The following is a 63,063-nucleotide window of genomic DNA, read 5'->3' as shown; positions in this document are numbered from 1 at the left end:
TCGCTGAAGTATAGCAATATTCTCGTGGAGATTGTCAACTCCACAAGTTCTGGATTGCAGTCGCTGAGAAAATGCGACAATGGATGATGAGTATCGGGTACCAAGACTCACAAGCTCATAGATAGCTTCATTATCTAACCTATGAGTTAGATCATTATATTGCATGATAGCACCTGTGGTAGAAGCAGGAACAGCTGATGAACGAGGTGCAGAATACCTCATATATTGACCCTGAGAAGATTGCTGAGCCATTGCAGAGAGAGATTGCAGGATAAGAATGCAGAAAGAGATTGCAGAGTAAAAATGCAGTATGATTACAAAAAAGTAAAGAAGATGAGATGTGAATGAAGATGAGCTGAATATATCTTTTATAGAGAAAATTATGATACAGCATCTCTCGTGAAGCAAGAGAAAAGAGAGATGGAATATAGCTTCATAGCTCTGCGGCGTCTGACAGCACGCCTGACAGCTGCGGTGCCTGACAGCACGCCTGACATCTACAGAAGAGTTGCAAATCTGCGATGCCTGTCTGATCTTAAAAGGCTGGCCACCGTTTTTATTAAAAAATGAGGTTAGCGGTTTAATGTTGATGAATTCTTCACTAACTGTGTTATTTACAAGAACTCCAGAAGAGTACAACTCCAGAAGAGTAGTGATGAGCAGAAAGATCCAGTTGTGATTATTTTATCAACATGGATCAAGTCCACAGTTAGTTGGATGTACAGATGCGAGTTATCTTTCAGATACACACAAGAAGATCATTGCAATTCATGAGAAGAAAGTTGAAATTGATATCAAGAAGGTACGATCAAGTAAAAATCTGGAAGATTTATTCACTAAAGCACTACCAACTGCAACGTTTAAGAAGATTATGCAGAACATTGGAATGCAGAGGTTTGAAGACCTGTTATCATGCACTTTTCAGGGGAAGTAATGTCTTGAAAACTTGTGCTGATTGTACTCTTTTTCCTTCGCTAAGGTTTTATCCCACTGGAATTTCCTTTGCAAGGTTTTAATGAGGCAATCCTAAAACACTCGGCGATACACATGAATACTGTACTCTTTTTCCTTCGCCATTGATTTTTTCCCACAGGGTTTTTCCTTGGCAAGGTTTTAACGAGGCATATTCTTTAAATATGGTCATCCAAAAGGGAAGTGTTGTAAACCATGTTGTATTGTATGACCACATTTAGTCGTCGTAATTGACCAAGTCGTAGTCGTCAATTAAGACTTTTATACCCCTATATATATGGGTGTTTCTAATTTCAGAATATGAATCAATAAGAATGGCTCTCTATCATTCTCTCTCTATCTTCGAAACTCTCTCTTTTCTCATTCAGTTTATAACATTTTCCACTTTATCTGGTTTCTGCCCCTTTTTTTAACCCACAATCTGACTTCCCCCATAAACTTTTCTAAAGCTTGTGGACCATATGATGTATCACGTTCTTTGTTTCATTATGAGAAAGACGCGTTGTACAATTATTGCCGCTATGCTCTGATCTTCTTCTTCTTCCACCCTTACTAGATGTTTACACGAAAAGTACTAGAGAGCCAATTAAGACGTGGCTCGTGAGATTTCTTTAATTTGGTTGGTTTTCCCCAAAAGCATGTGTGGAAGATTGAAACTAGCCGCAAAGACTTGCACAAAAACGTATGGGAGTTGAGGGGTTTTGAAGAGTAAAGGAGTCAAGTCTTTGTAGTGCGGGTCAATCGGGGAAGATGTATAGGAAATTCTAGCACCTCTGTGGAGTCTTTGGATGAGGACTTGTGGTGGTATTGTTTCACATACTTGGGTACCCATGCATCCTTCCTTTAAATCTCGGCCTTCGTTTACTAGTGTTCTTCTTCCATTTCCAATTTGAAGGTCAACCACCGTGTTAAAGCAATTTTGGGAATTTTGGGTGGCTGTTGCTGGTGGATTGAGAATTTTGGGATGGCTTCTGTCTCCAAGTCGTCTGTTTTCTTTCTGCTACAAAGGAGTTTGATTGTGGAATACTGGGCAAGCTCCACTTCCCATTCTCCAATACCCGAAACCCAGATTGCGGCTTATTCATAAAAGATTGCGCAACAAATACTCCGAAGATCCAACTTGCGGGCAGTGAAAGATCATATGAAGTTGTATACTTCTCGTGGCCAGACATCATAGGTATCAAGGGCCAACTGCTTCCCAGCAAATGCGATTCTCTAACCAATTTGAGTCTTCCCAGCTTTCCATCCTTCTCTCTTGAAATCCCCACACTAAATCGGAACCTCTATAAATGCAAACGCTACCGCAATGTCCATCATATTCCTTGCCTACCAGCAAGTGATGAAATCTTAGCTACAAAAATAATGAGTTTGAAATAATCTGGTATGGTCTTTCACAGGAAAGGCTTCTAGATGCTTCTAAATGTTCAATTATTCAGCTCCCAAGAGGCGATGATGACTGGTTAAAACCCTTTGAGTTCGTACTTCTAGTGCCTTGGGCAGCCGGGTTTGAGCATTATTGTTGGAACTGCCAAGAAGGAGGTGGTCATTGTCAATATCGCAACGGTAGTGTTCATTGTGTCAAAGGTACCATGTCTGTCAAAGTAATAAAAATAAACTATTTGGCATACACACGTGTGGAAAATGAAAGTGGATTTCTATGAATACAAATTTCTTTTATTTTTGAAAGTTTTTGTTGTAAAATAACATTGTTGTAAAATAAATTGTATGACCACCTTGAGCTAGCCGTCAAATGCATAATGCATAGTGCTAGCATAATACTAGCATAGTGAGTTGGCCGACATATGCATAATGCATAGTGCTAGCATAATATTAACATAGTGAGTTGACCGACATATGCATAATGCATATTGCTAGCATAGTACTAGCATAGTGAGTTGGCCGACATATGCATAGTGCATAGTGCTAGCATAGTGAGCAAGTATAGTCCCCTTTGTACGCCTATATATATCGTTGAATTCTTTAAGAAATTCATAAGTTTCATAACTTCTCTGAGCTCTATCTCTCTCTCTCTCTCTCCCTCCTTTCGATAGTTTCATAACACGTTATCAGCACGAAAGTTCTGACGATCTTGAAGCTAATAGTCTTCTACTTCAAGTAAGTTTTTCAATATATTTTTGTAGTTTTCAAAATAAATATGAAATGTTAAACATACTTATGTTCCTGATTTATATATGTAGAAAATGTCAAATCTTATAAAATTGGAATTCGTTGCTCTTGACATTTCTGGAAAAAATTATTTATCTTGGATCCTTGATGCTGAGATCCATCTGGATGCAATGAACCTGGGAGATACAATTAAAGAAGGAAATCAAGGGTCCCTGCAGGACCGTGCTAAGGCAATGATTTTCCTTCGGCACCATCTTCATGAAGAATTAAAAACTGAGTATCTAACGGTGAAAAATCCACTTATTTTGTGGAATGATTTAAGGGAGAGATATGAACACCAGAAAACTGTAATCCTCCCAAAAGCTCGTCATGATTGGATGCACCTGAGGTTGCAAGACTTCAAGAGTGTTAGTGAGTATAACTCTGCACTCTTTAAAATTAGCTCGCTATTGAAATTATGTGGTGAAAAAGTCACTGATGATGACTTGTTAGAGAAGACATATACTACTTTTCATGCCTCGAATGTGCTCCTGTAGCAGCAGTATCGAGAGCGAAAGTTTAAGAAATATTCTGAACTTATATCTTGTCTTCTATTAGCTGAGCAAAATAATGAGCTTTTATTAAGAAATCACCAGTCACGTCCTACTGGTTCTATATCATTCCCCGAAGTGAATGGTACTAGATTTACATCATTCCCAGAAGCGAATGGTGCATCTTTTCAAAGAAAAAGAGGGCGTGGACGTGGTAAGAAAAACTATAGAAGTGGAGGTCCTAGAAGTGACCACACTAAAAGGGATAATAATAGATATACACTGTACAACCAGAAGTGGTTCAACTCAGAGAAGGGCACAGGTCCTCAAAACAAATTTTTAAAGAAAGATGAAGATGGATGCCATAGATATGGTATGCCTGGACATTGGGCTCGTACCTGTCGTACAGTTAAGCACTTGGTTAACTTATACCAATCTTCTATAAAAGAAAAAACAAAGAAATTTGAAACAAATTTTACTGAACCATCATATGCTTTAAATTCTATAGATGGAGAAGATATTACAAGTCTTGATGTTTCTGATTTCTTTGAGGATTCTAGTGGTAGAGTTGATCATGGAAGTGTTCCTTTTTAATTAATATATTTCCTTTATATTATTGTAAAATATTTTTATTCTGCAATGTTTTTTTTAGTAATGAAAGTTTTATATATTTTGTAGAATCATGAGTCTTATTGATGAACTTTCTATCTCCGAGATGAATAATAAAGATGTATGTCTAGCTGACAGTGCTACAACTCACACAATTCTTAAAGATAAAAAATATTTTCAAAATCTAACATTGAGTAAAGCCTATGTTCATACCATTTCCGGTTCATCGAATCTAATTGAAAGCTTTGGAAGAGCTTATATTGTGTTGCCTAATGGCACCAAATTTTGTATTAATGATGCTCTATTTTCTTCACAATCCAGAAGAAATTTATTAAGTATTAAAGATATACGTCGTAATAGTTGTCATATTGAAACCATTAACGAAGACAAGAAAGAGCATCTTCTCATTACTAAAATAATTTCGAGCCAGAAGCTCGTATTAGAAAAACTGTCTGCCCTCTCATCTGGATTGTATTATACAGAAATGAGAACAATTGAATCACATGTTGTAATGCACCAGAAGTGCATTGATCCCAAAATATTTATGACTTGGCATGATCGCCTTGGACATCCGGGATCAATAATGATGAGACGAATAATTGATAATTCGTATGGGCATCCCCTAAAGAATCAGAAGATTATCTTACCCAATGAATATCCATGCTCTGCATGTTCTCAAGGTAAATTGATTACCAAACCATCTATCTCAAAGGTTGTTTTTGAATCTCCATCTTTTTTACAAAAGATTCATGGGGATATATGTGGGCCTATTCAACCATCAAGTGGACCGTTCAGATATTTTATGGTTTTAATTGATGCATCAAGTCGATGGTCACATGTTTGTCTACTTTCCACTAGAAATGTTGCGTTTGCTAAACTTCTTGCACAAATAATTAAGCTACGAGCACAATTCTCTGACTATCCAATTAAAACTATTTGATTGGATAATGCAGGAGAATTTACATCTCAAGTTTTTGATAATTATTGCGTGTCAATAGGAATAGATGCTGAACATCCAGTTGCCCACACACACACTCAAAATGGTTTAGCTGAATCATTGATTAAAAAGCTTCAGCTAATCGCTAGACCTTTACTCATGAAATCAAATCTTCCTATTTCTGCTTGGGGACATGTTATAATTCATGCAGCATCATTAATTCGAGTTAGGCCATCAGTATATCACAAATATTCACCATTACAGCTTGCATTTGGTCAGCAACCAAATATTTCTCATCTTCGTATTTTTGGATCTACTATATATGTTCCAATTGCACCTCCACAACTTACAAAGATGGGCCCTCAACGTAGATTTGGGATATATGTTGGGTTTGATTCTCCATCTATTATCAGATACCTTGAGCCTCTTACAGGGGATATGTTTAAGGCACGTTTTGAGGATTGTCATTTTGACGAATCCATTTTTCCAACATTGGGTAATGAGAAGTCGGTGCCTGAAGCACGACAGGAAATTACTTGGGAAAATAAAACTCTTTCCCAATTTGATCCTCGTACAAAATAATGTCATCTAGAGGTTCAAAAGATTATTCATTTGCAAAGTGTTGCAAACCAATTACCGGATGTATTTACTGACACTAAAGGTGTGGTAAAATCATATATTCCTGCTGTTAATGTTCCAGCAAGGATTGCAGTCCCTGAAGGACAAGTTGCCAAAATAGCAATAGGCGAATCTAAGATACGCCTGAAACGTGGACGGCCTATTGGTGCTAAGGACAAAATTCCTCGGAAGAGGAAAATACAAAATGAATTTGGTACTTCTGAAGAGTCCATACCAACACAGGCCATAAGAGTAATTGATGCTCCTGAAGAGAGTAAATCTCTTGATAAAGAACCTCCTGAAGAGGTATTTCATGAAATGTTTTCCCTTGAAGAGGGACAGGTACCTGAAAATAACGAGATCTCGATACATTTCATGAGTACAGGAGAAATTTTGAATAGAAATAAAACTGTTGTCGATAACATATTTTCATATAAAATGGCTCTTGACATTACCAGAAGTAATGAAGAAATTGAGCCAAAAACTGTCGAAGAATGTCGACGTAGAAATGACTGGCCAAAATGGAAATCAGCTATTGAAGCTGAATTAAACTCGCTAGCAAAGCGAGAGGTTTTTGGACCAATTATACAAACACCAAAGGGTGTAATGCCCGTTGGATATAAATGGGTATTTATACGTAAACGTAATGAAAGCAATGAAATTGTGCGATATAAAGCACGACTTGTTGCACAAGGTTTCCTGCAGAAACCGGGGATTGATTATGAGGAAACATACTCTTCTGTTATGGATGCAATCACATTCAGATATTTGATCAGTTTGGCAGTTATAAAAAGATTGAATATGCAATTGATGGATATGGTCACTGCATATTTATATAGATCATTAGATCATGACATATATATGAAAATCCCTGAAGGATATAAAATGTCTGAAGCTTCTAATCTGAGTACATCCAGAAGTATGTATTCTATTAAACTTCAAAGATCTTTATATGAGTTAAAACAATCCGGACGTATGTGGTATAAACGTCTTAGCGAATATCTATTGAAAGAAGGATTTGAGAATAATCCAATATGCCCATGTGTTTTTATTAAGAAATCAGACTCCGGATTTGTTATTATTACTGTTTATGTTGATGATCTAAATCTTGTTGGAACTCTTGAAGAGATCAGAAGAACCGCTACATATTTAAAGAATGAATTTGAAATGAAGGATCTTGGCAAAACAAAATTTTGTCTCGGCCTGCAGCTCGAGCATTTGCCAAATGGAATTCTCATTCATCAGTCAAATTATACAGAGAAAGTCTTGAAACACTTTTACATGGACAAAGCTCATCCCCTGAGTACTCCAATGGTTGTTCGATCACTTAATGTGCAGAAGGATCCATTTCGTCCTTCTGAAGACAATGAAGAAATTCTTGGTCCTGAAATACCTTATCTCAGTGCAATTGGAGCCCTGATGTATCTTGCAAATTGCACTCGGCCTGATATTGCATTTTCAGTTAATTTACTTGCAAGATATAGTTCCGCACCAACTCGAAGACATTGGAATGACATTAAATATATCCTTCGATACCTTCGAGGTACGGTTGATATGGGATTATTTTATCAACATGGTTCAAGTCTACAATTAGTTGGATATGCAGATGCAGGTTATCTTTCAGATTCATACAGAGGTAGATCTCAAACTGGATATGTATTTACTTATGAAAATTCTGCTATATCATGGAGATCTGTCAAACAAACACTATCTGCTACCTCTTCAAATCACTCAGAGATCATTACAATTCATGAAGCAAGTCGAGAATGTATTTGGCTAAGATCAATGATCCAACATATTCAAGAAAAGTGTGGTCTTCCAGTAATTAATGATAGCCCAACAACTTTATACGAAGATAATACTGCTTGTATTACTCAAATTAGAGGAGGATATATCAAAAGTGATAGAACCAACATATTTCACCTAAATTCTTTTATACTCATGAACTTCAAGAGAAATGTGAAATTAAAATCAAGCAGATACGATCAAGTGATAATCTGGCAGATTTATTCACAAAAGCATTACCAACTGCAACATTTAAGAAGATTGTGCAGAACATTGGAATGCGGAGACTTGAAAACCTTTTATCATGCACTTTTCAGGGGGAGTAATGTCTTAAAGACTTATACTGATTGTACTCTTTTTCCTTCGCTAAGGTTTTATCCCACTGAGTTTTCCTTTGCAAGGTTTTAATGAGGTAATCTTAAAGCATTTTATGGTACACATGAATATTGTACTCTTTTTCCTTCGCCATTGGTTTTTTTCCCCATAGGGTTTTTCCTTAGCAAGGTTTTAACGAGACATATTCATTATATGTGGTCATCCAAAGGGGGAGTGTTGTAAAATAACATTGTTGTAAAATAAATTGTATGACCACATTGAACTAGCCGTCAAATGTATAGTGCATAGTACTAGCATAGCGAGTTGGCCGATATATGCATAGTGCATAGTACTAACATAGTGAGTTGGCCGACATATGCATAGTGCATAGTGCTAGCATAGTATTAGCACAGTGAGTTGGCCGACATATGCATAGTGCATAGTGCTAGCATAGTGAGCAAGCATAGTCCCCTTTGTACGCCTATATATATCGTTGAATTCTTTAAGAAATTTATAAGTTTCATAACTTTTCTGGACTCTATCTCTCTCTCACTCCTTTCGATAGTTTCATAACAGTTATTAGTTATTTCAAATTCATGTGCTCTTACTGTATTTCGGTTTCATGCCACGGCCACCCCTGTACAGCAAGCTTCACTGTTTCTTATTTCAAGTTTAGGTTAAGGAGGAATGAATAGCGTAGCTTTAATTTTTTCCTGTGAAATTATTTACATCAGATACACGAGTTGAGTTGCTTCTGACATTGCTTTGTAAAAAAAATTTCAAAGGATGCCATTAATCCTGCGTCACGTTCATCTTCATTTTGTAAACTAACATGACTGCTTTGTTGTATCTTCATGGCAGAGAAAAGGAAATCATGGGTGATGCCATTAGGTAAGATGCCTCTTCAATCATCTTTCTTTCTTTAAATTTATATTCTTATGTCATATGGGCTCGGAACCCATTGAAATGAAGTGGAAAAACTTATGGAATGTTCACTTTGTTGATCCTGTGTTTAAAAGTTCGATTAGGTGTAGCTAGAAAATTTTTATAAAGAAGAAAAATGAGTGGAAGGGAAATATACGTACTTTTTCCTTTTGTTCCCCTCGAAAACTCAATTTTTTATTCTCTCAATTTATTCCATTTCGTTTTGAACTGAAAAAAGAAGCCTTAAATGACATATATACTCTGTTTTTCATGACATCTAGTTTTCCCCAATGCTGTCAGCTCTAATCCCGGAAGATATATGGACATATATATAAGATCAAGATCCATAAAAAACTTTAGCTATATTTTCCATCATGCATAAGTTCCCTTGTGACCTTCAATAGAAAATTATTCACGGTCTCATCAATTTCCTCCAACTGCTGCCTGTCATACAAAACTCAAATAACTCATTCCTTTTTTCGCAACCATGCTGACGTGCTCTTCTTTTGTAACTTCACAGCCTAGTTTTCTTTTGGTTATGAGAAATACTTAGTCGCCGGTGCTTCCGGTGCTGCATATAGTTCGTTTCTTTGCTTTGGTAAGGTCAAGGACTTGAATGGGAGTGGTGGTCGATGTGGGTTTGTAAAGAGACCAATTACTAGCTGGCATTTTCCGAATATGGAAGACAAGGTGTTCTTATCCTATCATAATGTGTTATGTTGCCGAGATTATTATATAAATATTAATTTTCAGTCACATGACATAATAGCGTAAGAGTAGTACATGTCTATATTTCAAGACTATCTAAGGTGTATGACATTGCCCTGATGGAACCCATCACTGAAGATGCCATAGCAGTAAGGTTGCTACAGATCGTTCTGCTGTAAACTTGGTTTTGCAACATAACTTCATGCCAAGAGCCCATAACTTGAACAGTAGGATGATAAACTTTACACCCGGAACTCTAATTGAATGGGTTTAAGCCTTTAAGCTGCATCTTTATTTATTTGGTAGCCCCAAAAAATGGGTAGCAATCGCTGCTAAAATCAAATTTTGCAGTGGCCAAGGCTGCTGTGTTTATAATTCCCCCTTCAGCTTCTATTTGTGACCCATTTGTGTACACATAAATAAACTTTTAACAAATAGAAAAGAAATCACTACGACTGTCATCATAATTTTTTTCCGAACTTCTTTGTATCAAATTCCTTTTGTTGAGTTTGGCTTGATTTCCTGCTGAAAATGTGTTTTTTGGGGTTTGCTACAGTGCCGCTACAGTGCCGCTCGAGCGACGCTCGAGCGAACTCATCCAGAGAGTTCCGCTCGACCTCCGCTCGACAGTCCGCTCGAGCGAAATCTTCCAGAGAGTTTCGCTCGACCTCCGCTCGACTGTCCGCTCGAGCGAGAATGCAACCCTAACGTGCGCTCGACACTCCGCTCGACGTCCGCTCGAGCGAATGTTCTGACTAGCGCCTTGTGCTATAAATACATCATTTTCTCTTCATTTTGAAGAGCCCTTCAGCAGCCAGCTTGAGAGAGTTTTGAGAATCCTTTTGTATACAATCCTAAGAGTCCATTGAGTGTATTGGGGCTTTAGGATTAAGGATTTTGTGTGATCAATACTCTTGTACTCCATCTTTTGTTCATAGTGAAATCGTTTGAAACCGACCCCGACAGTGGACGTAGGCTCACATTGAGCTGAACCACTTAAATCTTGGTGTTCTTTGTGTGATCGTCATTTCTTTTGTTGCTTCCGCTGTTATTTGCTTCAACTTGGTCATTGTTTGTTCGGTCCATTCCCAACAAACTGGTATCAGAGCGTTAAGCTCTTTGAAATCTTGAGGAATGGCTATGGCAAAGTTTGAAGTGGAGAAATTCGACGGTCAAAACAGCTTTAGCTTGTGGCGCATCAAGATGAAGGCTTTGTTACGACAACAAGGCTTGTCGAAAGCTTTGGAGGGGAAGGTATCCGAGGATTCTCCTGCACCGTCAAGAGAAGAAGATGAGAAGGCACATAGTGCCATTTTGTTGTCACTATCAGATGGAGTTTTGAGGGAGGTTGCTGATGAGGAGACCGCTTTCGGTCTTTGGTCCAAGCTTGAGAGCTTGTATATGAAAAAGTCACTCACCAACCGTTTGTATTTGAAGCAGCGACTATACACTCTCAAGATGAGGGAAGGTACTCCTATTTCCGATCATCTAGATGAATTTAATAAAACTATTATGGATCTAAGGAATATTGATATTAAGCTTGATGATGAGGATCAAGCGTTAATTTTGTTGTGTTCGTTGCCGGTATCATTTGAAAGTTTTGTGAGCTCAATGTTGTATGGTAGAGATACCATCTCCTTGGTAGATGTAAAATCTGCTTTGAATTCTAAGGAGTTGAGAACAAAATTGTGTGTACAAGGCACGGACAATCAAGCCAATGGTTTGTTTGTGAAATATTCCTCTGGTGGTAGATCTAATGGAAGAGGTTCGGATTATGGTGGGAGTAGTTCCAGTGGTAGCTCTAAATTTAACAAGAAAAATGTTAAATGTCACTACTGTCATAGATTTGGTCATTACAGGAATGAGTGCCCCAGATTGAAGGAGGAAAGTAAAAGTTCCTCCAATGTTGTTAGCGTTGAACAGTCTAACAACTCTGATATTGTCCTAGCAGTCAGCGGCTCTAGTGGTCACTTTGGTAACAAGTGGGTCATGGATTCAGCTTGTACATTCCATATGTGTTCCAGGATGGATTGGTTCACTACCTATGAATCAATCAACGGTAACTCCGTTTTGGTTGGAAATGATATGGCTTGTGATATTGTTGGGATTGGTTCAGTTGAGATTAAGATGTATGATGGACTCGTTAGAACTTTGTCTAACGTTCGGCATATTTCATCTTTGAAGAAAAATCTTATATCTTTGGGCATTCTTGACTCCTTTGGTTACCAGTATTCAGCTGGAGGTGGAGTCATTCGAGTCTACAAGGGCTCTTCGGTGGTAATGACAGGGAAGAAGACAGATGGTCTTTATTTTCTTTAGGGCAGTACAGTGATTGGTGGAGCACCTTCAGATGTTCCAGGTTCGGGTATTACTCATTTATGGCGCATGTGATTGTGCCATATGGATGAATGAGTATGGTCATTTATGAGTAGGCAATTTTTGCTTTGTGTAATCAGAAGACAAAAAAAACTTGATTTGTTTGTTTGCATTGTATTCTTGTAAAGCAGTGCTGAATCAGTTTTTCTGGAGTTTATGTCTTTGTGATTTTTTTTGGGTATACATCTGGTGTGATGTGGTGCCCTGTTTGTACTCATATTTGTTGATGACCATTTGAAGAAGAGTCTGGATTTGTTCATCTTTGTTTTGTGATGTGTTTGATGTGTTCAAGCATTTGTGAAGGCTAGTGATCTACAGACAAAAAGGTAGAGCGTTGTTCATACCATACAGTTGGGTCCACTCCACAGAAATGGAGTAGTTGAATGGAATGAGACGGACTCTTGTGTGAGAGCCCGTAGTATGCTTTTGGATTTGCCAGGCTTGTCTACAGATTTGGGTGAAGCGGTCAACACAACTTGCTATTGGGTGAACATTCTCTTCTTTACAATTTGTTTTTCAGTTGTTGTTTCCACAGGAAAGGAGAGCATGGTTATAGCAAGAAGGTGGAGTTGCTGGGAGAGCTTCACAGCAGAGTGCAGGTGGTACTCTAGATCATGCTATTGAAATTAATTATGATTTTGACTTTGGCATTGGCGTACAATGAGAGCAAGTCTACAGTTTCATCTGGTAGATAGAGGAGACAGTTTAGTCACCTTTGGGATATGCTCGTGCAGACTTTGAGGTGTTCTTACTTTGGCAGAGAATATTTGTTGTTAGCCTCCGTGTGTATTCAGAAGCCGTTGTTCAAGTAAGCAGTCTGTTCAGTGGTGCGTTGCCTTTTGTGTGAAGAGGTTGATTCTTCATTAGGACCAAGCTTGTGATTTGGTCAGGATTGTCTATGGTGTTGAAGACTTTTGGGTGGAAATTGAGTTCTTCAAGGATAGACGTTGTGTTTGGGGTTTTGTGATTCCCTTCGGTGGTTTGTTGGTGGGAATCGATTTCTTGGTTGATGGTTTTTTGTTTAGGCTTGACGGAATTCAAGCCAAGGTGGAGATTTGTTCAGTTTGGCTTGATTTTCTGCTGAAAATGTGTTTTTTGGGGTTTGCTACAGTGCCGCTACAGTGCCGCTCGAGCGACGCTCGAGCGAACTCATCCAGAGAGTTCCGCTCGACCTCCGCTCGACAGTCCGCTCGAGCGAAATCTTCCAGAGAGTTTCGCTCGACCTCCGCTCGACTGTCCGCTCGAGCGAGAATGCAACCCTAACGTGCGCTCGACACTCCGCTCGACGTCCGCTCGAGCGAATGTTCTGACTAGCGCCTTGTGCTATAAATACATCATTTTCTCTTCATTTTGAAGAGCCCTTCAGCAGCCAGCTTGAGAGAGTTTTGAGAATCCTTTTGTATACAATCCTAAGAGTCCATTGAGTGTATTGGGGCTTTAGGATTAAGGATTTTGTGTGATCAATACTCTTGTACTCCATCTTTTGTTCATAGTGAAATCGTTTGAAACCGACCCCGACAGTGGACGTAGGCTCACATTGAGCTGAACCACTTAAATCTTGGTGTTCTTTGTGTGATCGTCATTTCTTTTGTTGCTTCCGCTGTTATTTGCTTCAACTTGGTCATTGTTTGTTCGGTCCATTCCCAACACCTTTTTTCCTGTGTCCAGACTCCAGTATATTAGTCTTCACGAGCTAGTATGTATTTTATGTGTACGACTTCTAGTCATCTAAGTCTTTATATCCGATTCTTAGTATGTTATGGTGCTAGTATATATGGTCATCTCCAATTAGGAAAACCACCTTCGATTGCCTCCTCCTGCGTCTTGTAATCATATACTTCCTGGAAGATGGATGCTGTTTAGTCATATATATTGTGTAAGGTGTCTGGGATAAAAGACTACTAGTTCTTTCTTCCTTTCCTATCACCTTCGGTCTGTTGTAGCGTAGTGTGTTGCTAATTCACTTAAATGATATTACGAAAACACGCTTCAAATTTTTTCTGGTATTCGATATTATGTCTCACATCTATTTTCAGAACGGTGACAAGGAACAATATTACTATGAACACACCTAGATCTAGTATAGAGCAAGTCCAATGAAAAAGAAAATAATCATAGCCAAAGATTGATTGAAATCTGAAAATATACTATAATTAAACCCAATTGTCTGTTTTGTTTGGAAACTTACTCCGGAGACAAATGTCAAATACAAGAGGTCAAATACAGAACTTGCATAGGTCAGAGATCAAATGAAATGGAAACCCAACCCTCCTCCATCTAAGGCTTGTGAGAGAGAAAGAGAGAGCCCAGAGAAGAATGCTGAATCATGACCTTAAAGCACACATCCATGACTTCGCCACCATCATTTTCCCTCGTCAACACGTTCTCGTCACCCCGTGATCTTCTACTTTCCTCAAAAAGTCTCATGCAAAACTGAGTCTTTGATATCAAAGTCATACCAAATCAAATAACCAGTACGTCCGCGTCCCTGTAGTACCCACCACGTTCAGGTTTTCCAATTCCAAAGATGTGAATTGCTTTTCCATTTGGAAAAATACTCTAGTCCGGTTATACGAAATTGATGTTATTAACTAACGTGCTTTGATGAGTTTTGTCAAATTATAAAGTTATTTTTATTACAGATTAGATAAAATCACGTCATTTTATAGAATTATTATGTGCAATTATTTTGTGCAATTATTTTGTGGATAAATGAATACTTTTCCACTCTAGTTTCTGGCCCTTTTTTTTAACCCACAATCTGAATTCCCCCATAAACTTTTCTAAAGCTTGTGGACCATATATTGGTGTATCACGTTGTTTGTTTCATTACGAGAAAGGCGTTATACAATTATTGTCTCAAGACGCGTTATACAATTATTGCCTCAAGACTCGTTATACAATTATTGCCTCTATGCTCTGATCTTCTTCCTCTTCTTCCACCCTTAATAGACGTTTACACGATCGAAAAGTACCAGATAGCCAATTAAGACGTGGCTCATGAGATTTCTTTAATTTGGCTGGTTTTCATCAATAGCATGTGTGGAAGATTGAAATTACTAGCTCAAAGACTCGCACAAAAACGTATGGGAGTTGAGGCGTTTTGTAGAGTAACGGAGTCAAGTCTTTGTAGTGCGGGTCAATGGGGGAAGACGTATAGGAAATTCTAGCACCTCCGTGGAGTCTTTGGATGTGGACCTGTGGTGGTATGAATGAATTTTCCAATGCACAGACCATGTTTCTGGTACCCATGCATCCTTGCTTTAAATCTGAGAATTTTGCAGTATATATATAGGGAAGGCAGAAGAAAAGTATCGAAACCCTTTGTTATGATTTTTGAGTAATCTCGATCGGTTTTTTTTTTGGGCTATTGCTGGTGGATTGGGAATTTTGAGATGGTTTCTGCCTCCAACTCGTCTGTTTTCTTTCTGCTCTCGTACCTCGTGTTATGAGTGGAGACAAAACACTAGTGGATTAGTGGGTTGTGCATTAATGAGTGGAGACAACAATGAGTGGAGACATTAGTGGGTTAGTGGGTTATGCAACCCACCCACCATTATCCTCTAGTTTAATCAACCCACTTCCATAGTTTAATCAATCCTCTAGTGCATTAATTGATGCAACCCACGGATTGCTCTCCTATAAATAGGAGAGCTTAATTGTGCAGAAGACATTAAGAAGAGAAGGGTGTGTGCAGAAGAAAGAAGAGTGAATGCAAGTGGGTGAGAAGAGAGAGTTTACAGAGAGAGAGAATTTGTTGTAAAAATCATTTCGTAGTGAAATCACAGCAGCTGTGGACGTAGGCAATTGTCGAACCACGTTAAATTTTGTCTCTCCTTTCATTTAGTTTCATCTCTGTCTCCGACCAGTCCCCAACAACTGGTATCAGAGCCACTAGGTTCTGTTTGTGGGGTGGAGTTTTGGTGTGGTAGTGTGGATACGTACAATCTAAGGAGGTTCTGTCTAGGAGATTGGAAATTTTAAGTGTGTCCATTGTGACCCTCCAATCTTTCCTGGGAACTTACTTAGTGAGGTACTATTCATTTCTACGGTAAAAATTCAAGTTGCTCAAAATCAATTTTTGATAACTCCAGGGTGTTCCTTGCATCAAGACGAATCCGTTGCCGCAAACGGAATCGGAAACGGAGGTCGGAGGAGCCCACACGCGCCCCGAGAAGATTGGCGCGTGCATATACTGCAACTCACGTGTCCCCACGCGCACCCAAGGCTGAGCCGAGCCAAGCCGAGCCGTTGACTGGAGCCGAGCCGTTTGACTGGAGCCGAGCCGTTTGACTGCCACTTGTCGCACTCTGGTTGGCCGAAACTGTTTTGGCCTATTTAAACTCAATTTTGATCCAATTTTGACGATTCCGGACTCGTTTTCAACTAATTCGAGTGTTTCGGACGCAACGGTGATCTTTGTTTATTCAAATTTGAATTCATTTGTAAAGTTATGGCTGGAGAAGAAGCTAAAGGTGCTGGTATTGAGAAATTTGACGGTACAGACTATGGCTACTGGACAATGCAGATAGAGGATTATCTCTATGGGAAGAAACTACATCTTCCACTCCTAGGAAGAAAGCCAGATGACATGAGCAATGAAGATTGGAGTCTCCTTGATAGACAAGTGTTGGAGTCATTCGACTAACACTGTCAAGATCAGTTGCACACAATGTGGGAAAGGAAAAGACTACGGCAGACTTGATGAAAGCTCTATCAGACATGTACGAGCAGCCATCAGCCAATAACAAAGTGCATTTGATGTACAAGCTATTCTACTTGAGAATGGCAGAAGGAACTCCAGTTATTCAGCATCTGAATGAGTTCAACACCATCATCAATCAATTAGCTTCAGTGGGGATTGAATTTGATGATGAAGTACGTGCACTGATTGCTTTGGCTCAATTGCCAAAAAGCTGGGAGGCCATGAGAACAGCTGTTAGCAATTCTTATGGCAAAACAAAGATGAAGTATCAAGAAATTCGGGACCATATTCTTAGCGAGGAAGTTCGCAGGAGAGATACAGGAGAAGCATCAACTTCCAGTTCTGCCTTAAACCTCGAGACAAGAGGTAGAGGAGCTAGTAGAAGTTCAAATCGGGGCAGGTCAAAGTCCTGAAGAGGCAGAAGTAAATTAAGGTCCGGAAAACAAGTACAGTGCTGGAATTGTGGCAAGATTGGCCACTTCAGAAATAATTGCAAGGAAGCAAAGAAGAAGATTGAGCATGACTCTGCTAATGCCACAACAGAAGATCTCCAAGATGTCTTACTCCTTTCAATCGACAACCAAATTGAATCTTGGGTGTTAGATTCAGGAGCCTCATTCCACACTACAGCACACCGAGAAATCATGCAGAATTATGTCACTGGTGATTTCGGGAAGGTGTACTTAGCAGATGGTGAAGCGTTGGAAATCGAAGGCATGGGAGATGTACAAATCAATCTGCCAAATGGAAGTGCATGGTTGCTACAGAAGGTGCGACATGTTCCCAAGCTCATGAGGAACCTGATTTCTGTAGGACAACTTGATACTGATGGGCACTCGGTACTATTTACCGGTGGCACGTGGAAGATAACAAAAGGAGCTATGGTAGTAGCTCGAGGCACAAAAACAGGTACTCTATACATGACTTCAAGCATTAGAGATACTGTTGCAATTGTTGACGCAAATGCCAACCTATGGCATCAAAGGCTTGGTCACATAAGTGAGAAAGGAATGAAAGTACTATTATCCAAGGGGAAGTTACCAAAGTTGGAATCAACTGATTTCAACATGTGTGAAGGTTGCATTTTTGGGAAACAGAAAAATGTTAGTTTCTTGAAAAATGGCAGAACTCCAAAATCTACAAAGTTGGAGTTGGTGCACACAGATTTGTGGGGGCCATCCCCAGTCGCTTCTCTTGGAGGATCGCGGTACTATGTTTCTTTTATTGATGACTCAAGCAGGAAAGTATGGGTTTATTTTTTGAAAAATAAATCTGACACATTTGACACTTTCAAGAAGTGGAGAGCCATGGTTGAAAATGAAACAGGCTTGAAGTTGAAATGTCTGAGGTCAGACAATGGCGGAGAGTACATCGATGGAGGGTTCAAAGAATTCTGTGCTGCAAATGGGATTAGATTTGAAAAGACTATTCCCGGGACACCGCAGCAGAATGGCGTAGCTGAACGCATGAACAGAACTCTCAACGAGCGTGCCAGAAGCATGAGGCTGAATTCAGGATTGCCTGAATGTTTTTGGGCTGATGCAGTTAACACTGCAGCCTATTTGATTAACCGGGGACCTTCAGTTCCCTTAAAGTTCGATCTACCAGAGGAAGTCTGGAGCGGAAAGAAGGTAAATCTTTCCCATTTGAAAGTTTTTGGCTGTGTATCATATGTTCACATAGATTCTACTGATCGTAACAAGTTAGAAGCCAAATCCAGAAAATGTTTTTTCATCGGTTATGGTGATGAAGAATTTGGCTATCGATTTTGGGATGATAAAAATCGCAAAATCATCAGAAGTAGAAATGTGATTTTCAATGAGCAGATTCTGTACAAAGCTAGGTCACAAGCTGAACCTGAGGAGCAGCCAAAGAAACCTGAGGTTGTTGACTTTGATGTTACTCGAGTCAACACTGATCAGAACGAGAATCAAGAGAATGATGATCCACAGATCGAACAACGTACACCACTCACTGTTATTCGAAGATCTTCAAGGACAATTAGGCCACCACAGCGGTTCTCATCATCTCTATACTACATCTTGCTAACAGATAGTGGTGAACCGGAAAGTTATGATGAAGCTCTACAAATTGAAGATTCGATCAAGTGGGAGAAAGCCATGCAAGATGAAATGGAGTCACTGATGTCAAATCAGACATGGGAGCTAACCAAGCTTCCAAAAGGCAAGAAGGCTTTGCACAATAAATGGGTGTACAGAATTAAAGAAGAGCACAATGGTAGCAAGCGCTACAAAGCCAGAATGGTCGTAAAGGGGTTTCAACAAAAGGAAGGTGTCGACTATACAGATATTTTCTCCCCAGTTGTAAAGTTGACCACGATCAGGCTAGTGCTGGCAATTGTGGCTGCAGAGAATCTACATCTTGAGCAGTTAGATGTGAAGACTGCATTCCTTCATGGTGATTTGGAGGAAGACATCTATATGCACCAGCCACAAGGATTCTCAGTGAAGGGAAAAGAGAATCTAGTTTGCAAACTGAAGAAGAGCTTGTATGGCTTAAAACAAGCTCCGCGACAATGGTACCGAAAGTTTGACAACTTCATGTGCAGTAATGGATTTACAAGACTACAGGCTGACCATTGTTGCTATATGAAGAATTTTGACAACTCTTATATTATCCTACTGTTGTATGTGGATGATATGCTCGTTGCAGGATCAAGCATCGAGGAGATCAATAAACTGAAGAAGCAGTTGTCAAAGCAGTTTGAGATGAAGGATTTGGGTGCTGCAAAACAAATCCTTGGTATGAGAATTATTAGAGACAGGGCTAATGATACTCTGAGGCTCTTGCAGGAGGAGTATGTGAAGAAGGTGCTCAGAAGGTTTAACGTGGACAAGGCGAAACCAGTGAGCACACCCTTAGCTAGTCACTTTCGACTAACTAAGGATCAGTCGCCAAAGACGGAGGAAGAGCAAGAATGCATGAACAGAATTCCCTATGCATCTGCTATTGGTAGTCTTATGTATGCCATGGTCTGTACAAGGCCAGATATTGCACAAGCAGTGGGAGCTGTGAGCAGATACATGAGTAATCCAGGAAAGCAGCATTGGGAAGCAGTCAAGTGGATTTTGAGATATCTACAAGGCTCTTCAGATACGTCACTATTGTTATATAGTGACGTATCTATATTGTTACAATTATTGTTATATATTGTTTTTTCATTTAAAGTGATTTTATGCCATCACCCACTGTGTTAAAATTATAACTAGCTTCTAATCATTTTGATAATATAAGTTGAAGGTTAAATTAGGAAAATAGTTGCTAACTTTTTGCGAAGACACTTAATATCGGGCCATTTTCTCATTGCTTTGTCAGTACTGACCCTATTAAAAAATTTCAAATTAAGCATGTGTCATATTTTGACTCTCATTTATCTTTTCTTTTGTAAACTTACACCACTTGAATGTATCTTTTGTCGCAGGGGAAAAGAAACAGAAATGGCTGATACCATTAGGTAACATGTCTTCTAAATCTCGTAATTTCTTTTTCATGCGGAAATCAAATTATGCATCACATATTAAGCTCGTGCTTTTTATTATTTGAATGCAGTCATTTTATCTATTGGAATTGGGGTTCTGACCATGGTTATAATCTACTGCTTGAGAAGAAAGTTTCGTTATTTTTGGAAGACGGAAAGTGTATCACATCAAAATATCGAGGACTTTCTAAGAAGTTTTGGACCTCTTGCTATAAGAAGATATAGTTATTCAGATATCAAGAAAATGACCAAATTTTTCAAAGAAAAATTAGGCCAAGGAGGCTATGGCGGTGTCTACAAGGGCAAGCTACAAGATGGCTGTCTTGTGGCAGTGAAGGTATTGAAAGAATCAAGAGCAAATGGAGAGGATTTCATTAACGAGGTTGCAAGTATTAGCAGGACCTCCCATGTCAATATTGTCACACTTATGGGCTTTTGTTTTGAGGGTTCCAAACGAGCACTCATATATGAGTTTATGCCTAATGGCTCCCTTGAGAAGTTTATATACAAAAAATATTCTTCAAAGGATGACTATCAATTGGACTGGGAAACATTGTACAAGATTGCAGTTGGGATAGCTCGAGGACTGGAGTACTTGCATAGAGGTTGCAATGCGCGAATATTGCATTTTGATATAAAACCTCACAACATTCTTTTAGACAAGAACTACAATCCAAAGATATCTGATTTTGGCCTTGCAAAGATATGTTCAAGAGAAGAGAGTATTATATCATTGTTAGGCACAAGAGGGACTGCAGGATATATAGCTCCAGAAGTATTTAGTAGAAATTTTGGAGGGGTCTCTCACAAGTCTGATGTTTATAGTTATGGAATGATGGTTTTAGAAATGGTTGGAGGTAGAAAGAATATAGATGCTGAGGTCGATTGTACTAGTGAAATATACTTTCCTCATTGGGTTTACAAGCGTCTTGAACTAGGTGAAGAACTAAGCCTGCAGGGCCTCGAGATGAATGAAGAGGATCGTGAATTTGCAAAAAAGATGATAATTGTGAGTTTGTGGTGCATACAAACCGACCCGTCAAACCGGCCAGCAATGGGAAGAGTTGTGGATATGTTAGAAGGGAGTTCTGAGTACTTGCAAATTCCACCCAAGCCTTTCTTGTGCTCCCCATCAAGATCACCTCGGACAAAATTTCCATTTGATTCTTCCACAACAATAGATGTCATACAGGTTGAATCTATAGGATGTTCCTAGAGAATGATATTTTCTTTGAAACTGAAATCTCAATGTAGGGCAGTCATCCATTACATGATGAGATTTTGAATGTCTTGACTTACATAATCATAATCCTTGGATGCTTTTCATAGCTTATAGAATGATGTGTTGGTAGTCTATGGATACAAAACTAGCAATTAACATCATTTATTTCTTTCTTTCGAGTGTAAAATTAAGCAAGACAACAAAGACTACGAAATATTTGTATATAATCCATCATGGTTCCCTTTTCATAGCTTATATATAGACCATGAAACATTTGTACATAGTCCGTCATCATTCTGAATTTCCCCCTATTATCTGTAGACAGGTCCACTAACAATGACAATTAAGTTAATTAAAAACTTTTCATCTAATCTAAGGCAAGCTACATTGTTTAAAGTTGAATAGAAGTATCGACCGGAGTTGACTTGTTTATTAGGAAAAAAAAAACATAAATGATACGGCATACATATCAGAATATTGTTCCACGTGTTGGTGGGAAGCTTTGTATAAAACTCCTTGTGCATTGTACTAGTTTTGTTGACCATCTCCATTGAGTTCGATTTGTCGTAGATATGGGTCAACTGTGTCTATTTTCAGTGGTACCTTTAATTATCAAATCAACTGATTTGGTTTTCATATTTATCAAATCAAGAGATTTAATTTTTATTATGAATAAGATATTTACATTATCTTACCTCTATGCAATTTTTCTATAAATAAAAACCAAAGCTTTGTATTTAATTAGAATAACAAAAACGTAACTCTCATGCATTGGACTCGTTTTGCTGGGCAACTCTAATGAGTTCGTTTCTTGTAGATGCGAGCAAATTGTATCTATATCCAAGTGTATCCACTCATGTCGATTTTGAAATCTCACTAAATGAACGTGTTTATGGGCAACGCAATCTCAATATCACACCCCTTACCACACTATCCATGGTTTGGTTTGGTTTTCGTCATTTTCAAGAGTGGAAGACTGGAACTGACCTCAAAGGCTGCATTAATAAATATGGAAGTTCGGAGTCAAGGACTCAAGTCTTTCTCATGCATGCTAGTAAATGGCAAAGATGATGCGTAGGAAACTCTCTCTTATCTCCGTAGAGTCTTTGGCATTGGTAGTATGAAGTGATGTAAAGTGTAGAATACTCTCAGAGAACATAAACCCTAGCAGAGCAAGAAGATGAAAAGAAGAAGAGGCTTCTGAAGATAAAAACGTGTAAAAGAGAACATAAACCCTAGCAGAGCAAGAAGATGAAAAGAAGAAGAGGCTTCTGAAGATAAAAACGTGTAAAATGTATTGAATCAATAAAGTCCATGTACAGTAGCCTATTTATACAAGCTTAATATTAAAGGAATAAAAATGCTATACGGCAACCATATTACAGAAGTAAAAATAAAGATGAAATTACAATTATGTCCATTATGTCCTGATACTCCCTTCAAGATGGAGAATAGATAGAATGTATTCCCATCTTGGAAACTAAATGATGAAATTGATGATAACCAAGAGGTTTGGTTAAGACATCAGCAAGTTGATGTTCAGAAGGCAAATGAAAAGTCTTGATAACACCAGCTTGTATTTTTTCCTGAATAAAATGGTAGTCTAGCTCAATATGTTTCGTTCTTTCATAGAAAACTGGATTAGCAGCAATATGTAAGGCGGCCTGACTATCACAAAAAAGTTGAACACTATGAGAATGTGAAACACCAAAATCAAATAATAAGGTTAGAAACCAAATGATATCACAACTAGTAGAGGCCATTGATCGATACTCAGCCTCAACAGAAGATCTATAAACAGTTGTTTGTTTCTTGGTCTTCCATGAAACCAAAGAATTTCCAAGAAAAACACAATAATCACTTGTAGAGCGTCTACTGTTAGGACAAGAAGCCCAATCAGAATCAGCAAAAGCTTTAAGAGACAATGTATTATTGGCTGGAAAAAAAAAATCCATGTCCAGGAGTGCCTTTGACATATTGTAAAATTCTGTAGGCAGCTTGTAAATGAGGCTGTCTAGGCTTAGCCAATATTGACTAAGTCTATTGACAGAGTAACATAAATCTGGCCGAGTTAATGTGAGGTAAAGAAGGCACCTACAAGCCTTCTATAAACTATAAGGTTAGGCAACAGGTCTCCCACATCCTTACTCAACTTAATGTTCTGTTCCATAGGAAAAGTAAGAGGTTTAGAAGCAAGAAGACTAGCATCTTGAAGAATTTCTAGTGAATATTTTCTCTGACATAATGAAATACCAGCGTGCCACTTCCAAACCAAGAAAATATTTGAGTTTGCCAAAGTCCTTAAGCTTAAATTTCTCATTAAGTAAGACTTTAAAGACTCAACAACTTGCATATCATTACTAGCTATGAGAATGTCATCAACATAGACAATAAGGGCAATAAAAGATGAACCCTCAGTTTTAGTAAAGAGAGAATAATCAGTTTTGGATTGTTGAAAACCCAAGCTAAAGATAGAGTTGGAAAACTTGGAGAACCACTGCCGTGAGGCTTGTTTCAAACCATAGAAGGATTTGTTTAACTTGCAAACTTGATACCCTTCTTTAATATGAAAACCAGGAGGTAAAACCATGTATACTTCTTCAAATAAATCTCCATGCAAAAAAGCATTATTAACATCAAGCTGTGTAAGATGCCAACCTTTCACAGCAGCTATGGCCAAAAGAGATCTAACAGTTGCCATTTTAGCAACAGGAGAAAAAGTTCCAGAATAATCCAATCCTTCAGTTTGAGTATAATCCTTGGCAACTAGCATTTCCTTATATCTCTCAATGGATCCATCAGCACGATATTTAATCTTAAAAACCCATTTGCAACCAATAGGCTTCTTACCAAGAGATAAAGAAGTAACAGTCCAAGTATTATTAAGTTCCAGGGCTGCAATCTCAGCTGACATGGCATCTCTCCAATGAGAGTGCTTGACAACTTGATGATAGAACTCAGGTTCAATATTGGCAGAAATGGACATGACAAAAGATTTATGGGAAGAAGAAAGACTAACATAAGATAAAAAATTGAGAATATCATATTTAGGAGAAAAAACTGAAGGACAAGAAGAACCTGATGAAGGGAAAAGTGTTGAAGGATCTGATGTGGAGTGTGTAGAAGAGGAGTTACAGTGAAAATTCTGCAAGTAATCAGGTACCTTTCTAACTCTAGAGGATCGTCTAGGAAGATCAGAAGGTATAGGAAAGGGGTTTGAACAATTGGATCAATTTGAGGAGAAGATGAAGTGGAGTGGAGAGGTAAGGTAGGGGAATCTAAAGTTGAAGGTACAGTTAAAAAATCTAAAGTTGAATGATCAACAAGGAACATGGAAGGAAATTCAAATTTATGTGAAGATATAAAAGGAAAAATATGTTCATGAAAAATAACATTTCTTGATATAAAAGTTTGATTAGTTTTTAAATCAAGAAGTTTGTAGCCTTTGATTCCAAAAGGATAGCCAAGAAAAATAGAAGTTCTAGCTTTAAGATCGAACTTAGTTTGAGATCTTTGTAAGGTTGAAGCAAAACAAAGGCAACCAAAAGTTCTAATCATAAGAAGGAACAGTGTTAAACAAAAGCTCAAAAGGAGATTTTTGGTTTAAAAGAGGAGTAGGAAGCCTATTAATGAAATAAGTTTCTGTTAAAACAGCATCACCCCAAAAATTAATAGGCAGATGAGATTGAATCATCATTGTTCTGCCCACATTAAGGATATGCTGATGCTTTCTCTCTACAACAGAATTCTGTTGAGGGGTTTCAATACAACTATATTGATGCAATATGCCTTTAGAATGCAAAAAAAAAAAAAAAAAAAATCTAAAGAAAATTCAGTGCCATGATTAGTACGAATTGATTTTATTTTTGAGGAAAATTGTGTTTTAATCATTTTCTAAAAAACTGTAAAGATATGTGACACTTCAGATTTATGTTTAAAAAGATAAAGCCATGTAGCATGAGTTGAATCATCAACAATAGTCAAAAAATATTTGTAACCTTCAACAGTAGGTACTGAATATGGACCCCAAACATCACAGTGAACTAGGTCAAATGGAGCAATAGACAAATGAGCATTGTTAGGAAATGGTAATTTTTTTTTTTTTTTGTTTAGCTAAAGGACATATCATGCAAGGATGGCATGGAGCATTCAATTTAGAAACAAAATTATTCACAAACAGCATCCTAGAATGAAAAGGATGGCCAAGCCTATTATGCCAAAGCTCATAATTTGAGCATTTGGAGGTATTTGAACAAACATATGTATAAAATGTTTCAGGTAAACAAGCAATATGTGAAGTAGAAACATAATTAGAAAGGTCTGACTGTTGCAGTATGTAAAGACCTTCTTGCAATCTACCCACTTCAATCAGCCTCCAACGAATCCAATCCTATATGAGACAAATGTCAAAGGAAAATAAGAATGAACAAGTTAGTGATTGGGTTAACTTGCTAATAGAAATCAATTTGAAATGAAACGTTGGAACACAGAACATCATGTAGAACAAGATGCTTAGAGATAGAAATAGAGCCAATATGTGTAACAACAACATATTGACCATTAGGAAGCTTCACAGAAAAATTAATAAGCGAGCAGGAGAAAGGAAACAATCAATAGAGGGAACCATATGATCAGTGGCCCCAGTATCTAAGATCCATGAATGAGAATCAAAAGGAATATACTGAGTAGCAGAAAAAATAGAATGAGTATTATCAGAAGTAAAAAAAATACCAGAACAACTATTTGAAACAACTATATTGACAGCAGAAGTAGCCGGATCGACAGACTTAGGAGAAGGCAACATGGACAAAAGCTGCTGATATTGAGCCTCAGTCAATGAAAAATGAGAAATAGCCGAGGGTTTGCTATCACTAAGGACAGTAGTATTAGCCATGGATTATTGCCTCGGTTTTGGCTTGTAGCCAAGAGGGAATCCATGCAACTTGAAACACTTTTCAATCATGTAGCCAGTAATTCCACAATATTTACTTACTGATCTATCCTTCCATGAAAAGAATTTAATAGATCTGGTGTGATCAACATGAGAAGAAAATACATGAGAATTAACAGAAGGTAAAGAGACAGAGAAAATCTCTCATTGTTGTTCCTCTTGTAAAACAAGAGAAAACACTTTATTCAGAGGAGGTGGAGGCTCCATTAGTAAAATCTGTGCACGAGAAGGTGCAAAAGACTCATTCAATCCAACCAAAAACTGTAAAATATATTCTTGTTGAACATAAGAGTTCAACATTCGTACACCACAAGAACAAGCAAGAATAGGCTTGTAATTAGAAAGTTCATCCTAAAGGCCCTTAAGACGAGTAAAATAGTTACTCGCCTAAAGAGAACCCTAAATAAGAGAGGAAATCGATTTCTATAAATGAAAAATGCGAGATCCATTTTTCTGAGAAAATCGTTCATTAAGATCTAACCAAATCTCATAGGCAGTCGCAATATACAAGATACTAGAAGAAATTTAAGTAGAAATAGAGTTTAAAAGCCAAGATATCACCATATTATTACACCGGAGCCACAAATTCAAATGATAATCTGCCAGATCGGAAGGTTTAGGGACATGGCCATCAATAAATTCGAGTTTATTCTTCGCAAAAAGAGCCATGGTCAATGATCGAGACCATGCATGATAATTTTCTCCGAGAAGAGGTTGAGTGACCAAAAGGACACCAGGACTGTCGCTCGGATGAAGGAAATAGGGAGAAGTTGTATCCTCAGAAATAGATTTAGCAGCGGGAGCCATGGAAAACAAAATGATTTAAGATGATAAAACGTCGGATACCATGTAAAGTGTAGAATACACTCAGAGAATAGAAACCCTAGCAGAGCAAGAAGAAGAAAAGAAGAAGAGGCTTCTGGAAGAAAAACATGTAAAATGTATTGAATCAATAAAGTCCATGTACAGTAGCCTATTTATACAAGTTGAATATTAAAAGAATAAAAATGCTATACGGCAACCATATTACAGAAGTAAAAATAAAGATAAAATTACAATTATGTCCATTATGTCCTGATAAGTGATTTCCCAATGCACAAATCATGTTTCAAATACCATGATCGAGTGGCTCGGGGGGAAACTCTCTTGGCCTGCTTTTACAGGTCTTCCACATCCAAGTTTCGGGTCAACTACCGTATTAAACTAAAAAAGTTTTTAGAATATGGTTAAGGCAGAAGAAATGTAATCAAACATGTCGTTACGATTTTAATTAGAGTATAATCTGTATTTTTTTTTTTTTTTGCGATCTCTGGTTAATTGAGAATTTTGGGATGGCTTCTGTCTCCCTTCTCTTTCTTCTCTCATACCTCATGCTACTTTACTCAACTATAGAAGACATTAAAAGATGTCTGAAGATGTTTCTTGTGGCAAACAGGGCCTGCTTGGCTTTCCAGTTGACTAATCAAATAATTCCAAACAGTATCATCATCAATTGTATTGAGCTAGTTGGACGGACACTCTTGGTACTTGTTTACTTGTTTTCCATTCTACGAGCCTTTGCAAATTGACGAGACCAGCTGATCTATTTTTTGGGATGTTTTCCCCCAAATATCAATTACCAAAGGCTTTTTGAGAAATTAGGAATAGTTTGAAAAGAAAGAAGGTTGTGTGAAAATGGGCTTTGAGGCCAACATTGAAGAGAGTAGCCTCTAAGCCCAAAAGGCCCCTGTTCCCTCTATTATTCGATTTTTCTCATGTTGCCTTGTCATTTAACTTGATAGTCGTATATCTTCCAAATTGATACTAACAAATACCTAAACCACTTGTTATTTTGTGTACACACAAGAGGTGACTTGACCAATTACATTGCTATAAAACGAAAGAAAATAACATCAAACAAAAGCGTTAATGTCTTATATTTTAGTCATCGTGGACTACTCAGTATAATACACTGGCTTATTCGATCACCATCTTCGACTATAATCGAGAACTGACAAAATGACATGCCCAGCAGATTGGAAAAATGCCCTGAGATGACTATCCCTAATAAGAATGTGAAGACTGACAAGTAATTCCAGAGTAGAGGCATGGAAACTGGCCTCTTTCCTTTCTTTTGTTTTTCTTTTTACTTGCAGTCTGAGTGTATTTGTTATGCATGATGATCAACTAATTTAATTATCCCCATTCGATTATCTCCAGGAGAAAGATCTGGAACCACGGCTACATTTGTAATAGTTGATGGCTGGACTGTGACGATTGCATCTGTTGGAGACTCACGTTGTATTTTAGATACTCAGGGTGGCACTGTTGCTACCTTTACTGTGGATCATAGACTTGGAGAGAATGTAGAAAAATGGGTATCTTTTCAAAAGACCTTAATTATCAAGTTTTCCTGAATACACTTTGTAATTTGTTCTTCATGGTTGCGGGAGGGAACGCGTTACGGCGAGTGGAGGTGAAGTGGGGAGGCTTAGTATTGTTGGGGGTGCTAAGGTAAGATGTGTGTGTGTGTGTGTGTGTGTGTGTGTGTGTGTGTGTGTATTTTCCCCTAGAAAACTGCAGAACTATATTCTGTTGGCTTAAATGTTACAATGTTCTTCCCCCAAGTTATGTTATATGTTATCATGGGGCAATATATGACCTTTTAACTCTTGCAGATCGGTCCCCTATGTTGTTGGCCAGGTGGTTTATGCCTTTCTATGTCAATTGGAGACATGGGTGTTGGGCAGTATATGGTACCGATACCATACGTGAAACAAGTGAAGGTAAATATTTGTTTATTGTTCTTTTTACTTAATTTTGTATATGCATTGATAGGTGGATATGGGATAAGGAAGCAAATGGGAGATTCACCGTAAAAAGTGCATACAAATTGATCCATAACACCATGACTTGCAGTAATGGGGAAACTTCTATGCAGATACAAGATAGTCATCTTTGGAAGAAAATTTGGCATATGAAAGTTCCAAGGAAGATCAAAATGTTTGCTTGGAGAGGTTGTAAGGATATTTTGCCCACTCTTGTGAATCTACGGAGGAAAAAGGTGGTGGAGGAAGCTTCATGTTGTTTTTGTTTGGATAATGAGGAAGATCTTAATCATGCTTTGTTATTCTGTCCTACTAATCAAATTGTTTGGCAGAAATATTTCCCTTTATTCAAGGTTTTTAACTCATCTGTCAACTTTCTTCAAACTGTCCGAAGGATCCAGCTTCAAGGTAGTGAGGAAGAATTCACCTTTTTCTTTGTCATCTGCTGGAGCTTATGGTATAGACGAAATCAAATACAAATGGAGCAGAATATCATCCAACCTTTGCAAGCTGCTGAACATGCCATATCAATCTGCAAGGTTTATAAAGATGTTCGAGATGCTACATCACGGCAGCAATTAAAACAGCTATCTAAGTGGCAAGCTCCACCTGAGGGGTTTCTTAAAGTTAATGTTGATGGAGCTATCTTTGCGGATCAAAGGAAAGCTGGCGTTGGAGTTGTATTACGGGATACCAATGGAGCAGTACTGATGGCTGAAAGCAAAATTGAGATGGAGGTGGACGAGGCAGCAACTATTGAAGCTATTGCTATTTTGAGAGGAATACAACTCTGTCTTCCACTTGGTATTCCGAAATTGATTATAGAAACCGATTGTCTCAATGTAGTTCAAGAATTGCAGTCCTCTGAAGCTTCGTATGCTAGTGCTGGGAACTTGTTTGCTGATATTAACCATCTTATGCTGCGTTTTCAGGAAGTACAAGTGATACATGTTAATAGAATGGGGAATGGGGTAGCTCATTCTTTAGCTAGATATGCATGGAATATTGAGGATATTAATGTTTGGTGGGATCAGATTCCTTCTTTTGTTCACCATTCTTTATGGTTTGATAACATTTGATGTATTGGTGTTTTTAATGAAGTTACTGGTTATCAAAAAAATTTTGTATATGCATCATTTCTGTCCTCGGCATGAATCCTAATATTCTTATTTTGTATAAAAGCTCTCAAATGCAGGCAGGAGGCTTATAATTGCATCGATGGCATCTGGGATGCCCTATCTTCGGAAATGGCTGCAAAAAATTGTCGCGGGTTGCCTACCGAACTTGCTGCTAGGCAAGTTGTGAAGGTGATTAAATTCTTCACTGTGCTGTATCTTTTGGCAAGTTTTGCTTGAATTACCATGTCCTTCTGGACTGTATTTTAGCACAAACGAGGGTTAATATTATACTTATGCCAATCTAATGCTTATCCATATATATATTATATTTGATGGAATCTGTTTTAGGAAGCCTTGAGAACAAGGGGCTTAAAGGATAATACAACTTACGTAGTTGTCATAATTCCTCCTGATAATTCAGCCATCGAGTCCTCCTAAAAAGCAGAACAAGCTAAAATCTCTATTTTTCAGGAAGAGGTTAGGTAGTTATGTTAATAAACTATCAAAGAAGCTATCAGCTGTCTGTATAGTGGAAGAATTGTTTGAGGAAGGCTCAACAATGCTTGCTAAAAGGTCAGTATTTTTCATAAAGTTGTGATGTTTTAATGAACTATTAAGCTTACAATGGTGCACTGCTTGCTGGTATCTGTTTTCTAGTCCATCTATTGCAGCTTCTCTCTTGTTTAGATTTACATGGCTATAATGGGCAAGTCTATGTAGCCATAATGGGCAGATGTAGGCTTTTGTCTGAAAAAGAAGACATCTATGTGCAACAATCTAATTTCTTTTTTTGATATGGAACACTTTAATATCTTAAATGAAAAAGAATAGGATGTAGAATGATGGACAGGGAAAGACAGATCTTTGATTCTATTCTCTCTTTCTGGTGACAGTGATACTTGAGCTGTTAAGTTACATATATCCTTGATGAGGAAATAGTATTGCTTACTGCATTGCTAACTTTATTGACAACGCTCTTGGAGTGTATATGTGGACAATGCTCAGGTTTTGTGGACTTGATTCTTTAGTGGACTGTAAATTTTGTTTTGTATTCATACAATGAGTAGAAATGAGTTTTTGCAGTTAAGCAGGTGTCATTTTTAAAATTTGTTTAGGTCATGACCTCTGCTTATTGCTGCATTGTTGCTGCCGTAGAAGTTCCTAAAAAATTTCACTCTGATTTTCTCTGTGCTGTCAAATAACTTTTCTGCTTGTGCTTTTGTATTGAATTTCACCTCTTCAAATGGTATTTTTCACTTGGCTGGAACCTGTATCTGAATCCTAAAATTGGATTTTGCTTTCACAGAGGGTGGGGTGCACTCTTCCTTTCCTCTAGTCCCCAAACCCTTGTTATTTATGAGGTTCAGGTCATCGCATGATTAACCCAATTTCTATTGATATAAGCCTTAATAACCTTTGGAGCATGGTTGTGGTAGAGAACTTTTTTAGGAGAGACTTCAAGAATTTTTAAATTCGTCTAGTATTAGTGATTTAAGGAGCACACATGAACAGCATCGGAATTCCAGTTAGCAATTTCTGTATCTGAATGTGATTTGAACGTTGATTTAATGTTTCCCTTGGTCCTCGACCCATGAGATCATGATGCTCTACAGGATATATGCTAGTTAGCTTGTTTCATTTTTATCTCTACCAACAATTGCTTTACATGATATTGTACCCTCAACTACATTATCTTAGCGAATATGATGCTTAAAGACCTAAATTGCATTTCCTATTAATTCATCTACTAGTTAATTACCTGCGTTCCTGTTATGTTGAATTCAAAATATAAGATTCACCTAGTTTTGAATACTTAAAAAGAAATCAAACTTTTCATAAAACATCCAGTTCCAAGGTTGGGATGTTGTTGCTCCGACCATTCTTGCTTGTTGTGAACTTGGGGACTATGTCATCATGACCGTCTGACCCAAATTCTAATTACTGTTTGGTCCAAGGTTAGAAGTTTAATAAACAGCAAAGTTAATATGAGTCAGGGATTGATGACGAACCAAACCTACTTCTCATAAAATTGCACCCTAAATTTGAATTAAAGGTGTACTTGAGAAGAAAAATACGCCCAGAGAAACTTTTGTATTCAAAAGTATAGCCAAACTGCTGATATGTATTTAAAAATTTACTTTTGATCTAATTGGGTTTTATAGTCTTGTCTGTGGAATGGTGCACATGCTCTGCGTCTAGCACATTATTTTGGTAGGTCAAAATTGAGATGAGCTTGAGTAACCAAATCGATCTATTTTGCATGGTAGTTACTAATTAAAACTTGCATGATCTTCTCCAGCCCTCCCAAAATGATCCCAGGTAGGGACTTGTATGCATGTGGGAACTTTTAGTTTTATGTCTTGAATTTTAGCTTGACTTTGTAGTTTGAGTTCAGTGCCTGATGTAGTTTACCTCTCCATGTTAGAATATGCTTATTATGGGAAACTGGTGTTCTTGTTTGCTTCCCTGTAGTAGTCTTTAATTTGTTTGCTTTTCAGTTGGGTGCTTTATAGTTGTATTCTTAGTTTCTAATAATATGAACTCATCTTATGAGATTTTTATCTTTTATTACTGGGTCACACGAGAAATTATTGTCATATGTTTTTTCAAACTGGGAGATGATGAGTCCAGAGGCCAGTGGACATCTGGCCTTTTCGTCTCTGCAGTATGTCAAGTTGACCTTGCTCCAAGTGAGGGCATCTCATCCATGCTGGTGCCATCTTCTCCACCAGCACAAAACCCTGGCAAGGCCCTTTCCTTTGTGCAGATTGTCGTAATAAGAAGGATGCAATGGAAGGAAAACACCCTAGTGGTGTTAAAGTGGCGTAGCTCCTACATTGTTTTACCCTATTCTTTACCTTTTAATTCATATATTTTTTTTATTTCTCCAATTTCGTAGGCCAGCAATTGTTTGAATCTTGCTATGATGTTGATCAAATGTATATGTCAAATCTGGGAATAGTAAGATAGTTTTAGCATTCAAGTAATAGAAGGTTGAGGAGCAACTGGACTGAGTTTGGAGTTTGGGGTGTCCCTCTGGAAATTAAAATTAAGGCGCTGAATGCGATGGTTGTAGACTTGTAGCTGGATGCTTAAGTCACTTAAGCCTAGCAGACTACACAGTGCTGGTCTCTACCATGTATCCTGGGATCGGCAGGATGGGTGGCTTGGAGTGTCCGAGCCGCTCTTAAAGAGTTGATTTTGCACACTCGTGGCTTCCAAGCCTAAGCAGACTTTTGGAATGTTAAGTCATTGTTTTACTTCCAAGTGCAGGTTGTATTTTTGCAAACTTTACAAAGGAACTCTGGTATTAGAAGGTACAGTTAATAGATATAAACATGACTTGTGAGGGACCCGCGCTCATAAAAAGTCCATGTCAAAATACCAAAGGTGGAAGGAGGAGTTCGACTTCTCCCTTCTACCCCCCAGCCAACATCTGCTTTTGTTTGTTTTCCTAATGTTATTTCATTCTTATTTCTTTCTATCTATGGAGGAAGAAACCTTTGTTTGAATTCACCATAAGCATAAAGGACTTGCCATGCCGAAGAGTTTTTAGAGTTTAGATATTCATTCATCTCGTCTCTGACTAACCTCTCATCGTCTCTCATAAGCATAGGCAACGAGTTGCTATTGCAGTTGTGGAATGTGTAAGAATCGCTTTATCTTTTTGAAAAAATTAAGTACATATGGGATTCATGTGAAAAAATTAACTTTTTGATGATAGATTACATTTTTTTTTAAAAAGGATTTTGTAGAATTCGCACATTTTATGATTGTATCTAATATTATTTTATTTTAAATCATTATTATCCCACAACACCAAAATACAAGAGACTGATTCTACTGGTTGGAGTCATTTCTTGATCTATAATTTTGTTTTCTTTGCCATGTAATTTATCAAAGATAAATGATATATGCATCATTTTTAATTTTTTTACAATTATGTTTTAAATTGAAGATATTTTTATAAATTAATATTTTATTTCTAAGTTATTTTCTAAAAATAATTTTTATTTAAAATAAAATTGTATACAAATTATAAAAAAAAAAAATAGTTGCTGGTGTCAATTTTCTTTATTCCTTTGTTGAAGGCTGAAGGTAAGTCAAGTCCTAAAATTGCTTCGAATTTTCATCCGTGCATGGCACATGGCAGATCTCGTCAGTCCCGACCTTGGCATTTTCTACTCCATATTTTCGAGGCAAAAGGTCCTCCATAGAATTTAGAAAGGCAATTTATTTAAGGTACCATGAACAAGTCTGTTATTTAAGGTACCACCGTAATAAAAGTTGTGATATGATCAATGCACATGAGTAATAGAGTAATTGGGAGTGGTCATCTTTCATTCTATGTTTATCTCCTTATATATATATATATATATATTTTGATATTCAAACTTCAAATTTCATTATACCAAAGAGAAAATTACAGACATAAATCAAACCATAAGGTTTGAGATAAAAAGTCCTGAATACAATCCCACCACGTGGTGATACTATCAACCTGTCTACCATTATCAACCTGTCTACCATAACTAGCTAAGGAATGAGCAGCCATCTTAGCTTCCCTATAAACATGTGCAAACAAACATTCCCCAAATAAATAAGACAACTGTTTAATTTCATGATAAAGACCACCATACATTGAATTTGACATACTATCTTGGTTCAATGCTTCAATCACCATGAGACAATCACTTTTCACTTGGATATGATGAATCCCCATACCTGCACATAGTTGCAGTCCACGAAAAATAGCTAATAACTCAATATGCTCAACAGCTTCTATTCAACATCCGGTTCTGGAATAGAAGCTGTCATCAACATTCTGCCAGTACTATCTCGCAATATGGCTCCAGCTCTTGCGTTTCCAGCTTCTACACATAGAGATCCATCCACATTCAGCTTCAGAAAATCTGCTTGAGGTACCTTCCATTGATAGAAGTCTTGCTTGCCGCCTATGCTTTTTATACACATCTTTATAATTCTTCATCAAGGATAAAGCATGTTCAGCTGCATTGTGAGGAGAAATAACAATTTGATCATGAAAAAATTTATTTCTCCTATACCAAAAACCCCAAGCCACATTGAAGAAGATAGATAAATTATCCCACAATTTTGCCATACAAAGCTTAAGAACCATATCAATAACAGTAGAAGAGGCTCCAATATCCAATCTAGGTAAGACTCTCAGCCAAGTTGTTGCCAATAACTTACAGCCCACCAATGCATGATAAGTCCCTTCTTCTTCTTCTTTACAAAAGCTACAAATCCCATCAATAGAAACATGTTTTAATAGCAAATTTGTCTTAGAAGGCAATCCATCTTTACAAGCATGGCAAGCAAATATTTTAATCTTATTAGGAACCGGCATCTTCCACAATGTTTCCAAATACTTCTGTGGGTGCTAGCATTTGATGATTCAGATTCATGAGGACCTTGCTTATTCATGATAAAACGATAACAGCTTCAGACACTAAATAAACCACTTCTTTCAAATTTCCAAACCCTTTTATCCCCACTATTCACAACTCCAAAAGGCATTTTCAGAATATCCTGTATTGTGCTTGGATTAAATAGGGCTCTAAGTTTTTCCATATCCCATGATCTAGATTTTTCAGAAAACAAAGTATTCACACAATCTCATGTAGTTCCTTCTCTTATCGCAGCCCCTTCCTTTACCAAAGAATTATGCCCTGGAATCCATTTATCAAGCCAAACACTAACAAAAACTAATAGAATTTCCATCTCCAATTCACCACCTGCATCCATCCAAAACCCACTTCCTAGCCTCCCCAATCCCTCTCCAAGAATAAGAAGGAGATCTATCCAAACCAACTGTTTGAAAATTCGATGAAGGAAAATACTTAACCTTGAGCAGCCGATGAAGTAAAGTATTCTCATCTTGAATCTTGAAGCAACCTCCATATATATTTTTTGAATTGAAGAGATTTTTATAAAATGATATTATTGGATTGTAAAAGGCCGGTTATATGTATATCATTTTTCTTTCTTTTTAATGCCTCCGATTGTATAAGAATAAAGTTGACTAATTTCGGAATTGTAGAAACTCTAGGGAAGGAGTTCGCTTGTTTTTTTTTTTTTTTTTTTTTTTTAGCAAGTGCATTTCATATAATTTAAGAAAAAAATATACGGATTAATGCAACTCTTTATATTAAACAAATTAAACGAGTTAAACAGGATTGTTCAGGCTAATAAAATAAAAGTTAATTATTAAATTGGATCTATTTGTATTTCTAGTAGTCCTCTATATATATAAAAATTAAATTCATTATCAAAACGACGTTGTTTTGGTAATAAATTTAATTTTTTAAAACAAACAACAAAATTTCATTGTTTTAGATGGATATCAAATTTTAAAAAAAAAAAAAAAACAGACGATGAAACTTAATCGTTTTGAGTGTGGAGTTAAGTTAAACCTAATTCCTCCCAGTCTTCTCCTCCCCTCTCTCTCTCTTTCCTTTCTCGTGGAAGAAGAAGAAGATCAGAGCATAGAGGCAATAATTTTATAACGCGTCTTGAGGCAATAATTGTATAACGCGTCTTTCTGATAATGAAACAAACAATGTGATACCCCAATATATGGTCCACAAGCTTAATAAAAGTTTATGGGGGACTTCAGAGAAAAGTACTACAGAGCCAATTAAGACGTGGCTCGCGAGATTTCTTTAATTTGGTTGGTTTTCATCAATAGCATATTAGCATGTGTGGAAGATTGAAATTACTAGCTCAAAGACTTGCACAAAAACGTATGGGAGTTGAGGGGTTTTGCTGAGTAACGGAGTCAAGTCTTTGTAGTGCGGGTCAATGGGGGAAGATGTATAGGAATTTCTAGCACCTTCGTGGAGTCTTTGGATGTGGACCTGTGGTGGTATTGTTTCACATGCTTGGGTACCCATGCATCCTTGCTTTAAATCTCGGCCTGCTTTTACTAGTGTTCTTCTTCCATTTCTAATTTGAGGTCAACCACCGTGTTAAAGCAATTTTGGGAATTTTGGGTGGTTGTTGCTGGTGGATTGGGGATCAATTTGGGATGGCGTCTGTCTCCAAGTCGTCTGTTTTCTTTCTCCTCTCGTACCTCGTGCTGCTTTGCTCGGCTAAAGATGAAGATAAAGAATGTACGAAGGAGTTTGATTGTGGAATTCTGGGCAAGCTCCACTTCCCATTCTCCAATACTGAAAACCCAGTTTGCGGCTTATTCATAAAAGATTGCGAAACAAATACACCGAAGATCCAACTTGCGGGCAGTGAAAGATCATATGAAGTTGTAAACTTCTCGTGGCCAGACGTCATAGGTATCAAGGGCCAACTGCTTCCCGGCAAATGCAAATCTCTAAACAATTCGAATCTTCCCAGCTTTCCATCCTACCTCGAATTCCCCAAACTAAATCAGTTCCTGTATATATGCGAACGCAACCGCAAAGCCAATAATATTTCTCTTCTACTAGCAAGTTTTAAAAATCTTAGCTGCAATAATGAGTATGAAATCTGGTATAGTCTTTCACGGGAAAGGCTTCCGGATGCTTCTAATTGTTCAATTATTCCGCTCCGAAGATTCGATGATGACTGGTTAAAACCCTTTAAGATCGTACTTCATGTGGTTTGGTCAGCTGGGTTTGATAATTGTCGGAAGTGCCATCGAGGAGGTGGTAATTGTCAGGATCGCAACGGTAGTGTTCAATGTGTCAAAGGTACCACGTCTGTCAAAGTAATAAAAAAAAAAAAAACTATTTGGCATAAGGAGGAATGAATAGCATAGCTGTAATTTTGTTCCTATGAAATTATTTACATCAGATACACGAGTTGAGTTGCTTCTGACATTGCTTTGTTGAAAAAATTTCAATTAGGAAACCTTCTAATTGAGCCTAACATTTCGATTGTACAAATGCGCATGACACCACTTTGGTCTTCGTAAGTAGGGTTTAGCAACACAACTCTTTTACTTTTAAATATTAAGAGCCTCTCTCCCTCTCGTGTCAGTTTTTTAAATACTTTTCAAAACTCTTTTACATTCTGGTCGTTTTCTTTCTAATTTTAAGAAACATAGTAGTCTTTTACATTTTTTAAAACTCCTTTCAAAACGCATGGCATATTTATTTTGTTACCTAGTGACAAGTAGTGCGCCGTGCGAAATTCCAAAGATTGTTGGATGAAGAAATATTCTGATCATATGCAAAACCTGAAAACCTAGGATAATTTTTTTTTTTTTTTTTTTTTTTTACAATTATTGCTATATTGTTTTTTCATTTAAAGTTATTTTATTTTCTAGTGCCCTTGCTATTTCGGTTAATTACATGTCACCACCCACTCCTTTACAATAATTTCAAAATATTGGAAGGTTAAATTAGGAAAATAGTTACAACTTTTTTGCGAAGATATTTAATATTAGGTCATTTCATCGCTGCTTTGTCACTAACCCTACTAAAAAATTCCAAATTAAGCATGCGTCATATTTTGACTCACCTTTATCTTTGTTTTGTAAACTTACACCAATTTGTTGCATCTCTTGTCGCAGAAAAGAAACTCAAATCGGTGATACCATTAGGTAACATGTCTTCTAAATCTTGTAATGTCTTTTTTCATGCAGAAATCAAATTATGCATCACATGATAAACTCGTGTTTTTTGTTATTTGAATGCAGTCATTTTATTTATTGGAATTGGGATTCTGACCGTAGTTATAATCTACTGCTTGAGGAGAAAGTTTCCTTATTTTTGGAAGAAGGAAAGTGTATCACATCAAAATATCGAGGACTTTCTAAGAAATTTTGGACCTCTTGCTATAAGAAGATATAGTTATTCAGATATCAAGAAAATAACCAAATTTTTCAAAGAAAAAATAGGCAAAGGAGGCTATGGAGGTGTCTACAAGGGCAAGCTACAAGATGGCTGTCTTGTGGCAATGAAGGTGTTGAAAGAATCAAAAGCAAATGGAGAGGAATTTATTAACAAGGTTGCAAGCATTAGCAGGACCTCCCATGTCAACATTGTCACACTTATGGGCTTTTGTTTTGAGGGTTCTAAACGAGCACTCATATATGAGTTTATGCCTAATGGCTCCCTTGAGAAGTTTATATACAAAAAATATTCTTCAAAGGATGACTATCAATTGGACTGGGAAACATTGTACAAGATTGCAGTTGGGATAGCTCGAGGACTGGAGTACTTGCATAGAGGTTGCAATGCACGAATATTGCATTTTGATATAAAGTCTCACAACATTCTTTTAGACAAGAACTACAATCCAAAGATATTTGATTTTGGCCTTGCAAAGATATGTTCAAGAGAAGAGAGTATTATATCAATGTTAGGCACAAGAGGGACTGCAGGATATATAGCTCCAAAAATATTTAGTAGGAATTTTGGATTTTGGAGAGGTCTCTCACAAGGCTGATGTTTATAGTTATGGAATGATGGTTTTGGAAATGGTAGGAGGTAGAAAGAATATAGATTCTGAGGTTGATTGTACCAGTGAAATATACTTTCCTCATTGGGTTTACAAGCGTCTTGAACTAGATGAAGAACTAAGCCTACAGGGCTTAGAGATGAATGAAGATGATCGTGAAAGTACAAAAAAGATGATAATTGTGGGTTTGTGGTGCATACAAACTGACCCGTCAAACAGGCCAGCAATGGGCAAAGTTGTGGATATGTTAGAAGGGAGTTCTGAATACTTGCAAATTCCATCCAAACCTTTCTTGTCCTCCCCATCAAGATCACCTCAAACAAAATTTTCATTTGATTCTTCCACAACAATGGATGTCTTACAGGTTGAATCTATAGCATGTTCCTAGAGAATGATATTTTCTTTGAAATTGAAATCTCAATGTAGGGTATTCATCCATTACATGATGAGATTTTGAATGTCTTGACTTACATAATCATAATCCTTGGATCCTTTCCACAGCTTATATAATGATGTGTTGGTAGTCTATGGATACAAAACTAGCAATTAACATATCATTTCTTTCTTTCTTTCGAGTGTAAAATTAAGCAAGACAATAAAGACTACGAAATATTTGTATATAATCCGTTACTGTTCCCTTTTCATAGCTTATATATAGATCATGAAACATTTGTTCATAGTCCGTCATCATTCCGAATTTTCCCCTATTATTTGTAGACAGATCCACTAAAATGACAATTAAGTCGATTAAAAACTTTTAATCTAATTTAAGGCAAACTACATTGTTTAAAGTTAAATAGAAGAGTCGAATGGAGTTGACTCGTTTATTAGAAAAAACATAAATGATAGGGCATACATGTCAGAATATAGTTCCAAGTGTTGGTGGGAAGCTTTGTATAAAACTCCTTGTGCATTGTACTAGTTATGTTGACCAACTCTATTGAGTTTGATTTGCCATAGATATGGGCCAATTGTGTCTATTTTCAATGGTACCTTTAATTATCAAATCAACTGATTTGGTTTTCATATTTATCAAATCAGGTGATTTAATTTTTATTATGAAGAAGATATTTACATTAACTTACCTCTATGCAATTTTTCTATAAAAAAAAACCAAAGCTTTGTATTTAATCAGAATAACAAAAATGTAACTCTCATGCATTGGACTCGTTTTGCTGGGCAACTCTAATGAGTTCGTTTCCTATAGATGTGAGCCAATTGTATATATATCCAAGAATCCATGGATGTTGGTACTTGTTTACTTGTTTTCCTTTCTAGGAGCCTTTGCAAATTGACGAGACCAACTGATATATTTTTTGTGATGTTTTCCCCCAAATATCAATTACCAAAGGCTTTTTGAGAAATTAGGAAGAGTTTGAAAAAAAAGAAGGTTGTGTGAAAATGGGCCTTGAGACCAACATTGAGGAGAGTAGCCTCTAAGCCCAAAAAGCCCCTCTTCCCTCTCTTATTCCATTTTCCTCTTGTTGTTTAACTTGACAATCGTATATCTTCCAAATTGATACTAAGAAAGAACTAAACCATTTGTTATTTTGTGTACACACGAGGTGACTTGACCGATTACATTGCTATAAAACGAAAAAAAAAAATAACATCAAACAAGAGCATTAATGTCTTACATTTTAGTCATCGTGGACTACTCAGTATATAGTACACAGGCATATTCGATCACCATCTTCTACTACAATCGAGAACTGCCAAAATGATATGGCCAACAGATTGATCAACAGGTTGGAAAAATGCCCTGAGATGATGGACTCTATCCCTAAATAAATGTGAGGACGGACTTAGAGATTTTGATGGAGCATGTGATTGAAGGGTGATTGGTGTTTTAGATGGAAGTCAATAATTCCAACACCAAAGTAGTACGAAAATATACTCCTACTCTCCAAAATGCATATCACCAAAAACTAAAGCCAAAGAAGCAAAAGCTACTCCTGATTTGGAACTTCGAGAAACGAACACAAAAGATGCACTTTATTCCTGCACCTTCGTTATCGCACTCCTTTTGCTTCCAAATTACCAAAATAACCCCCCCATTCCCACTTTTCACAACTTTATCTACACGGGGACCTACCACCGACGGCAATTTAGTCAATTTACTTTCATCTAATCCAAAGCAAATTATGCTGTTTAAGAGTAGAGACGACCAGACTTTGAGTCGTTTTATATTTGGCAAAACAAAAAGATGACATGGTAGGGCACGCGTGTCAGGACATCGTTCTATGTGTACGGAAACAATCTTCTACCATCAGACAAATCAGTCCTTTGTCGCGACGGAGGAGCGCTTTTGTCTTCATCCGCCACTCATCAAAAATTTCACTTCCAACCCCACTGATCGATGGTCAACATATTGGACGGCCCTGATTTAATTGTGCTAGTAGAAAACAGTTGATCTAACTGCTCCGTACTCGGGGGCATCATGGTCATTCAGGTGACATCACCAGTTAACAGTAAATATGTGAGGGCACTGCACGTTTCCTGCCTTTTCAGTTCCTCCGTTCGATCAATCTCGGTCAGTCAACAGTATTATAGCAGCCTCTTTAATTAACATTAAGGCCCTCAACTTCCCATTAATTACTCATTTAACACTAGCGCTCCCTCCGTTTACAACTTTCTAACCCCACTCGATCTCTCATTCTCACTCCAGCTAGCCAACCCTTCTCAGCAGTTCATACCTCTGTCGCTGGAGTTGCGGACGACAATGGCGAAACCCGCCCTCTGTGTTCTACATTTCACTGCGTACCTCCTCATTCTTCTTTTTTTTCACTCGCAAGCTTACATGGATTCAGATAGGAAAGCTCTAATGGCATTCAAAGCCGCCTCTGACACTGCCAACAAGCTCGCCACCTGGAACTTCACCTCTAGCCCATGCGACTGGTACGGCGTTTCCTGCCTCCACGACCGTGTCTCGAGGCTTGTTCTGGAGAACCTAGATCTCCGTGGTTCCTTTCATCCCCTAACCGCCCTGACTCGGCTCCGGGTTCTAAGCCTCAAGCGAAACCGCCTGTCGGGTCCCATTCCCGACCTCTCCAACATCACCGGTCTCAAGCTTCTCTTCCTTTCCTACAATAACTTTTCCGGCAGCTTCCCGCAGTCCGTTCCGTCGCTTTTCCGGCTTTACCGCCTCGATCTGTCATACAATAACTTGTCCGGCGACGTTCCGTTGGAGGTCAACGGTTTGACCCACCTTCTCACTCTCCGGCTAGAGGAGAACCAGTTTTCAGGTTCCATTTCCGGTCTGAGCCTCCCTAATCTGCAGGACTTAAACGTTTCAGGTAATCACCTCTCCGGTGAAATACCCAAATCCTTCTCGGGTTTCCCAGAATCAGTTTTTTCTCAAAACCACGCTCTCTGTGGGTCACCATTGCAAAACTGCAAGAGCGTCACGACCAACCCGAAGATACCCGGATCCAACGGAGCCATAGCCTCGCCGTTAATGCCGGGTACTAACCCCACCACTGTAGTGGCATCATCGCCGAGTTCACTCCCTTCAAGCGCCACACGGACCAGATCGGCTAGTATTCACCACTCTGGAACCTCCAAATTAAGTACGGTGGCTTTAATCGCCATAATCCTCGGCGATGTGTTTGTCCTGGCTGTAGTCTCTCTCATCCTCTACTGCTACTTTTGGCGAAGCTATGCGACCAAAATGCGGGAGGGCAAGAGGTCGAAGCTCCTGGAGAGCGAGAAGATCGTTTACTCATCGAGCCCGTATCCGGCACAGAACGGGTTCGACAGGGGTCGAATGGTGTTCTTCGAGGGTGTGAAGCGGTTCGAGCTGGAGGACCTGCTTCGTGCCTCAGCGGAGATGTTGGGGAAAGGTGGGTTCGGGACAGCGTACAAGGCGGTGCTAGATGATGGAAATGTGGTGGCGGTGAAGAGGCTGAAGGATGCAAGCGTGGGAGGGAAGAGAGAGTTTGAGCAGCACATGGAGGTGCTGGGACGGCTGAGACATCCCAATATTGTTAGTCTGAGGGCTTACTACTTCGCTAGAGAGGAGAAGTTGCTGGTCTATGATTACATGCCTAATGGTAGCTTGTTTTGGCTTCTTCATGGTATGTTTTACTATTTCGCAATGTCATTATTTTTGCTTTGATTTTTATTTATTTGTTAGTTTCTGTTTGGTTCCCGAGAAAAAGTGAAGAAAAGGATAATGGTTTAGAGACTTGTATTTCCCTAAAACAAAAAAATTGGATAGTTGAGCATTGGTTCGATAGAGTTGAGGTATATGATGTGCCTATTCGGTTCCGGCATTTTCGCTTGACATCAGTTTTCCAGCGGTTCTGGTCAACCAAGCATCAGGCTAATTTAGTACACTGTCCATCAATAACATCCGATTCCATAGCAAGCATTGATTTGTCTAACCGTTGGTGATGGCGTGGTGGGTGAAGTTAGTTCGGGACCAGCATGTAATGCACATGTGGCGCGGCATGTGAATCAAGGAGATGGTAATTGTAGGTCCCGTATGTGTTTTAAATGGCTGAAATGGTAGAAATGCAGGGTTGGTTGGAGTGTGTTAGTTTGGTTTGGTCTCAACTGTGGGATCCACTCACACTTTTCACAAAGGAAAAGTTATGCACCACCGCATAAATTACAAAGCTTAATTGCGTTTGGGAATTGGGATTACTGTACCAGCACATTCCGTGCTCTGCTCCCTGTCCTTGAATGGTCGCGTCTATATTTCACTTTTCTCGGCACTCTCTTGTCTTTATCTGCTTTTGCTTTTTGTTCTTATCTTGCCTGGGTTCTGTCACATTTATATGATAAAGTTGTTATTATATTTTTTACATCGAAATTATTGGCGACAGGTAACAGAGGACCTGGGCGAACCCCACTGGACTGGACCACGAGGCTAAAGATCGCTGCCGGAGCGGCTCGAGGCCTAGCCTTTATTCACAACTCATGCAAGTCCCTCAGGCTCACCCACGGCAACGTCAAGTCCACCAACATCCTCCTGGACAGAACCGGTAACGCCCGAGTTTCAGACTTCGGGCTCTCTGTCTTCGCCGCCCCCACCGTGGCAACCCCACGTTCCAACGGCTACCGCGCTCCCGAATCGTTGGATGTTCGGAAACTCACGCAGAAATCCGACGTGTACTCTTTCGGTGTTCTTCTCCTGGAACTGCTCACCGGGAAGTGCCCTTCCGTGGTGGACAACGGTGGGCCAGGAGGAGGGTACGGAGGGGGGGTCGTTGACCTTCCGAGGTGGGTCCAGTCTGTGGTCAGAGAGGAATGGACGGCTGAAGTTTTCGATTTGGAGCTGATGAGGTACAAGGACATCGAGGAGGAGATGGTGGGGCTGTTGCAAATTGCCATGTCGTGTACCGCTGCTTCCCCCGATCAACGGCCCAAAATAAGCCAAGTCGTCAAGATGATCGAGGAGATACGTGGGGTCGAGATGTCGCCGTGCGACGACAACTTGGATTCTGTTTCGGATTCACCTTCAGTGTCCGAGGATGCCTGCGGAGCGAATCATGACTGAGTTTTTCTTTTGTTATAGAGGAAGAGTTAATATGCTATAAATCTACTATTACCGGCTCCATTGAAGACTGTAAATCATGGGTTTCGTTTTGATTTATTTTTTTTAAAGCTTCTAATTAAAGCTATTGGTAATGATTTCATACTGAGTTTGCGATTGCTTTGGCTGCATGAAATAGCTCTTTCATCGTCACTGCTTGATTATTGAAGTTGACGTTGTGTTTTTGGGAAGTTGTCAGCTTCAATCTGTTTAATCATATGATGATGATATGTCTGGCATTCCTGATTTGGTCCCTATTAGGAATTGTATGACTAGCTTAATTCTTGAATTTTTTGGACGCTATTATGGCTGGGGCACTAATACCATGGATGAGGTTACGGCATTGCTTGTTGGCCTGCAAATCTGCACTAAGCTGCATTAGTTGTCCAAACTGATTCTCAGGTGTCGGATTGTCAGATGTGTTGGATTGTTACTAAGGTGTTCTGTTTCTAATAAAATCAGGATACCATCTTAACAAAAAACTGTCTAATTGATATGGGGTTTAGAGGAGGTGACCGAGGTAGGTCCTGGTAGGAGGCGGAGTACAACTGCACGCGAATTTCTTAGTTGAGTGGGCAAAAATAGTATCCTATTGGTGTGCGTTAAGCGTGTGGCCGGAAAGACATTGAATTTCTAAGTGGTATGTGTGGGCACGGGAACTATCATTTGGGTTGATTTTCTTGCTACTGTATTGATTGGTAAATTGGTTTTCAATTGATGAGTTCAAATAAGTGAGACAATGCCCGAAAGACGGATTCAAGGCAAACCATGATTGACAGGCATTGATGAATCCTTTGACAAAGGTGTCATCAAAGAAGGAAATAAAATAACTCAAAAGATATTTTATAATATTTTTCAGGTGAATCTTATATTTATTTATTTAAAAAAAATGTGACATTTATATTCATCAAATATCATTTTTCAAATCTATTACATATAACTATAATTTATAGAAGAATTTGAATAGGTAGAGATAATGTTAATACATGAGATATAATTCCTAAACAAAGAAATAATAACGACTCATAAGAGATGTTCAAATCTTGCTCTTTAAAATTTACCATAATTTTTTAGACTGGTTTTTGGAAACCGTGAGAATCCATCATCATTTCTCTTTTAATGTACAAGTCAAGAATTATGACTATGTAAAGGATACTGTTCCACCCAAATTGCTCCCCAAAAAAAAAAAAAAATAATAATAATAATAATGTATTCCAGCCAAAATGCTTATAGCCCCTGGGGAAGATGAGAGGGCTAAGAGAAAATCATTACAGTTGAATAAAGAATGGTTTCGTAATTTCTGAACCTATTAATTGTTGAAGTGCATGAGCTTTGGAGCAAACCTCAGGAGCCTGTCCAGAGTACCAGGCAAAAATTTCCTGGCAAACAGAAAGCAAATATTGGTTGTGTTTCCTCTATACTCGCACTTGCTTCCGCTCCTCAACATCTTCAAGCGCTCGACTGTCACATCTGTTCTATAAAACTTAGCTGGATGGGGGCCACCCTTTGACCAGTCTACCCAAGTCAAACTCCTGTTTGAATTCGTCTCCCAAAACTTGATGCTCACAAAAGTTGGCAAGTAATGTTCATCTGCATAACATGAAGTACCGCGGCAAAGCTTCTGAAAAATTGAGAAATATTTTTGGTCTGAGACTACTTCAGTGGCTAGGTCTCGGTCCATCTCGAACCATTGGGACCCTTTTCTCCATTGCCGAAGTGTGATCTCGGGTCTCATACGAGGAATGTAGCGTCCTCGACCAGCGAGGCTGGGATCATCATAAGCCATGATATAGTTTTGGGTGGAGTTGAGAAGGTAGGAGTAAACGGTGGAGAAGTTGAAGAGAGGAATGCATGACTCCGAGAGAAGTATGAAACGTTGGTTTGAGATATCAAGAAGGGCGTTGGCTAGTAGCCGGCGCTCAGCCTCTATCATGTTCACTTTTCCCCATTGAACTTCCTGCAACGTCATACACAAATTAAGCGGATGAATGAGTTCATCATATCATGTGATCATTTATCAGATATACCAAAAGGTCAAACTTATCAAAACGGCCATACACTCCGTAAACAATATTTATGAACAGTTCCATTCCATCAAGGATGTTGACAGACATCGTGCTTAATGCGCACGTGGGTTTAACTTTCGCCATCACTATATAAAAAAGGTTAAAAAGGTAACCCCTGTTCTGGCCATTACTATATAAAACTTCAAGAAATGTATCAAAATGAGCAACTTTCGCCCACAAAGTACTTGACCGTTTCAAAATCCTTCCCTCTTTTCTTTACCGCGTTCTGGTAAATATCCGAGCCAAATCGAAAAATCAAAAGAAACCATTTGATTTGATTCTATTTTAAGAATAATTTTACATATTATCGTAAAATATATGTAAATATCGTACAATCATATTAAAAAATAATAGAATATATAATTAAAAATTATTTTTATTTTTCATGTGAATATGTATATATATATATATGGAACTGCATCGTCGCTTGCAGGGCCTTAAAATCTGGTGCGTGTTTTATCTGTACGAGATCTTCTGTTTTGTTGGCAGTGCCATTGGTTATTCATTAGCTAGCAGCAGCCTAGGAACTATCCAAATAAGCATTCTATAATTAATTAACACAACGCTTACATTTCTGTCCCTATCATATTTAGTTAATTTAATATCATTTATCATTTCTCAAATTTATTTATTTTTGTAAAAATAAATAAATAAATAATATCACATTATTAGTTCAACATGATAAAAATAAAATGACATATAATATATATCATTAGAACTAAAGAGAATTCTACAAATTACACTCTCATCAATCTTATTCTTATCATATAATTTTTTTATACAATAAGAGTAAAATATTTTGAATTTAAAATTTTTATTTAGAGAATTAGACTCTATGCATTATGACGAGGTATAGAGCCTGTTTGTTAGCTGTTCCTATCATATCATGATGAGGAGGTAGCAAGAGCTCATAACGGTAGCTTTAGAGCCACCTTTTAACTAGACACTGAGTGGTTTACTAGGCCAAAGTTGTATTGTTGTAATCTTTTATGACTCATTTTATAACCAATCAATATAATTAATACAATTCATTAAAAATAATTTTAGTTTTACGTAACTATCCTCTATTTGAAATAGAATTAATTGTATAATCATCTAATTTTAAAGTTGCAGGTTTTTTTTTTTTCCTATATACCCGTGGATGTCCGGATTAGCTTGTGGGTACCTCTATTAATCCTAATGAGTCTTAAAGTTAACGGTCAAGTAAATCTCTAATAGTTATGAGGGAATTCGAATTAGTGACTATTAAGAAGCAAATCCAATTCTTAACTATCTAAGCTACCCCAGGTTTTCTTACTAAAATAATGCATGCATGCATCATTCCTTTTATACACTTGATCAATTGTATGATGGGATATGTTTTTATACATCAATGCTTTTGAGAAATACTAAATAGCACCTCCACCAGTTAATTCTCCACCAGTTAATTTCAACTTTAAAATCATACTCTTTATTTTTTTTTTTTTTCAGCTTCCTAAGGTAAAAAAATTCAAAGAAAAACTGTTTGAATTTTGTTTCCATTATATTCACAGCCGATATGCTTAAAATTCGAGAGAGATAGGAAATTGATCGATCAGATAGGTATAAAATAGGAAACAAACAATAAAAGAAAGAAACTAACCTTGCTAGGAATTCTTCGGCCTTGAAATACGGGACTTTCAGGATATGATCCGTTATAAGACGGATTTGAGTGCACGTAAATTGTGTAGAACCCTTCATGCCCCTTGAAGAATTTCTCCCACAGAGGACCCAAAATAACAGGTCCCCTCGTCAAGAACATGAACGCAACCTTTGGAACTCTATCAAACGGATATTCTCGAATCCGAGGAACCATTGAAGCTCGCCAAAGCAGTTCCTCATCATCCATGTCGTGCATAACACTAGGCGGCTCCAGATACTCTTTCAGTCCTATGCGATCCGTCGACGAAGTTCCTGCTGTCAAACTCGGCTGATCCACCAATTGCGATGATGGTAATATTGATGGCGGTAAGTTTGAAGAAAACGACAAATGGACGAATTGTAGACTAAGTGAAACGCTTTTGAGGTAGAAACTGAGTATGACCCCAAACGTTAAACCACAACCAAAGAGGACGAAATAGAGGAGTATATAATGGAGATGTAACTGGCAATTTAAGAGCTTGGAAACTGAGTTTATTGGTTTCTGGTTTTGACCCTTCATGATATCTAGATCGAGAGAGAGTGTATTCTAGTTGTGAGATCAATTCCTTTTCTGACACAAAGTGTTTTTAGAAGCCAAACAAAAAATGAAATTCTATGATTGATGGTAATTAAGTAACTTCTATGATCAGATACTATGAAAGATAGAGAATATATGCAAAGGGATCTCAACAAATATCAGCAGAAGAAGAAGGAAGCTGAAAAAACCCCAAGAATACGGTAGACGCACCGCGGGCTGAACTTGTTGCCTAAGAAGGGAGATAACGTACGCAGTAAGATCAATCACCCGTGATTCAAAGATTGATCGAAAGAGAGAGGGAGAACAGAGAGATAGTGGCCGAGATAGGATGTGTATAGGCGCCTTAAATCAATGCATGCTGCCGATGGCTTTGTGGTCGGGACCATGGTTTAAGACTTTTTTTTTTGTTCTCCAGCAATGCCCATTTATGAGTTAAGAATGCCAGTTTTGACAATCTTTTAATAATTTGTTGCGTTCCTAAATTATTATTTATGTAAAATAATATATACCCTTATATATATATATACACATATAAAAGAAAGAAGATCGAAGAATGTCGGAATAAGTAGGTCGAAATTAATTAGAATTTTGTTACCTATAATTATTTTTATGTAGTTTTTTTATATATTTTATTAATATGATTAGATAAAATAGTTATTTTATATTAAAAAAATAATATAACTAATTATATTAATAGAACGTATAAAAAAATATAAAAAAATAACTGTAAATAAAATTTTGAAATTGATTAATATTACTTGTTGAAAAATGAAAATAAAACCAAACAGCGCGTATTTATGTTCCTGTTTTGATCGGACCTGAAACGGCATAGGCGACGTTTCGTTCCGCTTCTTGTACGTGCAGGACTTTGAAATGTAAAAAATCCAGTCAAGTCTGTTGAGTGAATAAAGAGGTGGCCGCCACCTAAAAGTATATTCCTCATGATCAAACTTAACGCTTTCGTTTCCGTGTCAACTTGTATCATTCAACATAATTGAAAACGCCCACGTGGATATGCTAATGGAAAAAGTCGATCCCCACCATACGCTCCGGGGAAAAGTCCTTACCATGCAATTACGTTAAAACGAAGAAACTGCGCTCGAGAATATCCATCTGAAACTGCATGGATTTTTCGCAGCATTTTGGTGTCCTGCATCATGTAGAGATATTCCAAGATTTTCTGAAATTCTTTTTGTGTATAATTTTGATTTTTTTTTCTAAACTTTAATATATTCAAACAATATGGTAACTCAATTGATTGGAAAAATGAAAGAAATTTCCACGTACGTACGTGATCTTCATCAATCTTAAACCTGTATCTGTCCATGTTTTTACTTTTTTTCTGGAGTACCCCACTTACTTCCTCTTGCTTCTTTCACGTTAAACAAAGAATAAATTATCGTAATCATTAATTACTTTTTGGTTCAAATTTTCCACGTCCATGAGACGGGCCACAATTGAGGATGACCATAAGGAAAGATTACGTGCATGGTACGTACTCTCAACATATATAAGAAAAAGTAGGTTATCATTTCTGTAGTCAAATGGCATCTTCTAGAAGTAATTTACAGCTGCCATTTAGTTCTAAACGAATTATAAGTACATGATTTCATTTAGAAATTAATATATTAAATTCATTGAATATAAAACATAAGAAAATAGATAATATATATATATATATAAAATAAATCTACAAATTGAAGTAATTTGATAATTGATCAGATTATAAAGTTAATTTTATTATAAAATAGATCTAATAAATTATATCAATTTATAAATTTATTTTTATAAAATTTATTTGTATTTGTAGTACTTCTCGATAAGATAAAATTAATAAGAGAATATTTTGACTTATCAGTAACCAAGCTGTATGTATGTCTGATCATGGTTGGATTAAAATAATTAAATCGAACTAATTAATAAATTAAAAGGGTCAAAGCTTAATCTTATAGTCTCCTTTGATGGCTTATTCAACCCTTTTATATATATTTAACCAGGCAGCTTCCCGTGTTCGTATAATGTTGACTGTTGACCTTCATGCATGCTTAACGCAGTACGTAGTCTGCATATGTTACAAAGTAAAAAGGTGGCTCTATCTGTTTCTGAAAGACGCAGTAAATTACTTTTCTTAATTTTCTGCATGCAGCCATGACTGACTGCATGTTGAGAGTTCTTCTTACGTAATTAGCCAATTGTCCCAACCTGTTCCCAATTACGGACACATGCCAAACGGTACATATTAATATGATAGTAGATAGAAGAGTGATTATATTCTCGAGACTGATTAAAAAATTAAAAATTAAAAATATATATTTAAGATAAAATGGCGTCCGAACCTACAAATACAAGAAAAACGTCCTTAAATCCTCTCTATCCCTTTTATGAATACGTTCTTAATTTTTTAATAAACCACGTACGTAAGTGGCACCATTTGATAATATTACGTGAATGAGGCCAAGTGAACAGTATAACTAGACCAACATAGTAGCAATTTTCATTATCCAACCATTTTTTGGGGACTAAAGTGACTGTTGGATATTTTTAATTGATATTTTTAGCAAATTCTCAATGTCGCATGACTTGTATTGTAGGATCATGATCATGATCTCTAAAATTTTTCTTGCACTTGTTTGGAAGCTAATTCGTTGAGTCAATCCGTTTATGTATTTATGAAAGTCAAGTAACTTGATTGAAAAATTCTACATGAAAATCTTACAGTAATACATCCGTCTATCTAATTAACATGTGATTTGTTATTTATATCATTTTATCTTAATATTTAAATATATATATTTAAATAAAATGATAAAAATAATAAATTATATATTAATTAGATGGAAGTGTGTGGTGTGAGATTTCTTAATTATAATATTTCTCAATTTATTTTATATGGTTGTTAGGCCATGGCATGGGAAAGCCACATGATCGAGTTGAAGTGGCAAGACCACGTGGCGAGGTTTTCCACGTTACGTTCTCTCGCAGTCATGCGGTATATGGTGCAGCCAATGATTTACTGTACAGTGTTCATACCAAGTGGCAAGGTGTTCCACGTACGTACGTTTCCTCAGTGCTATGTTACAACCAAATGGTTTTATAGCGGCCTTGCGGATGGTTCGAAATGCTACAAATTGATTTAGCAAATGAAAATGCCAATATTGGTTCAGCAAGAAGCTGTTATTTAAAACACTTAACCGAAAAGAAAAGGACTGATTAATACATCATGATCATGGTCTAAAATAACTTCGTAAAATTCTTGTGTAGATGAAAATAATTATTGTGACTTATAAATAGGGTTTTGCACTTAAAAAAATAAATAAGTTTCAAGAAACTTGTACTTTTTCATCTTGGATCAAAATGATATCTTGTATTTCTCTAGTTCACTTTTCAATCTTGGTGAATGGTAGGGGTGTGTAGAAAGGGTGCCGCACCCCATCCGCTCGCCTCCACCGACCAGCTTCGAATTGGCAGCATGGGCTATCCCAACGGTCAGATGTGGGGGCAGGATGCTCTCCCCACATTTGTGAACCAAGTAGAGGCGGGCCCAGCCCTCATAATACCCCATCACCCCAGCCCAGCCCACATATAAATTATAATTTTATATAAATATATATACACACATACATACATTAAAAAACCCGTTAATAAAACAACAGTGTTGTCATTCCTATAAACAGTTATTCATTTGGGACCTACACTTTGTCAATGTTTTTCAGTGTAGATATCATTCACCTTTACTCTTCCATTTATGGTCTACATATTCTCAGTGTTGTTATTTTCCCCCAATGTAATTTGGTAATGGTATTGTATTATACTAAAACTCATATATCATATCACTTAGCCATATCATAATTCACTTTAAGTTTAAATAATAATGATATATAAATATAACATGACAACTTATGTAAAAGTATATACTATGAAACTATTATTTTCTTTTAGACTCAAGTCACACATTTCATGACATACTAATTTGTCTTTAGATGTTTTAACATTTATTATGCAATTCAGATTTAAATTTTTTTGAACAATAAAATTTCATAATATATCTAAATAAAAAATATAATGCTCAAGCACTTTGAATAAAAATACCAAATTAATTAAACTTACTTACCTCGATAGACAAATTACCACTTGAAAATGATAGCAATATCACTCAAAACCTATATAATAAGTGTTGGAAAAATTGATCTATTTCCTCTTTGAAACAGAACTTAAAAAACAGTTTAATATATATACAGAAAACCTCTTTAGAATCCAACAAGTTTAACAAAAAACTAGATTGTAAAATAAAACAATAAAATAGCAAGAATAAAACATTGATACAAAAAAAAAAAAGAAAAAAAAAAGGAACAAGAAATCAAAGAAAGTATAAAGTAAAGAAAAAACACAACCGATTTATGTGGTTCGACCCTAATGGTCTACGTCCACGGCAGGAATGACCTCAAAACTTTATTAATTATCAATATCCTTCACAGAAAAACCTGAAAAAAAAAATTAGATTACATAGCCCTTCTCTCTCTCTCTCTCTCTCTCTCTCTCTCTCTCTCTCTCTCTCTCTCTCTCTCTCTCTCTCTCTCTCTCTCTCTCTCTCTCTCTCTCTCAGAGTGAAACCCTAAGCAAACCATAATTTCTCCCTCTCTCAGAGTGAAACCCTAAGCAAACCATAATTTCTCCCTCTCTCAAGCTTTCTCTCGAAGTTTCTCGAAAATAAACCGAACGGAATGAATGAATTGAATTAGGTTTATATCTGATAAGTAAATATTTATACATCATTACAGATGTCAACACGTGTCACCATCTTGTGGCTCAAATACTTGAATTTATTCTAATGCAGCTTACAAGTCAGAAGCCTTTGATGCAGCTTACAAGTCACAAGTCTTTCACTTGATCAACCTACTGAATCTTCACTACAATTCAAGGGTCCAAATTTAACTACTTATACACATAAGAAGGAAAAATCTTAGAAATGCAACAATAATAAATGTATTGACACACCAATCTACAATAAGAGTAATGCTACAAAATACACTCATTTTGCTATATAAAATGTGGCACTCTCATCACTCTTGGATCATTGTTTATATTTTTAAATAAAAAATATAAATGTTAGTGGACAATGATACCTCATCCTTTACTTTGAAAACCCATTTACTTGTGACAAGGTTCATGTTGGGTGAAAGAGGCACAAGGTTCCAAGTCCAATTTGCATGGAGCACATTAATCTCAGATTGCATGGCCTACTGCCATTTGGGATCTTTTTTTGGCCTGCTTGTATGTCTTGGGCTCGGTTGGTAGAAGTTGAGAAAGAAATAGATGTAAGGCTCCTCTATTTTCATTAAATTTAATATGTGTACAAGTGTTTCTATATATAATACAATTGGAAAATTGTATACATTCAAATTTGAAATACAAAATCTAAATCCTAGAATTTATGCATCCGGTTATATTGGGCTTGATTTGGGATAACTAATAGTAGCTGCCATTTCCGTAGCTTCCGTTGCTTGCATTGTTTCTGTAACTTTCACTTCGGTTTTCATTGCTTGCATTATTTCTGTACCTTTCATTTCCGTTGCACCAATATCCCCCCGCAATCAAAAGGGCAGATCTTGCAATTGAAGATTGGCACGTAACATAGTGAAGCGAGGAGAATTTAACGCTTTGGTAAGCAAGTCAACCAACTGACCTTTTGAGAATACAAATGAAACTTGGAGCTTCTTTTGTAGGACTTGGTCACGTACATACTGGAAATCAATTTCAATATGCTTGGTGCGGGCGTGAAACACTGGATTGGATGAGAGATATGTAGCACTAATATTGTCACACCACAACTTTAGACAATTGGGAAGAGAAATATGTAAGTCATCTAGACTTGATTGAATCCATTGGAGTTCTACGACGGTGTTGGAAAGATATTTATATTTAGATTCGGTGCTACTTCTTGCAACGGTTTGCTATTATTTACAACTCCATGAGATTAAATTCTTGCCATGAAAAATACAGTAAGCACCCACACTTCTACGATCATCGCTATCCCCTGTCCAACCGGCATCACTAAAGCCATGAAGAGCTTGATCAATATTTATGGAGAAGTGAAGGCCGAATGAAATAGTTCCCTTAAGATACCGAACGATTCTCTTTACCGCTTGCTAGTGGGGTTCTTTTGGTTGATGCATGAACTTGCTTACACAATGTACACTATAAGCGATATTGAGACGTGTAAAACCAAGGTAATGAAAGGCGCCAATTGTACTCCGATAAAGTTGTGGATCACTAAAGTTGGCATCTTCAAATTTAGAAAGATTTCAGGTGGTTGCCATGGGAGTTGCTCATGGTTTAACTTTGTCTATATTTACTTTCCGTAATAAGTCTCCAATGTATTTGCGCTGGGTTAAGAATAAACTATCACCAGTACGCAATGTTTCAACACCAAGGAAGAAGGATAGTTTCCCAAGATCTTTCACGGGAAAAATGGTTGATAAGATGCCAATTAATTGATCAATAGCCTTTGTGTCTGAACCTGTGACAATTATATCATCCACATAGATGAAAATAATTAATTGAACTTCGCCTTGCTGAAAAGTGTAGAGAGAGGCATCTGCTTTTGAGCTCTTAAAGTCAAGTGTTTGCAATTGATCCGTTAGGCGAGAGAACCATGCTTTTGGGCCTTGCTGAAGACCATAGAGACTTTTTTTTTTTTTTAATTTGCAAACATGATGAGGATAACTTGGATGAATAAATCCTTACGGTTGTTGTATATAAAACATCCTCTTGAAGAAATCTATGAAGAAATACATTTTGGATATCCAATTGGTGTAGTGGCCAATTATTAGAGACATCAAGAGAGATGACTAGGCGAATTGTGGTTGGTTTAACCACTAGGCTAAAGCCTCAGTAAAATCAACACCTTTTTGTTGATGAAAGCCTTTTGCAACAAGGTGAGCTTTAAATCGTTCAATACTACTTCCGCCTTCTTTTTGACACGATAAATCCATTTGTTCCGAACAAGATTGTATTCTTGTCAAGGTGGAACTGGATCCCAAGTCCCATTTTGAACTAAGGCATTAAATTCAGATAACATGGCATTTTTCCAATATAAGTGTTTATTTGCTTCGGTAAAACAGCTGGGCTCAATATAGAAAGCATTTACCTCTGTAAAAAGTACTTGCAGAAGAGGATATTTAATGTATCCAACATACAGTGTCTTGGACTTGAGGCTGGTTGCTTAAGACCCTGTGATCATTCGGTGAGTTGGAGCTAATGTGTGCACTTAGCTGGGTAGGATATCTGGTTGTAGGAGTTTAGCAGGGACCGAACACGAGGCAGCATGTTGGTCTGGAACGTTGGCAGCATCTGGATGTTGTAATGCCATTGGAGTGGCATGCGGTAGCTAATCAAATACAAGTGGCAGTGGGTGAGGTCGTGATTCTCCAGCACCTGCAGGCAGAGTTAATGTGTGTGGACGTGTGGGATTTAAGTGAAGTGGAAGAGATGCTATTTCGGATAGAGGAGAACCGAAGGATGGAGTATCAAATTTTTTATATGGAAAGAGATATTCATCAAAGACCACATGTTGAGAGACATAGATTTTTCCAGTTGATAAAGTCAAGGCATTTGTACCCTTGATGTGAGAGACTATAGTGCACAAAAATGCAAGTTTTGGAGTGGAAGTCAATTTTGTGGCGATTGTAGGGTTGTAGGTTAGGCCCACAAGCGCAACCAAAGACATGCATAAAATGGTAATTTGGCTTTTTGTAGTATGCCTTTTCAAACGGGGAATGATTATTCAAGATTTTGGTGGGGAAACGATTAATTATGTAGGTAGCCGTTTGAAAAGCATCTTCCCATTATGATTGAGGAAGTTTTGAATGAGCTAACAAAGCAAGTCTCATTTTAACAATTTGGCGATGGCGCCTTTCAACCGCCCATTTGTTCATGAGTATAAGGACAAGCAATACGATGTTCAATTCCATAAATTTTGAAACGAGTATTTTGTCCACGAAATTCACCTCCCCAATCAGTTTGAACCACTTTAATTTTTGCATCATAGTACCGTTCAACATATGTTTAAAATTGGAAAAAAATATTTTCAACTTCAGATTTATTTTTGAGAGGGAAAAGCCAAATGAATTTCGTCAGTCATCAAAGAAACAAACATAATAACGAGAGTTATAGCTCGAGGTAACAGCAATTGGTCCCCATACAGAAAAAAAAAAAAATGAGTGCTAAAGGGTGAGTTGCATGATTAATAGAGTTTATAAAGGGAAAATTGTGGCTCTTGGCCATCTCACAATTAGGGCAAATGGATTGCCTTTTATTGACTTCAACAGAAATTTTCTTGAAATTTAACACATGATTGATAGTTTGAAAAGAAGCATGGCCTAGTCTACGATGTCAATCAGAGATAGAGACACAAACACCAACAAAGGTAGAGGAGACAACTTGTTGAAGTGATGGAGAAAGGCAATACAACCCATCTTTGTTGTGGCCTTTATAAAGGATGTTCCCTGAGTAGTTAACATTTGATATGTAGGAAAAATTCACTTGTCGTCTGGTTATTTTTGCAGGTTGTTGAGGGTTGAGTCCGCACTTGGATGATTTGAGCCTTGGACTCAGAAGCAAAAGAGGATGTGCGAGCAAGCCACATTTCACGAGAAGTTGTGCAGTGAGCAACATGTGCAAGAACTTCATCAGTGAGAGAAGCATTGAGACAACTAAGAATTAAATTGTCTTGAGTTACCCAAATGTCAAAGAGAGGATTTGGGGTCTTAATGCCATTGTCATCAACAATTTCCCTGGATGGTTGTCTGAGAGAACCATCAAGGTAGCCAAAAACTTTTTGGCCTTTCATATAGGGAAGCATGGTGGCTTTCTAGGTGGGATAATTGGCATGACTGAGTTTAGTAATATTGAGAGAAGAAGTAAGATTGAAGAGAGGGAGTTGAGTAGGCTGAGCAGTAGGCATGATGAAGAGAGAAGAGGGCAAAAAAGGTGCAAAAAGATGACGTTGGTCTATTGGCTCGTTACCATGTAGAAGTTGAGAAAGAAATGGATGAAAGGCTCCTCTGTTTTCATTAAATTTAATATGCATACAAGTGTTTCTATATATAATACAATTAGAAAATCGTATACATTCAAATTTGAAATACAAAATCTAAATCCCAGAATTTATGCATCTGGTTATCTTGGGCTTGATTTAGGATAACTGATAGTAGTTGCAGTTTCTATAGCTTCTGTTGCTTGCGTTGTTTCCATAGCTTTCGCTCCAATTTCTATAGCTTGCATTATTTCCGTAGCTTTCATTTTCGTTGCACCAATACACTTGGAGTGGTAGCCAGATCTGCAATAAAACAAGTAGGTAAATGATGGCATCTAGAAAAGAAACTTCAAGGTGCCTGGTACTATCTTGTGAGCAGGTCACCATTGGGTAAGTCGGAAGTGGGCAAGGGCCATGTGGAGAGGAGGAAGAATGACCATCCAAGACTAGCGTTGAATCATGGGGCAAGTGCTGAAGTTGACATTTTATTACACAGGGATAGGGGCTGGGCTCATGCTTGGTGAAGCTGCAGCAGTTGGAAATGAATTTGTCAAAAAAGCACCCTCAAACATGGATTAAAAAGGATCATGTTGAAGGCCTTTCAGAAGAGGGCAATTTTTGAACCACTGAAAGTTATATGGAGGATGCCCCTATTGAGAAGAAAAAGAAAATCTTTCTTCATTAAAAACAACATGTCTGGATATATAAATTCATTCAGTGTCCAAAGCCATGTATCTATAGACTTTGTGGTGTGGAGAATAACCAATGAAGACACATGGGGTGGATTTAAAATCAAGGTTGGACCGACCAAATGGAGTGAGATATGGATAACATGTACACCCAAACACTTTAAAAAAAGTGTAGGGAGGAGAGTGAAAAACCAATTCATAGAGGAATTGGCCTTTGAGGGTGGGAGTGGGCAAACAATTTATGAGAAACACTGCACTTTGAAAAGCAAGGGACTAAAATTTATTTCAAAGTGAGGAATATGCCATTAAGGTAAGAGTAGTATCGAAATTGTGACGATGATGCCTCTAAGCAAAATTATTTTGTTTTGGAGTTTCATGACAAGGCAATTGGTGAACAATGCTTTGGGAAACAAAATAATTTTTGAGAGTTCGATTTACAAATTCGCCGCCATCATCACCTTGAAAAATTTTGACCCTAGTATGAAACTAATTTTCCATCAATGTAAGAAATGTGGGAAAATTTTGAATGACATCTGATTTTCTAGCCAAAGGATAGAACCAAATATAGTGCAAATGTTCATCAATAATTACTGAATGAAAATGAAATGCATCATAAGAAGAAATAGATGCAAGGCCCCACATGTTAGTATGGATGGTGTGAATAAATGATGAAGCATGGACATTGTGAGTATGGAAAGGTAACTTAGTTGATTTTCCTAAAATTCAACTTTCACAAAATCTACGATTTTTATTCAAATTTGAAAGATATTGCCACAAAGGTTGGAGGACCTGAAAATTTAAGTACCCAAGTTGAGCATGCCATTGATATCCAGAGATTTTAGTGACGACAAAACTGACTAGAGATGCAATGGTAGACTTGGAACACGAGGGGTATAAGCCATCCTCAACGAGCCCTTTAAGCAGTACTTGGTTCGTCCCTAGATCCTTGATGAGAAAGCCCCATGGATAAACATAAAACAATAGTTATTATCAGTGGTAAACTAAGACACAGAAATTATTTATTTTGGATATAAGGAACAATAAGTGTATTTTTCAAAACAAGATTTGTATGATGTACATTGGAATTTTGAACACCAACGATAAAAATATGAGAGCCATTATCGACCATAACCATTTTATTCCCTTTGTAGGGTAGAATACCTTGTGTCTTTGTTTGAGTATGAAACATATGCTGATTTGCACTTGTGTCTGGATACCATGCCTCATCAATAGTGTCGCCAGCGTGAACTGCTAGAAATGCTTGGTCCTACTCGACTTCCTCATCAGAAGCACAACAATTATGCACTTTATGGTTCAAACTATCGCACCAAAAGCAGGTAATGTGGGAGATTCAACCACCATAAGCAGAACTACGACCACTGCTAACACGATTTTGAGGTTGCTGACCACATCTAGTAGAGGTCATATCCTGAGACTTTCCACCCCTCATGGCTTCATTTGAAACGAGAGGAAGGTTGAAAACCATGAGTGTGATATTGATGCCCGCCTTGTGCTTTAGATGTAAAGGCATGATTTGTATAGACGGTGACATCGAAGTGTGAGTCACGAGCAAAGAATATGCAAAAATAAAAATCTCACAATTTGCTAATAACATTTTCAGTAGATGGAAATGTGTCTCTGGTGTTTATGGCAGCCATGATCGGGTCAAATTCATAACCTAAACCTTGTAGCAAGCAAATTATAAAATCTTCATCCTCTATTGGTTTCCCAACACCATGGAGGGAAAGGGCCAAAGCTTTGGCCTTGTGCACATAGTCTTCCATTGAAGACGCACCTTTGATGAGTGCTTGCAACACACTTTGTATTTGCTTAACATGATCTCTTGTATGTTGATTATATAAAGTTTTGAAAGCCTCACATGTCTCACGAGCCATTTCACAATTTATCACTTTTGAGAGGGGTATATCGGGGAAAAAAAAAACTATTCATCCATCCAAGAATCAATTGATCAAGATGTAGCCATTTTGCTGCCGCCAAGTTTGAGCTTAGAACACCATTATTGCCAAGAATTTTTTTTTTTGGGGGGGGGAGGGAAAGACACTTCATTTGTGGCATAGCTGAGGAGACCATGTCCTCGAACCACATGAGCTTTCCAAAGAAGGTAGTTTGTGGAAGCTAATTTTATAGGAAGATTGGGCAAATTAGTCTTTATAAGGAAGAGATTTTGTACACGTGAGGAATCAAATAGGAGAATAAGACACCATTTTGACTGAAATCTCGTGTGGCTCTTGATACCATGTAAGTGAGAAAAGCCCACAATGTGCATGACTAGTATATTAACATATATAGGATTTATGGAGACTTATGGACAGCTGTGGTGCTAGCTGTTTGATAAATATACATGGAATGTACAAATACTGGTTGATATATATACAGAAAGCAAGAATAATGGAAAAACATAGATAGAGACGTGGGGCTTGATTCAGGGAGATTGTGGAGTGATTCATGGAGATTATCTCTTCGCAAAGGATAATGGATGATTAAAGTTCTTTTTTTTTTTTTTTTTTTTTTAAACATTGTTGTTATAGGCAGGCATCATTGATTTTAGTGGATATTTTGTCTAGAGGTAAAAGTTTAAACTGGAAAACTAGCCTAGACCAGACCAATTGGTTTGGTTTTAGACCAGTCCGATCCGAGACAGGTTCCTTTATTGTAAAAACTGGCCAAATCCAGTCCGATTTTGGTAATGTGCTTTTCGGGACTAGATTGGACCGGTTCAAAATATATATATATATATATAAATTAAATGTTTAATATTATGTAAAATATTATTTATATATAAAGTTTGTATATAATATATAATTATATATCATATATGAAATAATTTTATATTATAATTTATAACATAAAATTTAAAATTTTAATATTAAATATGAACATTTGTAATTTGGTTGATCATATATATATATATATATTAATTACATTTTATGGCCTAATTAATTCTCAACATATTCCTTTTGATAAATACATAATCAATTAGTAGTACTAATATACTAAATTAGTATATTAATTACCTTTTGCTTTAATTAATTAGTATACATTAGTATACTAATGTATATTAGTATATTAATTACATTTCATGCTCTAATACTAATACTAATACTAATAGTATTAGTAATCCACTTTAAGTCTATATATAAAGAACTATATAGATCATTATAGTATTAGTAATATCACTATATGATACTATATCACTATAACCATCAACAATATATAACTATTCTAATACTAATACTATTATATACTTATATTGATCACTGATTCACTATAACTATATATAGTATTAATATCACTATACGTAGTAGTAACACTATAATAGTATAATATATAGAATTAGTATATATGGTTATATTATAAGAGTTATAGCATAATAATTAATATATATATATAATATAGTTAACTTAATATGTAAATTTCAAATTTGTAATATGGTCAATGCATTTCCAGACTTGTTTTATTTTAAAGCTGATTTTTGATAGCTAATTTACTGATTTTATTTTATAGCAGATATTTTTTTTTAATTGCAGATTTTTATACAACATATTTTTATAGCAGTTTTATTTATAACAGAATTTTTTTTACAGCAAATTTTTATACAACATATTTTTATAGCATATTTCTTCTTTTTACAGCAGATTTTTTTATCCAATAGATTTCTTTTATACAACAGATTTTTTTTATTGTAAGTTTTTTTGTGAAATTGACATTTGATAAAAATAAAAAAAGGGACCGAACTGGACTGGAATTAGTATAACTAGAAGTATGGATTTAGGAAAGTAACCAATGCGGAATCGGTTCTTGAAAATGCAAAACAAGTATAACCGGTTCGATTCTAAAAATTCTACAAAACCGAACCAAATCTGATCAATTGCACCCATAATTTTGTCCATG

General features: G+C 37.2%; 3 protein-coding genes and 1 pseudogene across 3 annotated transcripts; 3 read left to right on the top strand and 1 right to left on the bottom strand.

Annotated features, from left to right (window-relative positions):
• The first annotated feature begins 20,184 nt into the window (after positions 1-20,184).
• Positions 20,185-21,430, top strand: LOC122310633 (rust resistance kinase Lr10-like). Its single transcript, XM_043124709.1, has one exon. The coding sequence runs from the start codon at positions 20,209-20,211 to the stop codon at positions 21,319-21,321; it is 1,113 nt and encodes a 370-aa protein (XP_042980643.1). The 5' UTR covers positions 20,185-20,208; the 3' UTR covers positions 21,322-21,430.
• Positions 21,431-36,835: 15,405 nt separating this feature from the next.
• Positions 36,836-40,138, top strand: LOC122309407 (annotated as a pseudogene).
• Positions 40,139-42,206: 2,068 nt separating this feature from the next.
• On the top strand, positions 42,207-45,274 carry LOC122311007 (probable leucine-rich repeat receptor-like protein kinase At1g68400). Its single transcript, XM_043125340.1, has 2 exons — positions 42,207-43,702; positions 44,456-45,274. Exons 1-2 carry the CDS (start codon positions 42,349-42,351, stop codon positions 45,127-45,129), a joined length of 2,028 nt encoding a protein of 675 aa, XP_042981274.1. The 5' UTR covers positions 42,207-42,348; the 3' UTR covers positions 45,130-45,274.
• A 909-nt stretch (positions 45,275-46,183) lies between these two features.
• LOC122309157 (glycosyltransferase BC10-like) lies at positions 46,184-49,863 on the bottom strand. Its single transcript, XM_043122524.1, has 2 exons — positions 48,853-49,863; positions 46,184-47,122 (listed from the first exon to the last, which is right to left on the bottom strand). The coding sequence occupies exons 1-2, from the start codon at positions 49,408-49,410 to the stop codon at positions 46,475-46,477; spliced, it is 1,206 nt and encodes a 401-aa protein (XP_042978458.1). The 5' UTR covers positions 49,411-49,863; the 3' UTR covers positions 46,184-46,474.
• Positions 49,864-63,063: the final 13,200 nt, after the last annotated feature.

This window comes from Carya illinoinensis, chromosome 5 (genome assembly GCF_018687715.1).
Source record: "Carya illinoinensis cultivar Pawnee chromosome 5, C.illinoinensisPawnee_v1, whole genome shotgun sequence".
Taxonomy (NCBI): Eukaryota; Viridiplantae; Streptophyta; class Magnoliopsida; order Fagales; family Juglandaceae; genus Carya; species Carya illinoinensis.
The sequence above is the reverse complement of the archived record's forward strand: the minus strand, read 5'-3'. Positions and strand labels throughout refer to the sequence as shown.

Bases quoted from the DNA above. Each gene is read 5' to 3' on its own strand.
- LOC122310633 (XM_043124709.1), top strand. From the start codon at position 20,209: ATGGTTATAATCTACTGCTTGAGAAGAAAGTTTCGTTATTTTTGGAAG.
- LOC122311007 (XM_043125340.1), top strand. From the start codon at position 42,349: ATGGCGAAACCCGCCCTCTGTGTTCTACATTTCACTGCGTACCTCCTC. The intron at 43,703-44,455 runs GTATGTTTTACT...TATTGGCGACAG, and splicing joins CTTGTTTTGGCTTCTTCATG to GTAACAGAGGACCTGGGCGA.
- LOC122309157 (XM_043122524.1), bottom strand. From the start codon at position 49,410: ATGAAGGGTCAAAACCAGAAACCAATAAACTCAGTTTCCAAGCTCTTA. The intron at 47,123-48,852 runs GTTAGTTTCTTT...ATGACGTTGCAG, and splicing joins GCCGAAGAATTCCTAGCAAG to GAAGTTCAATGGGGAAAAGT.